The sequence below is a fragment of the Arvicola amphibius genome, chromosome 7 (genome assembly GCF_903992535.2).
Source record: "Arvicola amphibius chromosome 7, mArvAmp1.2, whole genome shotgun sequence".
Lineage (NCBI taxonomy): Eukaryota > Metazoa > Chordata > Mammalia > Rodentia > Cricetidae > Arvicola > Arvicola amphibius.
This window is the reverse complement of record NC_052053.1, coordinates 91,982,471-92,044,936: the sequence shown is the minus strand read 5'-3', so window position 1 is coordinate 92,044,936 and position 62,466 is coordinate 91,982,471. Positions and strand designations below refer to the sequence as shown.

At 49.2% G+C, this 62,466-nt stretch overlaps 1 protein-coding gene and 1 long non-coding RNA gene across 5 annotated transcripts; one reads left to right on the top strand and one right to left on the bottom strand.

The window, feature by feature from the left end:
* Positions 1-9,006: 9,006 nt before the first annotated feature.
* Irf2bpl (interferon regulatory factor 2 binding protein like) lies at positions 9,007-13,147 on the bottom strand. The gene has a single exon (XM_038337755.1). It carries the CDS (start codon positions 12,193-12,195, stop codon positions 9,853-9,855), a length of 2,343 nt encoding a protein of 780 aa, XP_038193683.1. The 5' UTR covers positions 12,196-13,147; the 3' UTR covers positions 9,007-9,852.
* A 15,213-nt stretch (positions 13,148-28,360) lies between these two features.
* Positions 28,361-46,331, top strand: LOC119819527. Of its 4 annotated transcripts, XR_005286281.1 has the most exons (9): positions 28,362-28,474; positions 28,844-29,106; positions 29,606-29,786; positions 30,540-30,666; positions 31,611-31,694; positions 33,498-33,680; positions 38,140-38,215; positions 44,076-44,203; positions 45,893-46,331. It is a non-coding gene; the product is annotated as an uncharacterized LOC119819527 (long non-coding RNA). The 4 variants fall into 4 exon arrangements; XR_005286282.1 differs by lacking the exon at positions 28,844-29,106 and having other exon boundaries at positions 28,361-28,474; XR_005286280.1 differs by having other exon boundaries at positions 28,367-29,106.
* The last annotated feature ends 16,135 nt before the right edge of the window (positions 46,332-62,466 follow it).

Below are 62,466 nucleotides of genomic sequence, written 5' to 3'. Positions count from 1 at the left end.
GGCAGATACATGCTCACCCCAATTTCTACCTCCACAGGATGGGTAGAGACTGAGATTAAGGGGAGAGACAAGACTAGGGGCGGGTCCCTGAGGCTGACCTGGAGTGGTTAGTGCTCGCTTCCTGCCCTAGGGTTGGCTTTGTCTCCTTCTCAGACACAGTCAGATCAGAGAGATGGCCTGGAGGCCCAGCTGAGTAGGACTGGCCTGGAGCCAAAGAGGCCGCTTCCTGGCAGGGGTTAACCCCAGTTGAAGAGGAGGACCCTGCCTCCCTTCTGCTGCTTCTCCTTTCACTCCCTATCAACTCCCGTCCTCTTATACCTTAGTAATGCGTTCAGTCACCTGCCTTTGTCACCCAGCAGCTCTCCTACTTCCAGGACCCAACCCCCAACCCACCCGGGAGTTGCAACTCCAGTTGGCAACTCCCCAAGGAGAGATCAGCTGTCCAGCCCAGATCCAAGACCAATAGTGCCCCAGGTCTTGGGCTCCAGGCAGACTAGAGGTTAGGGGTAGGGGAGCTTGTGGGAGGTAGTCACATGACAATCTGGGCTGAGACCCAGGGGCACTGAATTAATTCCTTCAGGTCCACTAGGCCAGCATTCCAGAGCCACCTCTCCCAGGGCGCTGGCCAGCAGCACTTCAGGCACCGCCAGCCACTCAAGCCTGTCCTGAGCTGTAGCCTGGCCTCCTGGGGCTGCTGGAGACAGGTGTTCCAGAGCCTGGAGCTAGTGCTTGCTTCTCGGCTCCCTGAAAGAGTGGGCACAGATGAGCACCGGATGGGGAACAGAACTGGCGGGGGGGGGGGGGGCATCAGGGAGGAGCGAGGGTAAGCTCTGGGAAGTAGAGGCAAAGACAGGACCTATTAGGAATATTTTTTTTCTGTCAAAGAAGAATACTAGCCACCTCCAATCTCAAAGATTGGCTGTGGAACGGAGAAACAACACATGGCAATGTGAGTCTACCATTGGGTCTGAAGGTTACATTGGATGATTTTTGGCCCTGTTTTCATTTTGTTGGTGTTGTTTTAGGGACAGGCTGTCACTTAACCCAGCCTGGCTTTGAATTTTCTATGGAGCTGAAATTGACCCTGACTTCATGCTTCTCTTGCATGCTTCCCAAGAGCTTAGAATTCAAGTATATACTACCCTTCCTGATTTGCCCTGGTGTATTCTTTTATTTATTATCCATTCATTCGTAGCCGGGCGGTGGTGGTGCATGCCTTTAATCCCAGCACTCGGGAGGCAGAGGCTGGTGAATCTCTGTGAGTTCGAGGCTAGTCTGATCTACAAAGCAAGTTCCAGGACAGAGCTAAACAGTGAGATCTGTCTTGAAAAACTAAAAAGAAAACAAACAAACAAGCAAAACAAAACAAACCATTCATTTGTGGTGTATTTATTACAGTGCTGGGGGTAGAACCCATGGCCTCATGCTAGGCAAGCTCTCTACCACTAACCTAATACCTGGCCTCTCCTCCCTCTTTCCTTCCAGCCAGGCTCCTCAGGCGGTCCCCTAGAGTACAATTCTGCCAGCTGAGGGGTAGTGGGAGGTGGGGGGTGTGCTGTTTAGTGGTTGGTAAGGAAGGCTATGGAACATTGCAGGGGATACCCTGTCCCGGGTTGTTCCTTCTAAGGAATACTCAAACTGCCACATAGAGGCTAGCTTAAGGAGCTGGACCCATACAACATGCAGGTAGCATGTAAGTTACCTGGATGTGAGCCAAAGACAGGCATATATAGATACATAGAAGTACCTACATATGTACATCTACACACATATGCAGACACACACCTCGTCTAGGACTTTATATAGAATATAAGCTAAAAACAAAAAAAGAATATAAGCTAACCCTTTATGTGGGCTTGGGGGCCCAGGATTCAGACAGTCTCTGTGACCCCAGGCCAGGTCTTTATCCTGTACTGTTCTCTGATGTGTACTAGGCTCAGGGGAGCTGTAGTAGAGACCCAAGCTCCTTCAGGCACCCAGTACTCATGAAAACATGCACACAGGACTTCGAGTTGATCCCTTCAGTCTGAAGATGAGGACGGAAAGGAGATTGACCTACTTTATACTGAGTAGCTTTTCATGCTCTGTATGCTCTCTCTCTCTCTCTCTCTCTCTCTCTCTCTCTCTCTCTCTCTCTCTCTCTCTCTCTCTCTCTCGGGTTTTAAGACAGGGTCTCTCCACATTGTCCTGGCTGACTTGGAACTCACTGTGTAGACCAGGCAGACTTCAAACTCGATCAGAGATCTATGCCTGCTCTGGCCTCCTGAGTGCTGGGAATAATATTTTTCTCTTAATAGTCTTAGTTCTTAAAAGTAGTTTTAGATAAATAAGAGTGGTAGGTTTTCTTCGTTTGTTGTTTGAGACGGGATCCCTCTGTGATAGAACTCTCACTACAGAGTGGGATGGCCTTGAATCATAGAGATCTGCCTGCCTCCTTGGCCAGAGTGCCAGGAATAGAGGCCACCATACCTGGCTTTATTTGAGTGTTTTGTCTGCATGTTTGTAGGTGTGCCATGTGCATTCCTGAGGGAGCCAGAAGAAGGGGTCAGATTCCCTAGAACTTGAGTTGGAGGTGGTTCTAAGTCACTAAGTACAGGCACTAGGAACAGAACTCAGGTCTTCTGGAAGAGCAATAAGAGCTCTTAAGCAAGCCGGGCGGTGGTGGTATACACCTTTAATTCCAGGATTTGAGAAGCAGAGGTCCGCGGATCTCTGTGAGTTTGATGCCAGTCTGGTCTACAAGAGCTAGTTCCAAAAAAAAAAAAAAAAAAAAAAAAAAAAAAAAAAAAAAACCAAAAAAAAAAAAAAACAAAACCAAGAGCTAGTTCCAGAACAGGCTCCAAAGCTACAGAGAAACCCTGCCTCGAAAAACATAAATAAATAAGTAAATAAATAGCTCTTAACCATTGAGTCACCTATAGTGCTTCCTCTAAAATTAAAACACTTGAGTCGAGCAGTGTGGTGGCACACATCTTTAATCTCAGCACTCTGGAGGTAGAGGCAAGCAGATCTCTCTAGTTCAAAACTAGCTGGTCTACAAAGCAAGTTCCTGGACAGCCGTGTTATACAGAGAAACCCTCTCTTGAAAAACAAAATAAACAAATAAACAAAAAATTTCCACTTTCATTTAATTTTTTGATATTAGGTTTTAGGTAACCCAAGATGGCCTTGAATTCCAAGGTTAGCCAAAGATGATCTTGAACTTCTTTTGGTTTGTCTGTTTGTTTGTTTGAGACAGAGTTTCTCTGTATAACAGCCCTGGTTGTCCTAGAACTTGCTTTGTAGACCAGGCTGGCCTCGAGCTCACAGAGATCTGCCTGCCTCTTCCTCCCCAGTTCTGGGGTTACAGGTGTGCACCACCAATGCGCAGCTGACTTTGAATTTCTCACTCCCCTCTACTTCCTATGTGCTTGGATTACAGGTACCCACCACATCTGGTTTCATGCAGGAACCCAGGGCCTCCTGCATGCTGGGCAAGAGCTTCCCTAATTGAACTATATACTCACCCACCTCCCTCTTCAGGGTTTCTTAGAGCCCAGGCTGGTCACTAAAGAGCCATATAGCAAAGGGGACCTTGAATCCTGATCTTCCTGGCTCTACCTCCCAAAATCTGGGATTACAGGTATGTGCCACCATGTTCACTCTCAAGTGACATTTCTTTTCTTTGTTTTGTTTTTGCTACAGGGTTTCTCTGTAGCTTTGGAGCCTGTCCTGGAACTAGCCCTTGTAAACCAGGCCGGCCTCGATCTCTCAGAGATCCACCTGCCTCTGCCTCCCTCCTGAGTGCTGGAATTAAAGGCATTCAAGTGACCTTTCTAAGCAAGGGTATGATATATTAAAATGGAAAAAGGAGCTGGGGGTGGTGGATCACACCTGTAATCCCAGCACTAGGGAGGCAGAGGCAGACAGATCTCTGAGTTTGAGGCCAGCTGGGTCTACGAAGAGTTAGGGACAGCTAGGACTATTACACAGAGAAACCCTGTCTTGAAACAAACAAACAAATAAATAAATAATAACCACAAGATGGAAAAAAGGATTCATTATCACAAAACCAAGACCTGAAGTGGGTAAAGACTGACCAGAGTCACAAGGAGATCATCTGGGAGCCAGGGCATGTCTCTCTAGTAATACCTAAACTAAAGACCCACAATGAGCAGCTCTTGAAGAAAGGCAAGCTTTGTCAGGTCCAACCCTATGGTCAGAGAACAGACTGTCCTGCTGGTGGTTGCATTTCTGGGGCCCACTACATAGGCAGGATGGCCAAACGAGGCCCAAGAATAAATGGACCAGTTTCCCCTAAAACAAGTGAAAATACCAGAGAACACAGTGGTCAGTGGAGCTGATGCTCCCCAGAGGAGCAATAGACATTAGAATCGAGAGGCACCATCTGCTCCCTGCCCACCTGTTTCTTCAAAGCTGACACCGAAGTGGGCTCATTCTCTCATTAAGTTGGGAGAGGGAAGCAATGGAGGAAGATTCCAGAAAAATAGCCTTGCTTCAGCATCCCACGTGAACCTTAAAGAGACGCCAAGTCTCTTCCAGTCTTCCTAACACAGTGAGGTTCACCCTTAAACCCTGGAAGAAGACAGTGGGAATGGGTGGGGCTCATGCTCAGAGTCTTGATTTCCTGGGGCTTTGAGGTCAGAAGGAAGAGGTGGTATATGCAGAACAACCTTGGGTTTGGCAGAGAACGGGATCCAGCCCGGTGGTGGTGGTGGGAGGCAGAGACCGGACCAGGCCAGCCTAGTCTACAGAGCAAGTTCCAGGACAGGGTCCAATGCTACAGAGAACCCTCTGTTTCAGGGAGAGAGAGAGAGAGAGAGAGAGAGAGAGAGAGAGAGAGAGAGAACAGGATATCTAGGTTAACCTGGGGCTTGAACTTGAGTGTTCAATCTGAGTTCAGCTGACCTTAGTATAAAATGGAATGTTATGTCTTCCTCTTGGGCAGGCCTGAAGTTGGCAACTCTGTGTGCTTCTTTCTACCTGGCACCTGGTTTTCACTCTTTCAGTTCCGTCTTTGCATTGAGAGAATCAGCCAGGCAAAGAGGATGACTAGGAGAGAGCAGAGAACCCCCTAAGCTCAAGAGAATAAGAAAGAGTCCCCTGCATTTCTCCCTCCATCTCTTTCTTCCTTACCCTTCCAGATGGACGGTCCCTGTTGGTTTTGCAATCCATTGTCTTAAATCTTCCAGAAGTTTCCAATTAGCAAATGGGGAGGAGGTGTGATGGTTGGCCCAGAGATGAAAGGTTAAGAAAAGGCTTCACAATTCAAGCCTATCTGACATTTATAGTCAGAAACCTAGAAACATTGCTAAGGTATGATTGAAAACCACGGGACAAATGTCGTCATCCGAGAATTAATGACGACCACGCCCCCCCCTCCCTTTCCCCCCCCCCCCCCCGGTACTTTCTCTCCCTTTGTCCACTTCATCATCATTCCTTTTGGTAGAGTTTTTTCTTTGTTTTTGTTTACTGTCTACTAACACTGTTTTCAAATAAGAATCCAGCTCAGACGCTGTCACTGTGTGATCCTAGGCAAGTTTTTTTTTTTTTTTTTTACTTCTCTTTGCATTGAGGTCCTCACATTAGTAAGCTGGATCGTGCACTGGCCTGAGTTCTGAACTCAAGTCTCATAGATGGGCTGTAGATGTTCCTAAGCCCCTTTATAAAAACAGTCACTTGGGCATGATGATTCACACCTTTAATAGCAGCACTCAGGAGGCAGACACAGGCTGATCCCTATGAGTTTCAGGCCAGCCTGGTCTACTTAGCAAATTCCAAGCCAGCTGGAATAAAAACTAAAAAGGGGGTAAGGCTATAAGGCTATGGCTCTGGGGAAGAGCACAGACCTAGCACGGGTGGAGGCCTAGGGTTCAATCCCTAGTGCTGTCGAATGGACAAACTGTTTCCCTAGGCCTTAAGGGTCATTCTCATGTCCTGCTTCCTGTGCTTGATAAGATTTAGGAGGAAACGAAAGTCAATTTCAAGAAATCTGGGCCTGAAGTACAGTCCTATAGCCCCAGCACCCAGAGGCAGTGTCCAGAGGAGGAGGATCAAAAGTTCAAAGCCAGCCTTGGCTACAGAGTGAGTTCCAGGTTAGCCTGGACTACCTGAGATGCTCTCAAATAGTCAAAGAGTGAATCTCAGTACTTTTTTTTATTGTCAGACCCTGGATGCTTGGGAGAATGTACCTGAAATCTCTGGAATATTAATATTAAGGATTAAAAATTGCGAACTCTGTTGCAGACAGATCATCCATGGTATTGTCTCCAGTGACCAACATGTCCCCAACAATCTGTTCTTCCAAAGCTGTTAAATTCTCACTGTCCCTGCCCTCTCCCCTCACAGCCACGTCACCTAAAGAATCATTATGACTGTGTTAGATGCACAGGTAAAGGCATATAAACAGTAAAATATAGACTATAAAATGTTGGCCATTCCCTACGGTTTTGGGAGCAAAGTGGGGACGGGAAACTGGAGTAGGGATTCCCAAGTAACATGGGAATAAAAGGAGTTTAGAGTCGGCTAAACACTTGGCTGTGAGTCTCTGAAATACATCATAATCCTCGGGGCCGGAGAAGGAAAACCGTCCTACGCGTCCCGTGTGGACCACTTTGGGGAAGGGAGGATCTGAGAACCAAACCAAGACTGGTGGAGGCAACCACACTAGCTGCTAAACAAGTCCAGCAAAGAGAAGTCTTATCACTCCTCCCCCCCCCCCGCCCCCAACAGACAGAGCCCCATTTAACCAGCGGCCCTTGGCTATGGTAAACTTAAATGAACTGCACCGGCTATTTTATGATTCACTTCCAGCCTGAGCTCTGCCCTAACCTCTGAGCGTTTCCTCTGGTTTACTTCTCTCCACCGTCTTGTCAAGTCAGGCTTCCTAAGTGAAACCAACCCAGCCTCCTTTGCTGGATGCCTCATTACTACAGCCTGCTGCTTCTCCTAATAATAGCACCCGGCAACAAGAGGGGGAGCAAACGACACCGTTCTTAGCTCTTAATGACAGGCCCTCTTGCCCATATGTACTAGGAATCAAGGGCCTCATAATCCTAAAAGTTCCTGATCATAATCCCAAAGCAATGAAGAGACAGTGGCAGGCAAGCAGGAGCCCGCCTGTGCACAGGTAGGTAACAGGGCCGACACCATTCACGGCATCCACCCCGGGACAGGCAATCCTCACATCTGAGTCCACAAGTGGGCCTTTCCCCCCTGAGGCTCACCCAGCTCAAAAGCTGTAGCGCATTTGGTGTGGGGGTTGGGAGTACCTTGGAGAAATCTTCCAGGCAAAACCTGCTCAGGTTTTATTAATGAGTCTGTAAGAAAAGCAGCCCAGACCTTTAAGTGATTGGCCGCTGGATGGGTTTTAGAATTAACTCTTCCTACAGTCTACTACACATTATCACCCCCCTCCCAGTTAATTACCCCTGAGGATGAAAATAGGTTTCATGAGTCATAAGCACCAATACAACACTTGGCAACAGATGAAAACCAAGGACACATTTGCAGGAAGCTGACAGGAATGAGCATCTATTTATATGTAGGGAGATTCTTAGAGGTGAGCCAGACACCTCCCATCTAGCATCCTTGCAAGCCCCATGGATCCCCATTCCCAAACCCACACACCACACCCACACCGGCACACAGGGTTCTAGTGTCCACTCCAATATGGGGGCAAAGCTGCAACAGAAACCCAAAGGGCATTATTAATAGCAAGTCCCAACACCAACCAAACCTCCATACTGGTGTTTAGGATTACCTGGTGATTTGAATTCCCACCTCCCTGCCCTTCTGCTCCTCGTGACACCCGTCAGGTAGGGCTGATCATTCCCTCCAACGTGGGCAGGGCAGGCAGTCCTATCTGGTCAGTTCACTAGGACCAGGAATGGGGAGTGGCTAGGAATTAATTTCAGTTCGGGTCACCACGGTTGTGTTTTGCTTCCTTTCTCCTGTTCTTGTCCTCTGTCATGGCCAGGAAAGGACAAGGTTCAAACCAGGACTATTTATTTGCCTTGCTCTAACTGGATGAAAGGCTAGTCTGGTGTCTGCTGGGGGGTGGGGGGTGGGGCGCTCTGAGCCCCAGAGGGTGCAGTTCTCTCCTTCTCCACCCACCAGAACTTCACAAATGCCCACAACAAAGCCAATTAATACTGGAGTATCTTTGCCAGTAAAATGGATTCCATTTGGTGCCTGAGTAACCTTTGCTTTCTTTTTCCTTCCACCCCCATCTCCCTGTCTGCTCTGATCAGCGGTGTCCTGACTTAAGAAGCACTCATTAAAGGGTAGGACATAATGAATGAGGTGGGAACTGCTTTGCAATCAACATGCTTTTGCCTCCCAGACGCTCACAACCTTCCCTGCCCCCACGCCCAGCAAGACACTTTTTAATTTGAAAGGAAGGGTTTATTTTAGCTTATAGTTCCAGAGGGCTAGAGTCCATCATGGCGGATTCAGAAATGGGAACAGTCAGGGAATGCACACACTACCGGTAGGAGTAGCAGGAAGCCAGCTGATCACGTCTTCATTTACACACGGAAGCAAAGCCCAGCTAGACACCTTTTGTTTTAAGTGTGCAATGACAGTAGATTTTACCCTGTGTGTGGAGGCAAAGCACCTTAATAGGGTTCATTCTATATTTCTCTCTGATCCCACTTGTTTGTTAAGTAACAGCTGCGCTGAGTATCAATGTATCCTCATAGCCCCAGGGAAAGCCCAGAAAGCGCTTCTGACAATGCTTTTTGCAGCTGGGTCCCATGTGGGGGTGGGGTGGGGGTAAAGATGCTGAAAGAGTAAACAGAAATTGCTTAGTCAGCAACTGCAGATTACAGGGGAGGTAAAATGTAAACAGTCTGGTACCCAGGGGGTGGGGCAGCCAGCTCCAAGAGCCTTCAAAGGAACCAGGATTCCTGGTTCCAGGTGGGAAGTAACAGTTGTCCTCTTAGTTGGGAGTGGTGTGTGTGGCCTCTCAGCCCTAGAAAGACAACTTGCTGACTCAGGGCAGAATTAATTATCAATTGAATTTATTACAAGTTACTAAGCTCCAAGGCACATTACAGTGTTCTGTTAACTACAGAAATGTATAAAGGACAAACAGAGCAAGTTCTCCATGTCTAGCTTTTCGCTCTACGGTTCAAAAGCATCCGTGCATCAATAAAGCCAAAACAAAACGACACTTGAAGATCCAACACATTCAGGTCAGGAGAAACAAACCGAAACATTTCCCCCTCACAAACTTGCAACAAAAAACACCCATCCCCTCCCAACACCCCCCTTACTATTTTGCAAACAGAACAGGAAAACAAAACAGAACAGAACAAAATTAAGTGAAGACTTCCAACACTTGGGGCTGTTTAGAGAGAAGCTTTCACCATTTTATAGAATCAATTTTTTTTCTTTTTTCTTTTTCTTTTTTTTTTTTTTAGGCAGCAACACTGGCCTTGGCAAAACAAAAACAACAACAAAAAATTTTTTTCTTTTGTGTGTTTTTCCTTTCAGAGTGCATAACATTTACAAAAATACACACCAGCAGCAGTTGTTGCTAAGGGCTATTAATGCTGTACCTACGCAAACATTCTGCCACCAAATAAATGCTAACAAATATGATGCAAATGACCCAATCAATATTATACTGCTTAACACAACCAGCTTATCCTTCAAATGAAGAAGTTACATACCTGTTTCAAAATATAGAAACATACGACGAAAATAATGTCTATACATAAGACTAACTTTTTGCAGTTATTCACAATTCTACATCTTGGTGGGAAGGGAAATGGAAGCAGGTGGGGGAAGGGCCCTCCAGATTGAAGAGGAGGTGGTCTAGGGCAAAAGGGGTCGCTGCCCTGCGGTTCAAGGGTCTCTCTCTTTTTTCACTTTAACATCCCCAGCTAAGATAGTTGCGATTTCGCCCTGCATGAAGGCCCAAGGTACATTAGACCCGACTAGGGGGCATTTCTCTCCACTGGGGCAATACACCTCACCTGTAGCCCCCTGGGCTTTGATACTCTCTCTAGAACAAGGGAAACAAAATTTGTGGCTAGGGACAGATGGGCACTGAACGAAATGAGTGTCCTCCAAACGTTCATGGCAAATGGTACAGCAGAGGGGTCCGCTGTTGGCCATTGGGGAATCCGGAATGTTTTGGGGGTGCACTTGGTCCATGCCTGGGTGGGCGCTAGGCGGCGGGGGCGCCACCTGTAAATTCAGGTCCCCATTGCGTGATGCCAGGCGACGCTGCCCTGGCACGGAGGCGGGTGACACCGGGCTGCTGCTGTTTCGCCTAGCGGATGCAGTGGTAGAGTGCACAGAACTGCCGTCCTTGGGCGAATGCGCTGTGCCCAGAGTGTCTGCCACTGACATGAGCGCGGCCATGGGGGACGGACCGTTCTGGGGGGCTGACTCTGGAGGGGTGGTCCGATTGGAATGAGGTCCCAGAGGTGGAGGGGGTGGGGGTGGTCCCCCTGCTGCGTGCCCTGGCGCCGCAAAGCCCCCCGCGGACATAGTGAGCTTCAGCGCCTCGCTCTGGTTTGCCATCCACTGCTGCCTCTGCTGCTCCTCGCCAAGCTTCAGTGCACCTTCAGCTGAGTCCGGAGGCTCCGGGGATGCCTTCCTTTTGCGCAGGCTGGAGGCTGCACCCCGACCCGTGGGCGCCGCTGGTGGCAAGGCTCCAGTTCCTGGAGGTGCACTGGGGGCGCGGCTGAGACTCACCAGCGCAGTGGGTAACATGGGACAACTGGCATCTAGATAGGGCTGGGGCAGCATGTCCGCGCCGGGCACGCCCTCCTTGAAGAAGCGCACAGCCTCGGGCAGCAGGTCCCCAAGTAGGCGCCAGTCGCCTGAACCATGCTTCTTCTCGTACTCCAGGTATTTGAAGCCAGAGGACAGACCACGGCCAAAGTCTTTCATGCAATCCTGGTACATCTGTTTGGCCACCCCGGACGCGCTGGAGTACACGTTGCCAGAGCCCGTGGGATACTCAATGAACAGCTTCAGCTCGTAGTCCATGCCGGGCTTGGAAACAGCATCGAAGGCAAAGACGCGACCCAGCAACGAGTGGTCCTTCTTGAAGCGCACCTCGTAGGGCGTGCAGCCAGCCAGCGTGAGCAGTGTGTCGCGGACCATCTTGGGCTTGTTGGCCCACTCCTCCGCACGGTTGCGCAGGCTCTCGCTCAGCTCGGCCAAGGCCTCAGCGTTGCGCTGCTTCTCCTTCAGCTCACGTTCCTGGTCCGTACTCGACACCGAACCAGGCCTCTTGCCACCAGCACCCACGCCCACCTCTGCCACTGTCGAAGAGGTCGAAGACGGCGTGGAGGATACAGTGGCCGACACGCCCGGGGCAGCCCCGAGACAGGCGGGCCCCCCGGGAGCACCGGGAGGCGCTGGAGTGGGGGGCCCTCGGCTGCCCCCCAAGCCGTGGGGCGGAGGCAGCACCGCGGCGCTGGCCGGGCCATTAAGCAGCGTCTGCGGCAATAGGTTTGGGGGCACCGTGAGCTGGGGTCCCCCGCCACCTCCCGGGTTGGGCAGACCGGTCACCAGCCCACTATGTGCCCCACGCCGAGAAGCCACCGATGTTGCCGAGGATGAGTTGGGGCTCTGGCGGTTCAGCTCCGGGGGGCCCTCCTCTGGTGTGGGCTTAGGGAAGCCATTAGGACCTCCCAGGCCGTTGGGCAGCCGGGCGGCGTGGCTGCTGCTCCCCAGACTCACCGGGGGCGGCGGATACTCAAAACGGCTACGTTGTTCCACCGCGGCGGCGGCAGCGGCAGCTGCCGCTGCGCTCAGGCCGTAGCGTTCCAGGCCAGACGGGGCGGCCAACACCGCAGGCTTGGTGGAACCATCGACGTGGTTGAGCTGCTGCTGCTGCTGCTGCTGCTGTTGTTGCTGCTGCTGCTGCTGTTGTTGCTGTTGTTGCGCGGCGGCAGCTGCTGCCGCTGCTTCCTTGGCGGACAAGGCCACTGTCTTGACCCCGACGGGCGGCGGCGGCCCGGGGGAGCGGCCGTCTTGGAAGCAGCCGTGGGCCCGCTTCAGTTGGCGGGCGGTCTCGATCACGAATTCTATGCGGTCGGCGCCTTCGTAATTGACGCAACCACGGCAGACAGGTTCGGAGAAGTCCCAGATCATGGCCCAGGGCATGCGAGGCAGGTCGCACAGGTAGCAAGACTGTCTTCGGGACGAGGACACCTGCGCCGCCGACATGATGCCAGCCTCGGGGAAGGTAGGCCCCCTCCCGGGCTGTCTCTGTGGCGCCTTCTCCACTGGGAGGACTGAGTGGCTGGGGAAGGAGTCCGGCTGCGGGGGAGGGGGAGAGAAAGTTCTGCCCCAGGGGCTGGAGGGAGAGCGCTGGTTCTGCGCCTCTCTGCGGGGGCTCCACCGTCCGGGTGGCCGATGGGTTCTGCACGCTTCTCGCTCCCACCTCCTACTGCGGCTGTCTGGTCCGGAGAAGAGCACCGGGAGCCTTCTTCCTGGTGCGGCGGATCAGGGCTGGAAGCTCCGGGCCTGGGGGGAGGGGGCTAGGGTGTCCGGGGCCGGCCGCCAGTGGCCTCTTGGCCCCCTCCCCGGAGTGATTGAAGCGTGGAAGAGTGAAGGGGGGGTCCCCTACGATCTGAGTCCTCTCTACGCCAGGCGCCCCGGGGAGAGGGTTAGAGGGTTGTGCCACCCGGTGCCCAGGTCCAATCTTGCTGAAGCCGCTGATTCCCTGGGAAGGCCGGGTGAGGAGGTGGCTGCCAAGAGGAGAGTTTCCCCTCCGCAGCGTCGGCCGTTGCGCTGGCGGCGCCTGGGTTTGCACGCCGGAGGGAGCAGCCGCGGCCACCGGCCACCGTTTCCAAGACACACGAGAGCAGAGGAGAAGAGCGCACGCACGCAGGCTCCCACCGCCCCCCCTGGCTTGGCCAGCTCTCCGGCCACAGAGGCTGGCGGCGCTCACGTTGGCTGCAGGGCGCTTGCTCGGCGCCTCCACCCGGGTCGCATCCCTTCCCGCTCGCGCTCGCCTGGAATGTGGGGTTGTGATTGTTACTCTACGTTCCGGAGGCGCGTCTCAGCGCTCCTGCTCCGGCTGCGGCTCGCGCTGTCCCCGGCTTGGCCGCGCGGGATGCCGCCCGGGCGGAGCGCTGACGTCACCGCCATGCTCTGCACCAGTCCCCCACCCCCCTTTACACTTCCTCTGTCTGTGGAGCCCACTTGTTGCTCGCAAAAGGCGCATGCGCGGCAGGATGCCCAGATTCCTCCCTGTCGGCCCCTCCTCCGCGCCTCCGCCCTCCCTCCCCCCCTCGGTCGTGTGTGTGTGTGTGTGTGTGTGTGTGTGTGTGTGTGTGTACACACCACAGCTGAGCCCTGGGCTGGTGTATGTGTGTGTAACAGACGATGACCTTTCCTTTTCCTGCCTGGCTTTCCCAAGTAAAAAAACGTTTAAGGGCCACGAGTGTTGTTTCCGATTCCCATTCCCCACCCCACCAAACCCCAGGCAGTAAAATTAAATGCCCTGTTTGATGAGTTTCACTTTAAATTTCATATAAGGTATTACCTATTTCATCTGCGGTAAGCTCCCTTCCCCCATTAATGTTCCATTCCTTGCCACCAAACACCTGCAAGAATTAGCCCTTCTCCAATCTTCCAGAAATTACCTTTTAGATTTGTTTTTGCGACTGGGCCTGGGAATCAATCGGAGTTGCAAGGATGGCGCTAAATGAGCTGCCCCTCCCCTTGGCCGAACTCCATAAAATTTTTTGACTATGTACTATTCTGAGGTCTTTAAGGAAAAGAGTCAACGGACTGCATACAGCCGTAGTTGAGGACGGGGAATGGGGAGTGAAGAATTTGCCAAACAGGTGAGTGGTTTCTCTGGGTTTCATGAAAGGGGGCAGCTTTTAATAATACTGATCGCTAGAGTGGGGGCGGTAGCTCAGCGAGGGTGCGTTTGTTTAGGATGACCGAGGCTCCGAACTCAATCCTTAGACACATAAATAAAGCATAGACAGTTTTGAAAGTTCCTTCTGCGTGCTGTGATTTAATTCCACACTGCCCCAGTACGCTCTGGGAGGTCATGACTTCCTCTACCTTGCAAGATCACTGCTCATCATTATGGCTCATTGTAGAAACAGATAGGGTTGGTCTTAGCTCTGGCTGGAGCATTTCAGCCTGTTCTATTTATTAGGTTTGCTTTTTTATTATGTAAATTAAGATAATCCCTATGGAAGGCTGGTGGAGGGGGAGGCGATTTTGATAGGGCTGGATTCTGCCTACAGGGTTGGAATTTCCTCACTATTACTACTGGCTTTGTAACCTTGACTCTATTTATATAACCTGTTTTTTTTTTCTTTTGCAAAATAGAATTATCTCCCCCAGCTTGATGGGGTGTTGAAGATTTCAGTTTGTTTCTTGTCACCGTGACAAGCAACTCTCAGTGGCACTGGGACAGGTACTGGGCAAGTGGTTTCTTTTCATCAACTTTAGTATTATTTTCATTATAATGTAGCGACAGAGCACGAAGCGGTATTTACGTTACTAAACCCTTAGTGCTTTCCACAAAGTGTATTCTGTTCCATTTTACAGACCAGGAAAATAAAGAGATTGAAATAACTTGTCTATAGCTGCCGCTGCAGCTGGCCTGGTGTCTAAATGCGGTAAATTTTATTTGAAGGTGGTGCACACAAGCTAAGGCTCCCAGGGATGGTTATAGGGTGCTCACATTTTCCATTAGCACCCCACTGTTTCTTACATACCACTTGTACAGAAAGTGCTGTGCAAATGCACCTTCATCATGAGACCCTAGCATCCCCCTCCAGACTGTACTACTGAATTCTTCCTCGTAGAGAAGCTGTGGCGCTGTCCCCGCTGCAAAGCGAAGCACAAATGCACCATACAGTGTGGAGAGCACATGCGTGCATTCCCAGAAAACTGCCAGGGTTGGATACTAGTACCGATAATGACATTGAAACTGTCACCGGCTTCCCTGGGAAAGTATTCTAGTGCATAAAGCATTCTGATCATTATTTATGATCACGGTTACAGTCAGCTGAAGCAACAAGAAATACTTTTATTTTGACATTTGATCTCCCGAAGCTAGTCAGCATTTCCCAGCATGCTTAGTTCTGGGTTTCAAATGCAAAAGGAAAGTAGAGCTTGTAAGGATAGGAGAAAGGGAGGAAGAAGAGCCCATAGGGAGCCTCTCTTTCATCTCAGAGCAACCCAGTTTCTGGTTTTGCAAAAAAAAAAAAAAAAAAAACAAAAAAAAAAAAAAAAAAAAAAAAAAAAAAAAAGCGAGCTCACTGTGTGCTGCAGGCCAATAATAAACTTTACCTGATTGGCTGGCTTGGAGCAGAGTCTTGTACACAGAGCCTCTCAGGGAGTGCTTCCTCACCCTTGGACTGGTCACAGCTCCCCTTGAATGAGTCAAAACACAGAGCCCAATAATCCCTACCAGCCTGAGACAATGAACTTTGGCTTGACTGAATGACTCATTTGTTTACATTATTTATTTTCCTCTTTATTAAATCAAAAGTACGCTGGGTGGTGGTAGCACACGCTTTTAATCCCAGCGCTAAGGAGGGTTCGAGGCCAGTTTGGTCTACAAAGTGAGTTCCAAGACAGTCAGGGCTGTTACACAGAGCAACTCTGTCTGGGGGGGGGGGGGAATTTAGAAATAGCAGTTTAGCCACAACCTTCCAGCCAGGCAGGTAGAAAAAACAAGTTGAGTTCCATATCACAATGTTACATTCAGTATACCATCTCCTTGTATGTCTTCACTTTAAAGACTTAGATACACGCACACACACACACGTGCGCGTGCAAATAAATACATAGCGAGCTGGACATCAGTATTCATTTAAACAGAATTCCATTACAGTCCACAGTCTCACAATCCTTTTATTTAAAAATCACAACTCTAGAGCTCAATAAAAATCAATAATAAAAAAAAAACTGAAAAAAAAATCACAACTCTCTATACCCCCTGAAAAAGAATCATCTTCGTTCTTGGTAATAAGGTGATACATTGCTTCTTAACTGCTGTCTCAGATGGCCCTGTTTGGGGATGCATCAGTGATTGGGGAGGTGAGAGCTCCAATGTTTGGAGATCCTCCGTCCCTCTGCTCCTGCAGCAGTACTGTGATCTCTTGGGAAGAACTGATCCAGGGAGGTGAGAAATGGGGGAGAAGAGATACAGAACTCTGGTGCTATGTACAGGGGTGCATTAGGGGTGCACTAGCTGCAGAGCACAAGGTACAAAATGCTAACCCTAACTCCACAAAGCAAAGTCCCATCTTAATAGCTGTCTTTCTCCTCAGCTAGCCGAGATAGCATCTTCAGAGAACACAGTTCTAAACTAGAGCAAAAGGTCGGCTTTCCACTTGGCCTTCCATGAGCAACACTGCCCAGTGTTAGGGTTGTGAAGGTTGCCAGAATCTTAGGCGACTCCTGCCCGCCCTCAACAGCCCCCACAGTTTGGAATCGAAATGGAACGCGGCGGGGAGGGGGAGGGGAAGGGGTGCTCTTAGCCTGCCGGCTCTCCAGGCCGTGGCTGAACCTCGCGTCACCCCGCTGCAACGCGCGCCGCCAAGCGCTCCACAGAGAGAAAAGCCTTTTTTGGTAACACACAGTAAGCAGGGCCCTGTTCTTTGGCCTGCGGGAGCCGCTTAAGAGTAGATGAAAACAAACGTGTGGGTTGGGCCCTCCTTTGGCCTTGTGGAGGCCTGGAATCGCCTAGCACCAGGAACCCCAGGAGTGCGGCGGGTTACTGAGCCTTGCAGACCCGAGCAAAGGGGCTGTGGGGGCTGGAGGCTGCTGGGTGATTTACACATTTATTCCCCGGTCGGATCTGTGGCGGAAGTATTTGCCTTTCCCTAAAGGGCTAATCCTGGTATTTAAAAAAAAAAATATTGAGTTAGGCCAGGGCATAGGGTTACACAAGAGCCACTAGAGCATGAAATCCCAGGAACAACGTGATTCGCCGAGAAGCCCTGGGGAGCTGAACCTACACCGCCCGCCAAGACCTGCCCAGCCGCGGGCGCATGGGCAAGGCGGGTGCTCTGAGCGAAACTGGGTAGAAGGCAAGGGAAGGGCGGGCATAGTGGTTGGTGTTGGCACAGTGGCGGAAAGAACGATCCGGTCTCTGGCTGTTTTCTTCCTGGAGGGGCGGAGACCAGGGAGGAGAAGAAAGGCGCAGGAGTTGGGGGTAGTCGTGTCTAGTTCCTGCCTCCCGGCATTCTCTTCTTGCCAGCGTGCCAGGGCATGGGGGAGCCCAGTACTGCCCTCAGCAATAGCTGGTGTGTATTTTGTATTTTACTCCTCCTCCTCCAGCCCCCACAAAAAAAAAAAAAAAAACCTGGAATGAGCTGTCCAGGGAAACGGATCTAGAGGGAAGGGGTGGAAGAGCCAGACCAGACAAGGGTGCTATTCATTGATTCAGTTCGTACAAATATCCAAGCCCACAACGTCGTCGTCGAGGTGGCCGGTGGCTGTGAAGACCACAGGTGTACCATCTCCAACCCTCCACTCCATTTGCGAGTCTGGGCCTCAATGGGAGGTTCCCTCCAGTCTACAATAATCAGGGGATTTCCACTTTACTGCTCGGGCCGCCAGAAGGTGTGGTCACAGAGCAGGAAGCTCCTCCCAGGTCCTGGCCATTCTTGGATCCAGGTTGGTACAGGGCAGCCATCACTTCTTGCTTTGAATGGGTCCTTGGGCCAGGACTTCAAATATTTTGACTTGCCTGTGCTGAGTAGTTCAACCTGTAACTCAGGAAGGAGAGAGAGAGAGAGAGAGAGAGAGAGAGAGAGAGAGAGAGAGAGAGAGAGAGAGAGAGAGAGAGAGAGAGAGAGAGAGAGAGAGAGGCGGGTACTGGGTACATATTTATATTATGCTGTTCACCTTGGACTTGGCTGACCTTGAGCAAATCATTTGCACATCAGGTTCTGAGTAAAACTGAAATAATTACTCAACTTCCTTTGCCTGCTTCATTGGTCTGTGTGGATGACATCACATTATAATATGTTTAATAAAACGTAAAAGATTATTAACAATAACTGACATTTGTCAAGGGCTCCAAAATGCATTTCCAGACATTATGTCACCAAGCCTCACACAAGCCTGTGAGGTAGGTGTTACTTTCATCAGCCTTTTGTGCAGGTGAGGAAAGCTGGGCCAGAGGTGGACCAGAGTTAGCAAAAAAAAAATCCTTCGTGTGCCATAAAACTGGCATTCACTTTCACCTTTAGGGGTTCTAGATGCTTCTAAGGAACCGAAACAAGAAGGTAAAACCCTCTGCCCACAGGAACTTATGGGTTAATGCCACAACTGTCTCAGTAGCTGCACGGTTGGCTCGAAATCCACAGCGGATGTTTGGGAGCTAAAAATCAATCACTATTGAGCTTTGACCAAAACTGACAAAACTGAGTAGCCACTGCTTCCTGGCAATCCCCAAACACCTTTCTTTTTACCTCTTTGGTTTTTTTTTTTTTTTTTTTTTTTTTTTTTTTTGTGCCCTGGCCCCAGGCAAAGGTGACAGAGGAAAATCTGAAGTGCTCATCCTCGCTGAAAGGATGGAGAAGCTGCCCTCAGGACATTTGCAAGATGTACACGTCTGGGACTAAAGAATACGGCTGAGTGGTGAAGTGGTGCCTAGCACAAGCAAGGCCCTGAGTTGGAGCCCCAGCACTAAAGGAGAAAAGGCTGAAGAGTCCAATGAATGCTGTAGGGGAAGGAGCAAAACAAGGAGCATGGATTTTTGTTGTGGAAAAGGCCTCCTCCTAGAACTGGAAGTTATATCCCCTTTGTTCTTACCTATGTGTGCTGAAACTTGGCTATTCGCCCCCTGCCCTTCGCTCAGTTATTTAATAATTTACCTAGAGAGCACTCACCTGCCCCTAGCTGAGGATAGAACCTAGGGCCTGGTGCATGCCAAACAGCGCTCTATCTTCTAAGCCCCTTTGCTGTTTTTATACTAGGTCCTGAGAAGTTGTCCAGCCTAGCCTTGAACTCATCCTGTAGACCAGACAGGTTTTGAACTTGTAGTCCTTCTGCCTCAACTTCCACAATGGCTGTGGACTGATAAGGCCCTGTTCTTGGCACTTTCTGTCTCAGTGCTGGGAATGGGAAGATGAAGTAAGCCAGAATGGATCCGGCCCGGAATCGAGAAGCTTCCATTTTCTCCTAGGTGTCCTAGTGTCCTGATGCAGTCAGCCCCCCGAAGCCATCAGAGGCAGCAGTGCTTGTTCAAGGCTCCCTGCAGCAGCATAACCGACTCCGAGGCCATCTGTTTCTTCTCTTGAGCTTTGGTTTCTCACCCGTCAGATGTCCATCTTAAATCATGTTCTTCCTCCAGAACCTCCCTCTGCGATCCTGTCTGTAAGGCCGGAGCCTGGAGCCTTGTAAAAGAGGCCAGCCCTGACCCAGATCGCTTGCAGACTGAACCCTTCCAGGGGAAAGGGGAAAGCTAGACCTGATGCTACACTCTGTCTTTTCCTTGGAAAGTGTCCTCTGGGTGACCAGCTTAGCGACTCTGGGTTGGAGCAACAGACAAACAAAGCAACGACTGTGGCTCAATCAAGGAGCCCGAGCAAGACAATAGCACAGTAGGGTCCTTCCTTCTAGGCTCTCCTAAAGAGACAAGGATTTCCCCTCCCCAATTCCTGGCGTGTGTGTGTGTGTGTGTGTGTGTGTGTGTGTGTGTGTGTGTGTGTGTGTCTGTGTGTGGGGGGGGGGATGACCATGAGGACTCAAAGCTGTTAAGGATTTATTTGGTGCGTTTACTTTTTTTGTTGTTGTTTTGACCAATTTGGAAAGAAAGAGGCAATGACCTCTTCTTTAGAAAGCAAAACTAGGCAGGAAGTGTGCAGGACCTAAGTGGCGGGGACTTGAGGGTGTAATTACAAGTTTTTATTCAGTATTTTCATGTAATTAAATCCAAAGGGAAGCGAGCCTGGCCCTGGCTTCTTGGATGCAGGGCAGACCAGAGCTGCCTGTAGGCTGAAGCTGGAAGGCAAGCAGCAAAGAGGCGGACCTCTCACCTTTCTTCTTATTTTTACATTCGTTTTCCAAAAGGTAGCCTATCATTCATCTTTTATTCGATGCCATTGCGCTCTCCTTGGTGACATTTCCCAGCCCTGCCTGCGCAGCCTTCTAGGCACTGATTTGCCTTTCCGCCCACTCTCTACCCCTTCCCACTTTTACATATTGCCGATTTCTGCCTGGTTGCTCACACAATATCCCCGCTGCAACATCCACAGCCTGCTTTCTTGCCTCCGGAGTTTCGATCCCAGCAAATAGTCCTTCCTTTTGTTTTGCCCAAAGTTTGTTTTTCCCCGTTATGCTTTATAATAAGCGCTACAGCGGCCGCCCCAAACTCGGCTTTCTCTAAAACACTGCCTCGGTTTCCCTTTCTCGCAAGCAGGTTCGGCGCACACTCGCTAGGGGATGGGGTTGTGTAGCTTTGCAGATGGTCCGAAACGGTGGGGAGCACGGGTTTCACTCTCCTCCCCCTCCTTTGAGCCTTCGGTGGCCCGGTGACGTGCCCTGGGCTTTAGGGACTGGCAGCAAGAAAGGATCCACTGTCTACTCACATTCTTAAGGGCAGGAAACCTGACCCACCCCTAAACCACTGGTCCGGGAGGAGGGGCACTTGCATTTCTCCAGGAAGGCGGGCCTCGCGGTGGTCCCCCCCTCCACTCACTCCTACCCCCACTCCCATGCCCGCAGATTACCTCCCGCAGCCCCCTTCACCTACTCTTCCCAAGAACAGATTGTTTATCAGAACGGGCAGCCAAGAAGCCTACTCCTGTTTCTGGCCTCTGCCAAAGATTAATCACACTTGGGAACCTCACAAAACTTGACTGTCGGGGCGGGGCAGCGAGAGAGGGGGTAGTTAAAAAGGAAAGACCAATGAATTTGACATTTGACATTTGACAAGCTGACCAAACGGGGCTACTGACACCTCTTTCCTTCTCAGCCTAAAGGGCCGAATTGTATTTTATTTCCACTCCCTATCCCCCACCCCACCCACCCCCTCTCTTTCTCCGAGTCCCCCTCCTCTTTCAACTTCATATCTGATGCTTTAATAGTACTGACTTGCTTTTAATTCTTATTAACAGCCTCAGCTGGGGTGTGAGTCTCTCTCTCTCTCTCTCTCTCTCTCTCTCTCTGTGTGTGTGTGTGTGTGTGTGTGTGTTGGGGCCTGGCAAGACACACTCACAAACTGGACTGCCTGACAAATCCCTTCTTTTCCTTTTTATCCTTCTCTTTGAAATGACATCAAGATGGACTGGGGGGGGGGGAGTGCTGGGGGATGAAGGAGAAGGCACGGAAAAAAGAGGGAGGGGGGAGTAATTTATGTGCTTTTCTAAGATGGCCAGTAAAATTCCTAAGGGAGAATGAATGCCAAAATTGACTGTCTTGGTGGATTTAGACCCAATCGTCAGGGTGAATCATGTCAGGGCTTTGCTCTAGACCTGCAGCCTGGAGAGGGGACAGGCACAGAAAGCATCCCTGTGGCTGGGAGGAACCTTTCTGAACCGGGGAAGGGATGGCTAGCTGTTCGCTCTCACCAGATTCCTCTCCATAGGATTTGCTTTTCTGTAATTCATTGCAAGATGGATTTTTTTTAACGCTCTGATAAAGAAAAGCAAGGGATAGAAAATTCTCTATTAAACATGACCCCCTAAGGGAAGGTGCAAACCCATTTGATCCAAGATAGAGATATCTCCACCCCAGATTCCCCCTCCCCTTTGCTTTGCAACTCAGCAGACAGCAGGTTAGCAAAAGGTAATAAATAGTCCTCGCACAGCAGGGTGTGGACTAGTGAAAACAGTTTACTGAAATTAATGGGCCTCACTTGAACCAAAACCTCCACTTTGGAATTAATGCCAGACATAGTTTTCCTGAACTCCATCCAACCGCCTAAGCGGCAGACAATTTTTGTTCTATTTGTGCAGGAAATAAAACCCAAGTCCTTGATCTCAGCGTAGATTTTCATGTAAAGAAAAAAAATTAGCACAGTGAAAATTGTGCCAGTTCCCATTTTCTGTCAGTAGAAGCCCGGGTGCTCCGGGTGCTCTTGGGTGGTGCATGGTCAAAGTTATCTGGTAAACTTTCCATTGAAAAGCCACGTCCCAATTCCCTCCACATCTCTGGCTTCTGAGCTTTCATCGTGACATCTGAGAGACGCAAGAAAGCTCCAGAAACAGTTCAGCTCTCAGTAACAACCCCTTCCCCACGGCTTAGAAAAGCTGGATGTGGACATTTTGTATTCTGTTTGCAAGACTCCCCCTACCCCGTGAAGCTCTAAGCCGTCTATCCATCCAGCGTCCCCCCCCACTCCACCCCCACCCCATTCTTTACCGCACCCAGTACTTAGGGTGTCCCTGGTTCTGAAGCTGCTTTTTATTTTTTATTAATGTATTTTTTTAAGGTTAAAAGGCACATACACTATGTGCCATCCAGTGGTTACCGGGTTATGGCAGGTACAGCGGGAACCCCGTGTCTGTGTCTGAACCCACCCTAAACCCCCATTATTGAGAAAAGCCCGGTCGTGGGCAGCCGGTGTTCTGGTTCTCATTGTACAGTCTGCACTGGTGACACAGGACATGTGGAAAATTTTGAGAGCACTGCGGTGAATGGTGTGGAAGAGGGGGGGAAGCGTGAGCAGGGGGAGAAAGAGGAGGGGAGGGAGCGAGTTACTTTTTAGCTTCCGCTAAGTACTTGGCAGCTCGCCAAGCCCGGAGGATTCTGGGAAGTGAAAACCTCCCCAGTATAAACTGCCAGCTTTAAGCAGCCCTGACAGTTCTGCTCCTTCCAAACTTGGCAGCCGTTCAAAGTGCTCTTTCATTTGAAATGCTGGAAGCCTGCCATGTGCAATGCAGATTTGCGGTGCCTGTGCGCAGAAGGAACTGATAAATGCCGTTGCAGTTGCCATGGGGACAGGAGGCTATCAGAATGGCCTTGTGATCCGCAGCCTCTCAACGCGGCAGGCTCTCCCTCCCCTCCCGCCCGCCAGCCAGCCCCTCCTCCTTCTAGTCAGTGAGATGGTGAAATAAATGTTCTGGAAAAAGGTTAACCCTCCCGGCTCTGGCTTGCAAACTGAAAGGAGGTTAACCCCTTAAGACTTCCCCGGTCCTAAATGCTTGCCAGAAACATAGAGCTGAACAGCATCTTTGAGGTGGGGTGGGGGTGTTATCATCCCTCTCCCACCCCCGAGTCCTTCAGCTCCCCGGAGGCTTTTCGAAAGCTGTGTTTTTAATAGAGCTTTTCAGCAAGCCCAAGTGTAAGGCTTTGAGTCATCAAAACCCGGATGTAAACACAGCAGCCCTACATTCTGCACAGTTTGCGTGTATTCTATCTTTTTAATAATATTTAGCTGGCAACTTAAAACTGCAAGCATGCCAGATATTTTAGCCAGCCACTTACATCATGCAGCCTCCATCTTAGGGAGAGTAGTTGCCTGTCCTTGCCTTGATTCTCAGGTCCCCGCCCTACACTGCAGGCAGTCGGGGGTTTTGAAGGCATCTTGTAGCAGTTTAGCAAATCCAGTCAGTCCCTTAGAGCATGACATCAGTTTGGGCAACAAAGATAGAGGACAGGTTCCTGTCAGAGACGAGACATTGGGTGAGTCAAGGTGAAACAGATCTGTCATCTATGCTGCAATTTCAGGTGACTTTCTTGTGAGGGTGCACTAGCCCGGATAATCACCGCCGCCGCCGCCGCCTCCCCCCCCCCCCATCTTGCACAAGCTGCCATTTGAAACACAGCCTGATTCAATGTACAGAAACAAAACAGTGTGTTCAAGATCTGGTATATTTTCAGGTCTGTAATGCCAACTCTCCGGGTGGCCTGTTTAATAGGGAAAAAATTAAATCCCCCAGCCAAGGCCTATGGAAACCAAGGAGGGTTAGTGATTTATTTACGCTGGGGTGGAAGAGGTGAGCAGTATTTCTTTTTTGTTCACTATTTCCTGAAGGCTTCCTAGACATAAACCTTCATTAACATCCCAGAAAGGGGACATATTTTTCTCTGTGGTTTTCAATATTTTCTGCTAAATATATCCAGTGAACTGTTTATCCAGGGCTTCAGCTTTCAGACCTTTATGTACTTGTAACACCTTGAGACTGTTCCTGGGGGCAGGGCGGGTGGTGTACATTCATTAAAGAGGACTTTACATACTGGGCATCTGGGCACAGGGGCGGGTTGTACTTCGGTCTGTCTGTCTAATGAAGTTTCAAGTAGAGGTAAGAGTCGAAGATGGTTTTTGTTTTGAAGCATGGGAAGACTGCCACAGAATGTGGGGCCAACCTAGGTATTGCTTCCGACTGTGTACACTGTCATGGAAGCCCACACAGGCAAAAGACTAGATCTGTCCCATTTGGTAGAACTTAACCTGCTTGAGCTTGACTTTCTGGATGTCTGTCTGTTCATGATTGCCTTTGCCTTGTGTGTTGTTGGTTTTTGTTTGTTTGTTTGTTTGTTTGTTTTTGGGGGGTCAGGGTCATGTGTTTGATCTCAGTGGAATTTTCTGATTCCTGAATACCGCCTTCCAAATAAATAATCAATAAAAGCCATCTGCTTCACCTTGCTAGCAGATCCAGAATTGAAGGGTTAGTGTTCAAACATAATTTTAAAGAGCAATCTGCCCTTGAGACATCTCAAGATGGTTCTGGCTTAGAATTACACGGAGCTGAGGAAGAAATCAGGTGATTCAGAACCCCCTTTCCCCAGACGGTCCAGGCAGCTGGGATTTTGGCTCTTGCAGCTGCTAAGCTTTGGCAAGCTAAGAGCATATCTGTGGCGGTGATTCCTCTCCCAGGTTGACGGACGTGTTTCTGTACTGAGCACAGCCAGGTTTCCTGACTATGCGTGAATCAGAGGCTGTATTTTTAACTCGTGGCTGCTGGTGATAGTTTTAAATAGGAGGCAGATCCTGACTTGTCCTGTCATCAGGGTCCAGAGATAAAGAATCTATCTGAAGTCCTTGTCACTTATAGCTTGGGCGTGTTCATTTCATGTTATCATCCTGACAGCCACAGCCACTTGTCCCAAAAGGCAAAGGGTACCATGGTCACCCTTCAGTGCTGTCCTTCCCAAGTCCTTGTGATGTTTGCTTATTCGCTGACTTCTGGGAGAAGAATTAATTGTAAATGGCAATCCAGAGTCCCAAAATGCCTTGGTACTGTCTCCTCTCCTACCGCAAGAGCAATCCCTGAGGGCAGACTGTGGTGTGGTCTCTCCTATGCCAGGGCAGTGGTGGGGAGCCAGATCCCAGAAATCCATGGATTAGGAGGTCTGTGGGACTAGTTCAGAAGCGTCTGAGGAAACAATTCCCTTTTGTTTTGTTGTCTGCCATGTGACCAGAATGCTGCCAGCTAATTTTAACCCCACCAAAGGACTGCTGGAGAAAAAAAAAAAAAAAAAAAAAAAAAAACCTATCTTGCATCTGGAGAGACTCTGTGGCTGGATAAAAGCTTTCTCAGCCTTCGTTCTTCCTGTTTCACTTTCCAAACTTGCATTATCGGTAACCTGAAAAATGATGAGTTTCACCAAATTCCTGGATATTGCACAAGAGAACAATGAGACTATTTCGGGGGTTGTGAGTGTGTCTGGCACAGGCCCCGGAAGCTATTGTTTTCTGTAGGGAGAATGTTTTCCGATTTCCCGGTGCTTTCCTCCTAGGGTCTCAAGGGCTCAGGGGTTACTGTCATGGGTGGGGGCAAGTACAGCTTCCGTGGGTAACCCTATAGACTGTACTCTAAAGGGACCCGTATAGGAAGTGGCTGGTCAGACCAGTGAAGTCGGGAACAAGGAGAGCAAAGGGGGGCATATTTGGAAGTGGGAACGGCAGCAAGAGGGAGAAAGAAGACACAGGTCACTCTTTGACCTGATTGTCTCCTGGGACAGAGGCCACCTCTTCTTCAGACTCACATTCAGGCCCTGGAATTGATGGACGACTGCAGGAGGGGGCTGGAGAGATGGCTCAGTGGTTAAGAGCATTGCTTGCTCTTCCAAAGGTCCTGAGTTCAATTCCCGGCAACCACATGGTGGCTCACAAACATCTGTAATGAGGTCTGGTGCCCTCTTCTGGCCTGCAGTCATACACACACACAGAATATTGTACACATAATAAATAAATAAATATTTTTTTTAAAAAAAGACTGCAGGAGGCTCCTCTCTTTGAAGAATGGAGTCTCTCATCCTTGCCCTGACCAGGTCCAACCTTGCTTAGCTAAGCTGAACACATTCAGGTATGGCTGTAAATGAGGACAGACTCTCAAAGCTTTCCCACGGCGATTAACTGTTGCTGTGTGTCTGGGTGGCCGTCAGTCCCAGAGAGAAGGCACAGACTCTCAAAAGTCCAGATTAATCAGCCAGCATGAAGCCAGCCAGCCAGCCAGCCACTGTAGAGAAGTAACTTCCATTAACCCTACTCTGCAGCCCCAGACGATAATATCAGGGCTCCAGCATCCCCTGCCCTGCCACCCCAACCAGGGGAACTTGCTGACAGTTGTGCTGACAGCAGCTGAGGGCCTCAGCTGCCTAAAAGACCACTTGCCCAGCTCTGCCAACATCCACATATGTAAAGAACTCTAGAGAGCCTCCCAGGCCTCCTTCCTCATCTGAACCCTGAACCCACAGGCAGGGACACCAGTTTTGGGAGGGTAGGGCTTTTACAGGGAGACTGACACTCACTTTTCTGCCTCTGGCAAAGTCATTGTTACCTCCCAGGGGAGTAATTCTCCAGAACCATTAGCAAATTAAGGGTGTGTGTGTGTGTGTGTGTGTGTGTGTGTGTGTGGTGTGGTGTGTGTGTGTAGCAATGAATTTATTGGGCTTACTTAGAGGGCATAGGTAAAAGATGACCCCAAAAGGTAACCCCAAAACAGCAGCAAAACCCCACCCTGTCAAGGAAGCTGCGTCATTCATTGGCGTCTCACTGTCAATTAACCTTGATGCAAGACGTTGTGCTTTTTTTAAAAAAATTAATAATAATAATATATTTATTTATTTATTTTTAAAATTTATTTATTTTCTGTGCATTGGTGGTTTGCCTGCATATATGTCTGAGTGAAGGTGTCAGATGCCCTGGAACCGGAGTTACAGATGGTTGTGAGCTGCCATGTGGGTGCTGGGAATTGAATGCAGGTCCCTGGAAGAACAGTGTGTGCTCTTAACCGCTGAGCCATCTCTCCAGCTTCAATGTTGTGCTTCTTAATTAAAAAGAAAGCCGGGAGCTCCGGGCCCCGGGTTTTATTCTTTTTTTTTTTTTTTTTTTTTTTTTTTTTTTTTTTTTTTTCGAGACAGGGTTTCTCTGTGCATAAACTTTTCCTTGGCACATGGCACCTCAGGAAAGGGGCAGTTTGGGACTGGAGAGATGGGTCCACACTAGAAGTGCCTGCTATTCTCATAGAACCCAACACCCGCTTGGTGGCTCTCAACCACCTGGAACCCAAATCAAGGGGATCTGACACTCTTTTCTGGCTTCCACTCAGTCACATAGGCAGTGCACAGACAGATGTGCCAGAAGAAAATAAACAAATATTATTAAAACAGGGCAATTGAAGACTTATGTCATGCTTACCCGGGTTTTATTCTTAAAGACTTTAGTAGCTGGGCAGCTGCGCTTAGCTGCGCGGAGACCTGCGGAACACGTGTGACCAGGGCGGCGGGTGAACAGGTGGTGCAGCGGCGGGTTAACGGCACAGACACAGAAAATAGACATAAAGCTTTATTAAAGGAGAGAGGGGGGGCGCGTGTGCACACGCAAAAGGGGTCAGTGAGAAGAGAGAGAGGGAAGAGATTCAGGATGACTCCAAGAGACCAGAGGTCACTGGAAGTGGGCGTGGAAAGGGGCGGGGACCAAAAGAATAACACCTAGAGCTTGGGCTGGAGAGGTGGTTCAGCAGTCCCAGCAGACCTGAGTTCAGTTCTAGTACCCATATCAAATGACTCACAGCTGTCTAAGGAATGCCTTCCTTCTCTGGCCTCTGTTGGCAGCACGTGTACTCATAGACACACACACACACACACACACTCACGCACACGCACACACAGCCCCCTACCCACCCACAGACACATACATATAATTACATAATTAATACATCTTAAAAAGCAACAAAAAACCCTAGAGCTCATAAATAAGTGGAAATATTTTTGAATCTTCCCAAAAAAATATTTGAATTTCACCTTTTGCATTGCCAGGTGGTCTAGGGATGAGGTGGAGGGTTGGGGACGGAGGGGGGAGATTCAGGCTGGCCACCAGGCCTATAATCTTTGCAAGACCTCCTAGAATGCTGTTTTCCCTAAATCAACAGCCCACCCTGCCTGTGGGCTGTAGAGGCTAGCCGGCGTCAGCTCCAGGGCTTCCGGGTTTCTAGACTTCCGCCGGGCCCTCAGCTGTCAGGAGGTGCTTTCCTCTCTTACCTCGCAGCCCTAGGATTCCTGGCAGTTTCGTGAGGCCACAGCTGGAACGCAGCTGCTGGGGGTGGAGTGAGTAGAACCCTTGGTAGGTCAGCAGGGTGAGTGAGGGCCCGGAATGTTGGAAGGTTGGGAAAGTCCTTCCCTGAGCCAGGACTCAGGAATGTGCTGGGGCCTCTGCTGAGAAAATTTTCCAGATGAGGGAGGGATAGGGGAAGCTTTTGCCTTCTGGGTAGATTTTTTTTAATTGCCCCAGGGAGGTCGACTGTTTTGAAACTGTCTTTTAAAAGAAGCCATGTGAATGTTTAAATTGACCTGGAAACATCCTCCCTTTTCTGTCCCTGCCTTTGGAATCTGTTCCGCTGAGCAGTAATCAACAGGGACATTTGCCTTAGGGTCTCTCTTCCTTCGCCTCTCTAAATGTTTAAAAACTTATTGTTGTTGTTGTTATCTTTAGTTCGGGGAAACTTTTGGACGCTTTCCAGGCCGCAGCTATAGAAGTTTCCAGGAAAATGGAAAAGCAACATTAGTGTTATGAGCCTGTCTGGATCCAGGGCCAGACGTGTTTTATGGAGTGCCTGCAAGAGGGGCCACCAGGTCCTGGGAGAGCACCCAGCCAGGAAAAAAGGGCAGATTCTGCCACACATACCTGAGAGCATCCTAAAGCCTGAGACCAACATGGAGTTTAGACGGCCTGCCTCTTCTCCGCCGTAGAGGCAGGTGGGCCAGACACATAGTTTTGGGTACTCACAACTCAGAAACTCGTCGCCTAATCCAAAAAGGCTACATATCAGTGTGTGCACACCCATGGTGCCAAGGTGGCAGGACCCATTGAAGACAGAAGAAGGGGGGGGGGTCCTGTTTTCAAGGAGTATGCACTATGCAGCCTGCTTCATGGGCAAAGAGACAGAAACCGTCATAGGAAGGGGAAAGATGAACCTGGCTCCTGTCAGGCAGCTTATCCGTACCTGCTCTGTTAGTTTAATCAATGACTAGCAACCAATAACTATCAAGGTTCTTTAGGGTTTGTTTTTTTTTTTGTTTTTGTTTTTGTTTTTTTTTTTTTTTTTTTTGAGACAACGTTTCTCCGTGTAGTACTAGCTGTTCTGGAACTCACTCTGTACCCCAGGCTGGCTTCGAACTCACAGAGATCCACCTGCCTCTGCCTCCCGAGTGCTGGGATTAAAGGTGTGTGCCACCACTCATCTCTATTTTACAGGTGAGAAAACAGACTCAATGATTAAGGAATGCATCTCCAAACGCCCAGCTGGTAGGCGGTAGGCAAAATCTGAATTCAGCGTTAATTCTGCCGACAGACCTGGGTTTGAGTCCTGATTCATGAGACACATGCTGTCTATCAAGCTTCTGCACCACCAGGTGTTCTCAGCGGATTTCCTATGGTAAACGTGCTGAATATCATCAGCCATTTCCTATAAATAGCCTAAAGCTTTGTTACCACTTTGCCGTAGGAATTAAATAACAAAAAACAAGCCTTCCTCTAGTAGAGGACTAGAATACAGTAAGCACTCGGTAGACGCTTTAGCAACGGGTAGACCGACAGAGGTACTGGTCATCTTTGTACATCACCACCTTCTCATGACTCTGCACAGGCATCCTGGCTCTGGCTCTGGCTCTGGCTCTGGCTCTGGCTCTGGCTACAATCAGGCAGGCGCCCCCCTGTTCTTTCCTGTTTGTACTTGGCCTCGATAGACCCTCCTTTCTGCTTTAACCACTCCCGTTCACTTGGGTTTATTACAGCAGTCCCCAAACCATCGGTAGCAGATACCTGTTGAACAGTCTTCCAGGTGCTCTACAGGATGAAGACCAAGCCCTCAGCCCGGAACACAGGCTCCTGGGAAACCGCCTTCAGTTCTTTTCTGCTTTCCCCCCTCCTCCTGACTGTCTGACTATATTAAATCCCTCTTTGTTCCTTGCGTACCATGTAAACTTTCATGCCCTTGCCTTTCCGTGGCTTCTCTCTGCCTGGAAGAATGTTTTCCACTTTAACTTCCTTGAGTAGACTTTTAAACATCCTTCAAAACTCAGCTGTTTGGTGTTTGGCTTTTTTTTTTTTTTTTTTTTTTTTTTTTTTTGTGTGTGTGTGTGTGTGTGTGTGAAACTGATTTCCAGCATTTCCTGGCTTTGTGTTTCAGTGGCAATCCATGGACATCACAAAGAGACGCCCTCACTTTTTGAAGTTCAAGGCTGGGGCACGCCATTCTATTGCCAAGTCTACCTAAAAGGCCCTCAAAACATACTACGCAAATAAATGAATCAAAAGTAATTTTTCTCCTCTCTCTCTCTCTCGTTCTCTTTCTATTTCTATTTTGAGAAAAGGTCTGTGTAGTTTTGGCTCCTCTAGAGCTTGCTCTGTAGACCAGGGTGGCGTCAACACTCACAGAAATCCTCCTGCCTAGCCGGGCGGTGGTGGCGCACGCCTTTAATCCCAGCACTCGGGAGGCAGAGGCAGGCGGATCTCTGTGAGTTCGAGACCAGCCTGGTCTACAAGAGCTAGTTCCAGGACAGGCTCCAAAGCCACAGAGAAACCCTGTCTCGAAAAACCAAAAAAAAAAAAAAAGAAAGAAAGAAATCCTCCTGCTTTTGCTTCCTGAATTCTGGGATTAAAGGCAGGTACCACCAGGTAGTGGTGGTACACACTTTTAGCCCCAGCACTTGGGAGGCAGAAGCAGGCAGATCTCCTGGTTCAAGGCCGGCCTGGTCTACAGAATGAGCTCCAGGACATCCAGGACTATGTAGACTCTGTCTGGAGAAAAAAAAAAAAACCTTCTGGCTTGCTGTGGTAATTTCCAACTTTTGTTTTCAAATCTCCTGTGTTCCATACTGGCCTCAAACTTGCTATAAGGCCAAGGATAGCTTTGAACTTCTGATCCTCCTGCTTCTACCTCCTTTACTGCTGGCCTTACAGGTGTGTACCACCACATGCTGTTTATAAATGTGAACTTTTATAATATAAAAGTTTTATTATCAGTAAGAGCTGATTCTGTGGCGGCCCATGCCTTTAATTCAAGCACTGGGAAGGCAGAGGAAGGCAGACCTCTTGGTTGGTTCTAAGCCAGCCTTGTCTACAGAGTGAGGTCCAGGACAGCCAGAGCTATACAAAGAAATCCTGTCTCAACAAAAACAAAAAGGAAGAACTGACTCTAGGTTCAAATCCTAACAGAGCCTCTTGTTATGCCTTTACATCATTAACCCATCTGTTTTAGTTTTCAGTTTCCTGCCTGTGCGTGGCTGTAACATTAATTACCCATGTGGCAGACACTGTTGATCAGCACCTAAGAGTCACTCTGGTTAGTATAGTTAATATTCATGTCAAGCTCAATAGATTTAGAATCTCCATGGAAACGTTTCTCTGGGTGTGTCTCTGAGGGTATTTCTAGGAAGGTTTAATTTCTAGGAAGCATTTATTGGGTTCTCTGCTTCTTCCTGACTGCCCACACTCTGTGACCAGCTGTCTCTAGCTACTGCCTGAACCCACCTGTCAGGATGGACTCTACCTTGGAGCCCCAGCAGGGTGTAAGCCAGGTATACTGGGACACTGTAGTTCCAGTACTCAGGAGGTAGATTCAAGAGCACCAGGAAGATCAAAATCATCATGGAGTTCAAAGCCAGCCTAGGCTACATAAGACCCTGTCTCAACCCAGCACTCGAGAGGCAGATCTCTGAGCTCCAGGCCAGTCTGGGCTACAAAGCGAGTTCCAGGACAGCCAGGACTGTTACACAGAGAAACCCTGTCTTGAAAAACTGAGAAAATTTAGTCTCCTTTCTGTGCCTAAAAACAAACAAACAAACAAAAAAGCCCCAAACTGGCCAGAGTTAAACATCCCAGGCACAAGCCTTCCTAATTGCTGGTGCCCCACTTTCAAAGCTGGGTGGTCCCTGGTCACCCTGGGGCATGGAAGGGCTGCCACAGGATGAAGGGGAATGTGGTGTATTGTTCCAGCAGAAGGTTCCATTTGGAAATTGACCTAACAGTGGGAGGAGAAGCAGAGACTCCCACAAACCACTGCGGCCTTAGGAGGTCTGCTTCCGGGTCTGGTGTGTCCAGAAACAGCTCTACTTTTAGCTGCCTGACCACAGTCTCTACTTCTCAGATCCGGGAGCTCAGCATCTTCAACCGTGGCGATGCCATGTCTTCACAGTCTTGTGCACAGCCGTAGTAATGGGGAATGGGCACTTTGTAGAGGATGCCGTGGAACCAAATCACCCTAGGGAGAGGGTGGCTCACCCAGTGCACGAGCCAGGAGGGAACCTGGAGGATGGGAGCTCTGAGGTTGCCTTTTCAAAGTGCGTGGCACCTCAGAAGTCTGTCCCAGATTCCCGTCTGGTGGGCTTCCCACAGCAATTCTTCCCACCAAGCGCTAACAATATTTCATTCGAGATGCCACACTCTTGTTAGCCACTAGGGGAATGATATAGCGACAAAGAGCAAAATCAGAGTAGAAAGAGTAGAAAGGGCCTCAGCATGGAGCTTTAGGCTTCTTTCACCTCAAAAAAAAATCCAGATATCAAGAAAAGAAGTGGGAGGGAGAGTCTTTCACCTTTGAGTGTGGAACAACAGTGCCACAAATCTCTGGTCTAGACCAGAGGGGAAACGGAGGCACGGCTGTTCAAATTATAGTGTTTGGCGTGCCAACCCTCTCCTTGAGCTCTGGTGTCCAAACTCAGTTGGGGATGAGGCAGTTAACAGAAAGAGAATAGGAAAGCACAGAGATAATTACAGCCAGGCAGGCTGGTGGTAGAGCATGCTTTTAATCCCAGCACTCGGGAGGTAGAGGCAGGCGGATCTCTGTGAGTTTGAGGCCAGCCTGGTCTACAGAGCGAGTTCCAGGACAGCCAGAGCTACGCAGAGAAACTCTGTCTGGGGTGGGGGTGGGGGGAGTAACAACAGGGAGCCAATGCCTCGAACTCAGGGAAAAGGCTCAGAGCTGGTGGTGGAATTTAACTTAAAGCCAGGCAGGGCAGGACGGGGTGGGAGTAGGGGGCGTAGGAGGAAGTAATTCCTCACCCCTTCAGAACACGATCTCCTGAGGTCTAAGAATGCCTGCTACCAACTTTGCCTCTTCCTTATAACAGGTTTCTTTCTCTCCTAGTCAAACGGCAAGGTCTCAGCCTGAGAACGCAAAGCCCTTCACTTCTCCTCTGGCTGACCTTCATCTCCCCAAAGCCCAGGACACACCCCTAATGTGTACCAGGTGGCCGGAACTAACTCCAGCAGGATGTGCCCTCTGGAGCCCCAGGCGGGTGGCAACAAGGACCTGGCAGGCCTGCTCAAGGTAACACCTGGGAAGTTTGGGGGATGGTGACAAACCCAGAACGTGCAGGAACCGCTAGGCATGACTGGGCAGGAGTCGGCTCTCTGAGAATTGTGGTTCTCGGCCAGGACCCTGGAGGCGAAGGAGGCGTCAAGGGTTGGACCCAGCTAGTTCTTGTAAAACGGACACAAATAGTATGGAGTATCATCACTGTAAAAACTGTAATATCAATATCACAGATATTCAGTGAGATGACGGGCTTCAAGTGCCTTGAGCAGGGTCTACGGTCTAGACTGAACCTCTCTGAAAATAATGGGTTCCCTCATCAGGAGGGGAGGCATACAGTTTGTCCCATCCTAGGGAGGTGGGGGGGTCTCTAGAACACGATGCGTGCACGCCCCCTGCTGGCCGGGAGCGATAGTCCCATTATTCGTTTGCCGTGGGGTAAATAGGTGCAGAGCATCCACCAGCAGCAGCTTCAGCCACCTTAGACTTTGAGAGGAATGCAACGCGGGATGCAGGTAAAATCCGATTTTTGGAGTCAGGTAGTTCTGGAGTCACTACGAGACTGAACGTTCATTCATTGGACAGAAACTGCTCAGAATACAGCTGTAAGCAGACCTGGCAACAGGAGTGATTTTTTTTTTTTAATTTCATTTATTATCGTTTTAAATGGATGTGTGTGCGCAGATGCTTGCAGAGGCAAGACTAGGGTGTGGGTGCCCTGGATCTGGACTTGCAGATGGTGTGAGCCTCCTGAAATGTGCACTGGGAATGAAACTCAGCTCCTTTGGAAGAGCAGCAAGCAGTCTTAAGCACCGACCCCTCTCTTTTGTTCCTTTGTTTTCTTTTTCTTTTTTAGAGCAGAGGTTCATGTAGCCCAGGCTGGCCTCAGATCCCTATGTAGCCACAGATGGCCCTGCACTTCTGTTCTTCCTGTCCCTACCTCCTGAGCACTTGGCTCTTTCGCTCCAGGAACCTTTTCTGGCCCCTTTGGGCACCTGTACACACATGGTATATACTCACACAGACACGCACATATATGTACTCATACATACATCACATACCATAAATTAACATAAAGTAACAACACAATGACAAAAAGTCGAGCTGGAGGCCTCAAACAGAGGCAGTTGGATCTGGGATCTCATTCAACCACACTCGTAGGCCAGAAGCCCTAGGGCTAATGTGAACACTCACTCATCTTCCCTATGGGGCTGGGATGTGAATCAGTTGGTAAGGTGCCTGCCTACCGTGTACAAAGGCTGGGGTTAGAAAAACCAGGTATGGTGGCACACACTTGTAATCCCAGAACTTGGAGGTGGGGCAAGAGGATCAGGAGTTCGAGGTTATCCTTGGCTACTCAGGTCTGAGGCCATGCTGGGCCATGTGAGAGAGATCTTGTTTCAAAAACTGTTTAAAAAGGAAACAAAAAACTAGAGATTCGAGCTAGAGTGGTTCATGTCTTACCACAGAAAGACTGACTTCAAATACTAGACGTTCAAGACGGAAGATGGTATTGAGTTCCCAGACAGCTAGAGTGACCTAGTAAAGACCCCGTCACCCTCCGCTGTGGGTTTCTATTGCTGTGGTGAACCACCATGACCAAAAGTCGACTTGAGGAGGAAAAGGTTTTATTTGTCTTACACTTCCACATTATATATAGTCCATCACTGAAGGGAGTGCAGACAGGAACTGGAGGCAAGAGTGGATGCAGAGCCCATGGAGGGGTGCTGCTTACTGGCTTGCTCGTCATGGTTTGCTCAGCCTGCTTTCTTCTTTTTCTTGTTTTGTGTTTTTCAAGACAGGGTCTCTCTGTGTAGCTGCCACTGTCCTGCTGGTATTCACTCTGTAGACCAGGCTGGCCTGAGATTCACAGATCTGCCAACCCTTGCCTCCCAGGTACTGGGATTAAAGGCATGTGCCACCACCACCCAGTTTAGAGTTTACCTCTTGACAGATCAAGAGCGGCATGTGTTTCTGAAACTGCAGAACATGCTTTTGGCCGTAACTACCACCATTGCCAGCCACTCTCAAATGTCCTCTGCCCACTCCTAGTCTGGCTGAAGCCTACAAGGCCCCCACCACAAGGCGCATGCCATGTTTTGTCTTGACTGGCCTTCCTACCCAGTGGCCCATCTTACCCCATGCCTTGCTGCACAGTGGCCTTACACATATCGGTCTCTTCTCCTCAGAGGCAAACACAGCTGTTTCCTGACTTCCTGCATTCCCATCACCTGAGTTGCCCTGAGCAGCTCTTGTTCTTCGGAACCTACAGGAACCTACCAGTCATGTTGCCAGTTTCTCGGAGACTGCCCCATGTAGCTGGCAGATGCCACACTGTACCCAGCCTGTCCCAGAACAAGAGCTCTATAAACAGGACATTCTCGTGTTGCAGTCTACAGATGCTTACTTAGGACTTGCGCAGTGGGAAATCTTACTAATGCAGGAAGGACCAGATACCTCAACCACCGTTTCTCACTGTCACCGGGCAATGTCTGGAGGAAGGCGGACTTCCATCTCCACCTTCTGACCCAGAGTTTGTATTTCAGCAAAGGCCTGGTGGTTCAAGTCAGAACTAGAGGCCACTAAAACAACAACAGCTTCCCACAATAAAGATGCTGCATGCTTCCTCCTGGGGAGATGTGGGCAGACATCTGTTCTCCTCAGATGTGGCACTGAAGACAGACCAAAGAAATAATTCAGGCCAACTATAGCTTGGTGAGCAGAGGGAATTGGTTAGGGTCGCTTACAGGGTGATTGCAGGCAGTTGGATCGCCACTGGCACGGGCAAGGACTCAGGAAAGATGTCTCTGGATGCTCCTGGCAGGCTTGGAAGCAGCTCTGCAGTCCTCGCCCCTCAGTTGCAGGGCAGGGGCCTCAGAGGTCCTGCAACTTTCTTGCGAGTTCTTGTACTTTGAGTTTTGTGACCATCCCCCTCCCTCCAAGAGGGACATTTGAAATAGCTGTACAATGAGAAAGCAGGGTCAGATTGGGGTGCCATAGATGCCCCTGGAGTAAACCTGAGGAGATGCGAGGTAGATAGATAGACACTGGGGTGGGGGAAGATTAAGTACCCAGTTTAATTAAGTTCAGATATGGAGGGATCCAGAGATCAGCCTGACTCTGCCTTCTGATGCTGGATTACAGCCTTGCTGACACTACCATGCCTGAGCACAGTTTGGAAGCAGCTATCTTGTTTATTTGTTTATTTACTTACACCCCCTCCCCTGTGTGCGTGCGTGTGTGTGCACGCACACACACACACATGCATGCACATGCACGTGCACATATGTGATGTGCACCCCGTGACCAGGCTAGCTGGCCTATGAGCCTCAGTGCTTCCAGAGTGACACCGGTCCCCACTTCCTGTTATCAATAGTGCTGAGATTACAGACTACAGGTCTGCCTCTGTGTGGGTTCTGGGGATCTGAACTCCAGTCTTACATTTGTACAGTCTTGCAATGGTATTTTGAATTTTCTGTGCTATACATAGTTATGTGCAAATTTTTAATAACATAGAGATATAATAACAGAAGGCAAAAAGTGGATTGCCATACTCTTACCGCCTTGAGAAGACTGGAGGAAACCTGCTAAAGAAGAGAAGGGGTGTCCTTCCTCCCCCAACACTGCTACCAGCGGCAGGGGTTGGCTGTGATTTGGGCTCTGTTCTGCTGGCAGGGTGGAACCTGTCATCTGGCCCGGACAGAATTATTGCCTCCAATTACATGGTTGATTATCAATTACTTGTGTCCATGGGAGAGCGTGTGTGCATGTGTGCCTAAGTGCCTTTGCAGATCATTAAAGGTCGTAATTCTGGATTACCGTTGATTAATGAGAGGGAGGCCTGGTACCTCCAGCAGCCGGCATGGCAGCCCCACAATTATAGCCCAGCTGATCAGTAATTGGTGCATCACAAGATGATTTCTCTCTCTGCTGCCTCCTCCCAGCCTCTCCTGCAGGCTCCACAATTAGCGCTATTGCTCATCCCTTCCCAGCCCAGGCAGATTTCAGAGAGCTGCTTCCTGGCTAGGAGAGACTGTAGGGCAGGATGGAAGACCCCGCTCCCAGGCAGGATGCTGATAGCTGGATTGGGGGAGCTGGCAGATGCACCGTGGTGGGGACATGGGGCTGGCGAGAGCTTAGTTCCTGAGATCCAAAGCTGTCCCCACTGTCATGTTCTTCCAAGCAAGTCTGATCCTCCATCCACAACTAGGGATCAGGATGGAAAAGGATGGTAGTGCTTTTCTGGGGAGAGGGGGGGTCCTCAAACAATAGTCTATAATAGTGTAGCAACCTGTGCCACGGAGCCCAGGGCAAAACTGCAGAGGAGGTTCTCCCGCCGTCGGTAGCTGGCCAGTCCTTTGTGCTCCCAGGGTGGGGAGCGACCACGTGCAGGAATGTGCAGAGAGAACTCAGTGCCACGGACTCTGGCCCTGGATTCTGGCACCTGCATTCTTACTGTTCTCTCCACTTGCAGGTTGGATCCCTAAGAGGCCCTTCCACCCCAGATGACAAGCCACTTGTTGCCCCCAGGATAAGGTCCATGTCTTCAGGTACACCCCTGCTCCTGCCCCCTACCCTAGGCAAACCCCATTTCTCCATCCTATTGTTCCTTCATGCAGGACTCTCATACCGCCTAGGAGCCCCACCTGGATCCCATCCCTGAGGACCAGAGTGGTTCCATCCTCCTTCTCATCCCCAGGAGGTGGCAGATTCCAAAGCAGAAGTTTAAGGGATGCTTTTTGGGAATGGGAGAGGATGGAAGGGTGGGGCTGCCCAGGAACCTTTTACATGAAAGACTCCGGTGGCTGCTACACCACCAAGTAGGGTCCCTGAGCCTCACAGCTGCTTCAGCGTGTTCTTTTTTATCTACTCAGAGTGGTCAGCGGGGTCATGGCAAGCTGGAGAAGCAATGCTAATGACTCCGGCTCCACGTGGCGACCATTCAGGGGAAAAAAAAAAGCTGCAATGTTCTCTCTGCCACATTAATCAGAGAAACACATCGAGAGCCCGTTGCATGGAGACAGCTTTCCTCGTGGTACCTGCCCTGCATGCTAATCACCTCCCCTCCTGGCAGTGAGTCAGCTCCCAGCCTTGGCTGGGGGCAGTGAGGCCTGGCCAGGAGCACCAGCTCCACTCAGGTGTCACAAGCCAGAGCTGTGGCACCTTATACCCTACCCAGATGCCCCTCACCCCAGTGCCCATCGTCCACTGCTATCCATCCCCCTGGTATAAATTTTGGGTCACTTCCCTTGCCACTTAAGACTTCCCTTCCAGGTCCAAAGGGAATTCTCTAGAAACTAGTTTCTGAACAGAGTCTGAATAAAGTGAGAGGGGACTCACTGTCAGGCCCTTGGATAACAATGACATCACCTTAGATGGTATTCGGTGGGTGGCAGTCACAAACATAAGCAGTCTAGACAGATTAGCTCATTTGAGTCTTATGTAACTTTTCAGATAATTCACGGATGTGATTCCGAGTTTACAGGTAAACTCACACAGAGAAGTTTAGGGAGCAACCCAAGGTCACATATCTATAACACAAGGAGACTGAACCGTGACCTCCCAGTGCTCTCCCTGGGCCTGGCTCTCCAGAACACAATAAAGCGTCTGAATAGTTTTTCACATAAAGGTCATCCATTCATTAATTCAGCAATTATCTGTTGGACCTACTTTGTGCCAGGCACGTAGCTAGGCACCAGGGAGCTATCAGTAAATGAAAGAGATCACAGACTGAGGAGAGATTGACAGGAACTTCACATAGTAAGCCAGGTGGTGATGGCGCATGCCTTTAATCCCAGCAGAGGCAGGCGGATCTCCACGAGTTCAAGGCCAGCCTAGTCTATGAGAGCAAGTTCCAGGACAGTCAGGGCTGTTACATAGAGAAACCCTGTCTCAAAAAACAAAACAAAACAAAACAAAAAACCCAACGTGGTGAGTGCCCGCGTAGAATCGGTTTCTGTGAAAACGTGTACGATTCTTTTCAGGGGTCCAGAGAAACATTTGTCAAAGAAATGACGCATGGCAGAGACTAATATTTCACAGTGCAGTCTTTGTGCCTGGACAGTGATGGCGCTGGCCCCCTGTGGTGGCAACGGGAGCACCGCAAAAGGGAACTTGTTCAGAAAGGTGGGCTCAGGTGTGGTGTCAAATACTTGTTATCCCAACATTCAGGAGGTAGAGGCAGGAGGATCCAGAGTCCAGGGCCAACCTGGGCTGTTACATGAGACCCTGTATCAAAGAAGGAATTCAAATTCTCAGGCTCCATCCCTGACCTGCTGAGAACACAGGATTGTGCAAAAGACCATGTGCCTTGGCCGGTTGACTGCAGGTCTGAATCAGGGCCAGCACTCCTGGGGAGAGGGGAACAGGAAGGGCCTGAAGGAAGGCAGAAAGACAGTGTTCCCCTGGAGACCCTGGCGGCTGGCTTTTTCTTCAGCTTGCCTTGTCCCTGCTTGGGGCATATCACCTCTACTACAAGCCTGCAGGTGTGTGAGGGCAGAGTGGCCTGAGATAGCCTGGACCAGGACTGGCCTGTAGGTGTGGGAAGCAGTTCAGCCCTGAGTCATTGTTCAACCAGGAAGCTTGGCAGGAGGGGACCCTGGAGGAAGAGCAAGTCACTGAGCTGAATTTTCAGGCCTGAGGTGGGTTAGAGGGTGGGGTGGCTACTGAAGGCGTAGAGGTCTCCAGTCCCCTGACGTGACAGCGCTTTGGTTTCCAGGAAGCTCCAGTTTAGATCATGAATCCCGTTGCCAGGGAAGTTTCTTCCCTAGTGCCCAGAAAGGACCCCAAAGACAGCCTTCCTTGTTCTCTACAGTCCGCCGAGGATCTGAGGAGCCAGTTGGCTCTCAGCTTGAGATTAGTTTCTGGGCACAGGGTCCCTGGAGGTGGCCTCTCCCCTCCTCTAGAGACAGCCCTGATTGTAGCAGACCATGCATAGCCCAGAGCAGGTAGCATCCTGCATAGAAGAGTTGCTGGCACTGCTATGAGCAACTGAAGCCAGGAAGGAGCTTGTAGTGGGAGGCTGACCGCTGTCTCCAGGCTCAACAGTTCAGACTAGGTGTGGTCACCCCTGCTGCCCAGAATCGTTGGCCTAGAAATAAGCCAATGTTGGTGACAACCAAACAGCCTCCAGGCCCCACGTCTACTGGAATTTATGGGACACGTACTATGGCGAGACATTGTGTGAGGCCCCTTTGTGTGTCCACTCCGAAAGCAGTTGATCTTCAGGTCCTCCCTCCTGTCGTTCTGTCCACGGCATGAATTGATCATTATCTCTGCTGGCAGCACATCAAGATGGGGAGGTGACATAGGCACAGATGTTCCAGAGGGACAAGTATGATACTTCTCAGTGTCTTATTATTATCACTATTATTGTTATTATTATTGCTGTGTACTTAGTTTTGCTTTTTGGAGACAGGGTTTCTCTGAGTACCTATGGCTGTCCTAGAACTAGCTCTGTAGAGGCTGTGTGGCCATCTCACTCTTTGTGACCTTGCCTTTAGGGCGACATGGACATTAGTTGTGAATGAGCTAATGTCCCCAGAACCTAGCTACTCTCTTGGTGTGGAATAGGCCTGTGACCAATTTGTTTTGTCCCTGGTCCCTGTTCTTGCCCCTAGAACAAGGAAAGAGGAAGCAAAGACTCCCTGGAAATTGAAACCAGACCCATCACAGTCCTGGCAGCCACATGAGTCTCCAGGCCAGAGGGCCTCTCTTTGAGAACACAGAGCCCTGGAGGGCAATAGGCCCTGTGCCCAGCATGGCAAGGCGGGCTAAGGAATGCAGTGCCAGGCAAGATAAATACTTTCGGGGTCTTGGCCTAGCACTGGGGACTGTTTGTGACTCCATTAAAGGCAGGTTTGGCTCCAGCCAGAAGCCAGAGTGCTGGCTCTGGTTTAGGCCTGGCAATGGGCCAACCGCCAACATGGAGGCAGGAAGAAAGCTATTCTTACCCCTTCCCACCCTTCTAGGGATCGGTGGGAATGGGGGGGCCAGAAAAAGCAGCTGAGTTTGAAGTCATTATACTCCTGCTTTGTTGGGTTCCTCACCAATGCCTCCCAGAGGTCCCTAGGGAAGTGCTCTTTCCGCCCCCCCCGCCCCCCCCGTGAGGGCCGCCTCTACCCAGGCACCATTGGACTTGAAGCAGAAGTCCAACACTGTCCCCTCCAGTGTGGCAGTGGCCTTCTGATGTTGATTCGGGTGACATTTAGGCATCTCACCCATGATTTTACCTGGCCTAGTAGAAGCTGAGGGACTTGGGAGAGAGATGTCTTCCCAGAAGTGCAAGCCTGGGGAAGCAATCAGGCAACAAACAGAACAAACAGAAGAGGCGGTGCTCCAGCTTTCTCAGCTCTTTGTTTTGGAAAATACAGAGGAAAAAAAAAAGTGAACTGGTGGCTCAAACCCCGTAATCCTAGTACCCAGGAATCTGAGGCAGGGGAGCACCATGAGTTTGAGGCCAGCCTATGCTACAGAGTCAGGTCTGTTTCAAAAATAAAAAAGCAAATAAAGAATGAGAAACAGCAGTAGCAACAGGAAAGCAGTTCCTTTCATTCCTGTTCCTGACCAGTGTCACCACTGTCCCCGGCAATGACCGTAAGCGGCGTACATGTACCACGCCAGACTTTCCAGGTGTTTGCATAGAAAACACACACATGCTCGCATATGGATGGGGTCAAATTCTTTGTTTCATGGCGGTTTTACACAAATGGCTGACTGCATTGCTCTGCAGTTGCTTGCTTGGAACAGTCCACGCTGGATTTCCTCTCGGGGGAAGTAGCCTTGCTTGATTTTTCTTAGCTTTCTGCATAACAGTCAGCGGGTGGCTTATAGCATTGACAGCTGGTTCGGTAGCTTCTCCTCCGCCTCTGCTCTCCCTCAGGGAGCATGAGCCAGCTTTTGTAGTAAATGGCATGTCTACCCGATTCCAGGGGCCACCACCCACACTCAGAATGTGACAGCCCTGCCTGATGGACAGTTGAGGTGTCTCTGATTGTCACCACACCGACAATCCCCCAGGGAGCATGTTCCCCGGGCTTTCTGCATGCATGTGAATAGTTTTTCGGCCATCACTTCCTCTGGTGAAGCCAGTGGGCAGAAATGCGTGCCAGGCTCTTCTTGGTGGACGCTGCCACGATGTGGAAGGGTGGCTTAGGGCTCCCTCGTTTCCTCAGCCCTCAGCCATACAAGCCTCAGTAGCACACACATATCCCATGTGACTGCTGGCTGAGTGGCCGTTTCCAGGAAATCGATTGTAAAGACCTCAGAGTGTCAGTGGCTCACACACTGGAGGCAGTCCAGGGAGTAGATAAAACTGTATGAGAAAAATCTCATCCTGAGCTCAAGACGGCTGGTAATGGGGGCCCTGCGGTGACCTTTCTGGAGAACTTATAGCTTCACTCTTGCTCGCTCTCCACCTCCGGCCCCTGGCACAAGGGGGTAGTCCCTCCGTCTTTGAAGGAGCCTCTCTCCTCATGAATAGGTCTGGCTACTAGGGTCAGGCCTGGTACAGGGTCCAAGCTGTCTTTGTAGCCAGGGGCTATCAAACCCTCTCCTAGTCCCAGACCAGTGGCTCCTCCCAGCTGGGCACAGCCCCCTCCCAAACACACACACAAACACAGGTGCCAGGGCTGCTATTCAGGCGAATCCCCCTGTCCTCCCTGACCTTCCAAAACATTCAGGCACTCAGCCAGCCTGCTCAGTCTAAGGACACAGGAGCCCTCAGGCAGAGCCTGTTCCTCTGGGCCAGGTGGAGCCGGTGTTTTTCTTCTGAGAAATCATAGGCTACATTGCAGAGGGGTCTCCCGCCTTCCGTAGCACGGGGCTGCCTGCAGCAGTCTCTCCCATTCTCCACAATGGCCCAGCAAGGGAGAAAGGGAGGCGGGAGCAGAATCAAGAAAGGGGAAAGAAAGGATGAAAAGCAAAAAGTCGGGGGTATGAGAAGAGGGAGGTGTGGTGGGCAGCGGCAGATCCGTGGGCGGGGCCGGAACACCGCAGCGGTGGTAACACAGCGCATCACCGTGGGTGCAGAGGCAGCAACTGTCCATGTGTTTCATCATCTGCAGATTCATCAGTGAATCGTTACACTGATGCCAGCATGATTAGTAGCTCTCATTAGTTTTACACATATAATATGAGGCTGGGTCATTTGTTCAGTTGTCCCAGCTGGTAGGTGACAAAGCCAGCACGCTATCTGATCCCAGAGCTCTATCACTATAAGGAACCATTTCTCTCCCGTGGCCAGCCCTCAGCCAGTAGGATTTCCAGCTAAGCCTGCATTAGCCCTCCAGTGTGACTTTGCCCTGTGCCCTGCACCCCTCCCCGCAACCCTGCCAGTCCACACCCTGCCTCTGAGGTCAAGGGGAACTCAGGTTTGGTCTGTTGGGATCTTGTGTCTTTATCTTGGAACAGCTCCATGTCTGGTACAGGAGGCCAGCGGATGAAGGGAGAGTAAAATCAGGTCCCCACAGTCTGATGTCTCTCCTCAGCCCCGGTACAGGTGCCCAGGAAATCTCTACTGCGGAGCAAAGACTCATGGAGTGAGTGATTGTATTTATTTATTCGGTTTTTTGAAACAGGGTTTCTTTGTGTATATCTAACTATTCCGGAACTCACTCTGTAGACCAGGCTGGCCGCAAACTCACTGAGATCACCTGCCTCTGCCTCCCTAGTGCTGGAATTAAAGGCATGCACCACTATGCCTGGCTGAATGATTGTCTTTATTAAGACAGGGTCCTTCAGTGCTGGGATAGAGCTTATCTGAGTGAGTGAGTGAGTACTTACTTGTCTAGCATGTGTGAAAACTCTGGGTTCGATCCTCAGGAGAGCATAAACAGGGCATGGTAGTGAACACGTGTGATCTTGGACTGAAGAAGTGGGAAGATCAGGTCAAGTTCATTCTCAGCTACACATGAGTTCAAGGCCAGCCTGAGCTACCTGAGACCGCATCTCTTCTAAAAGATATTTGAATACATTTTATTTTCTCATGTGTGTGGATGTTTTGCCTATGAGTGTATATGTCTGTGCACTGCGTGCCTGCCTGGTGCCCTTGGAGACCTGAAGAAGGTATGGCATCCCCTGGATGTAGAGTTACAGACATTTATGGGCTGTCACATGGTTTCTGGAGATCAAATCTGAGTCTCTAGACCATAGCAGGGTGTGGTTGTTCATACCTTTAATGCTGGTACTCAGTGTGGGGCAGTGGGGGGCGGGCAGAGGCAGGTGGCTCTCTGAACAAGTTCTCCTAAGATGGCTGGCTGGACCATCTCTCCAGTTCCCATAAGACCCCATCTCAGAAAACAAAACAAACCACAGCCAAAGGGGCGTTTAGATGTTGGCCTGGTGACCTGGTTTCCTGGATCCAAAAAACCTTTCTACCTAGTTGCTGGAGTTACATGCATAAGCCACCATGTCTAGCTCATGTGGTACCAATCATGTTAATAGATATAAAGTACATCTATCCGTTATCCTGAAAAGATGTCCTATATCTTATTCCATCAAAAATAAAAGCAGGTTAGGCGCTAGAGAGATGGCTCAGTGGTTAAGAGCACTGGCTGCTCCTGTAGAGGGCCTAGGTTCAGTTCCTAGCACCCACATGGAGACTCACAACCATTCTTAACTCCAGTTCAAGGGGAGCTGACGCCTTCTTCTGTTTTTTTCTTTTCTTTTCTTTCTTTCTTTTTTTTTTTTTTGGACATCAGGCCTACACATATATGCTGGCAAAACACTCAAACACATAGAACGAAAATAAATATTTTTTGTTTTGTGTTTTTGAGACAGGATTTCTCTGTGTATGCTTGGCTGTCCTGAAACTTGCTCTGTAGACCAGGCTGGCCTCAAACTTACAGAGACATTCCATGCCTCTGCCTCCAGAGTGCTGGGATTAATGGTGTACATTACCACCAACAAGCCAAACATAATCTTTTTCTTCTTTTGGATGTATTTATTTTTATTTTATGTGCATTGGTGTTTTGCCTGCACATATGTGTCTGTCTGAGTGTGCCAGGGTCCCTGGAACTGGAGTTACAGACAGTTGTGAGCTGCTGCTATGTGGGTGCTGGGAATTGAACCCAGGTCCTCTGGAAGGGCAGGCAATGCTCTTAATCACTGAGCCATCTCTCCAGCCTCCCAAAAATAAATCTTAAAAGAAAAAAAAAATGCAGGTTGGAGACTGAGTGGTGGTAGAGCGCTGGTTGTACAAACACTAATGCCTGCTTCTTCCCTAGCAGACACCCCGCGCTCCCGTGAGGGCCTGGAGTGGCTTTGTGCATGTGCAATCCCAATACCGGGACCTGGACACAGGTGGATCCCTGAGGCTTGATGATAGCCTCATTTACTTGGTGAGCTCTTTGTACCTGTGAGAGACCTTGCCTCAGAAAAATCAAGGTGCCTGGCATTCCTGAGGGTGATATCTGAGCCTTACCACCGTCCTCATGGCGTACTCAAACACACACAGAAGGAAAAAGCAAGTGAGGCTATCAGGCTGTATAACAGCAAGACACCGTTTTATTAATGAAACAAAAGGAGTCTTTAGGAGACGGATATCTGCCAAGGTGTTAACAGCTGATTTTTGTTGTTTTCTTTTGGCTTATCTGTATTTCCGGTTTTTTTCAATGAATATCAACTATTTGCATGGTTTTAAAGAGCAATAAAAATAAATCAACTCCAGACGGGTTGTACTTTTTCCTGTGCTCATCCCCAACCCAACCGCTCTCAAAAAAATATGCATATGTATGTCAATCATTACAACACTCTCTCGAATATTCCCCTTTTCTCCCTCTGTCACTTAGACAACTGGGTTGAAGGGAGGGGCTGGCTGCTCCCAGAAGCCCCCTGCTGACTAGTGGCTGCAGAGAAGGCTGTAGTGTAGCCTCCTTGGGGCACCTGGAGGCCTTCTTCCCTCCCTCTCCACCTCCTTCCTTCTCTCCTCTGCCAAGCCCTTCGCCCCTAGCAGGAAAAGGTGGTCTTTCCACCTTATTGTTTGTTTATGCAGATGATGCTGGCTTCAGAGGGCTAGGAACTCTGACGCACACTGTGGTAGCTTTGCTGGTGCCAACCTGGAGGCCAGGGACATGTGGGAGGGTGTTGGACCCCCTCTCCACTGCTGAAGTGAAAACTGGCATCATTGTGGCAAAATAAAGAGTGACAGAATTGTAATCGCTGGTACCCACCCCTCTATGCTGTGTGAGGAAAAGCAATGCCTTAGGGCACAGCCATGCTGGTACCTTCTAGAAGGCTGGAAGGAATGGAGGGAAGGATGGGAACTGATTCTTCTGAGCTCCTGGATTCCCGAGCATCCATTCGGGTATGGCTGGGGCCACTCAGGTAGAGAAAGCACTGGTTCAAGGAGGTGTCAGCTCTGGGTGACCATGATCATCCTGGAGAGATAAAGATGAGTATTGGCTCCTAACGTCCTCTCTTTCCCAGGAGTGCGTTGCCTGGGGATGCCAGTGGACAGACTCCTCTGGAGCAAATCAAGGCTGGATCTTTTTAGGGAAGGGAAGGTTTCCTGAAATCTTGCAAGTTTCATGATGAGCCACCGAGTTCATCATTCCCACCGTCCATCCAAAAGGCAGCTAGGAGCTGGGAGACCTCTTGACCCTGTAAAGCTAGACTTCAAGGAAACAGGGGGCCCTTCGTGCCACCCTGACCCCATCCAGAAAGCACCCATGTCAACCCAAGGCTTCTTACACACGGATGGGGTTGGTACGCTTAATGGGGAGACAGGACACCATGGCGCTCTTCCAGTTCTGTGCCCAATCACCCTGACCAAGTCACTTCTCCCCACTCTCAACCCTTCTGCCCACACAGTGTAGTGCAAAAACAGGTTCCAAAGGGTGTGGTTGAAGAATCCCCAGCTGCCTGCCAACATTTCTGCTTTACCTGGGAGTCTGGTGCTAAATTCTAGTGACCCAGTATAAACTAGCCTGGCTGCAGAAATCCAAGTGTGATCGATAGCGACATCACGTGGACACAATGGGTAACTGCATCATCTTACACAGACGCCTCAGGGTGACATCCAGCTTCCTTCATTAAGAGGAGAGGAGCTGATTGCAATTAATCACACTCATCATCTTACGTGGGGAGCTGTCTTGGAGTTGGCAAAGAAATTCCCAAATCAGAAGACAGTCTCCCAGCCAGATCTCCCTGCCGTCAGCCTTCAGCTAGACACCTGTTTTGTTTAAATTTTCAAATACCAGTCCTATAGAAGAGTCTAGTATAATGACGGGAGAGTGATGGCAATCACGAGGTTAATAAAAATTTAACAGGCTGTTTACTCCTGCTACGATTCTCGCAGGCACCACCTCATTTCATGTTCCCAACAGCCCTGGGAGGTACTTATTTATGTCCCCAATTTTCTGATGCAGAATTTGGGCTATGTCCGGGAGGGGAAGCTAGGTTTCAAACCCGAGCAGCCGGTGTCAAACTCCATTTTCTTTGTTTTGTTCGGAGTCAGAGTTCTACCATGCGACTCAAGATGGCAATGCTTCTGTCTCTGTCTCCTGTGTGCTGGGATGGCAGGCGCTTGAGTTCCTTCCTGCCCTTTTGCCCCCTTTAAAAATACTACTTCATGTGTGTAGATAGTGTGTGTGTGTGTGTGTGTGTGTGTGTGTGTGTGTCTGTGTCTGTGTAGCGTATACCTGCTTGGTGTCCACAGAGGCCAGAAGGATCACTTAGGACTGGAGCTTGAGATGGTTCTGAGCCATCATGTGGGCATTGGAAATCGAGCCTGGGTCTCTCCCTCCCCCCCCCCCCCCCCCCCCCCCCGTTAAGATTTAGTTATTTATTATGTACACAGTGTTCTGCCTGCCAGAAGAGGGCACCAGATCTCATTAGAGATGGTTGTGAGCCACCATGTGATTGCTGGGAATTGAACTCAGGACCTCTGGAAGAGCAGCCAGTGCTCTTAACCAATGAGACATCTCTCTAGCTCCAGCCAGGGCTTTCAACAACTAACCCATCTCTAGCCATTTTTTCACTCCCCTCCCCTCCCCTCCCCTCCCCTTCCCTCCCCTCCTCTCCCTTCTCTTCCCTTCCTTCCCCTCCTCTTCCCTCCTTTCCCTTCCTTTCCCCACCACATCACCCTCTTCTCAAACACGACTTTTTTGCCATTCATTCTTTCTTTCCCCTTTCTTGATTCTGCTCCCGCCTCCCTTTCTCCCTTGCTGGGCCATTATGGAGAATGGGAGAGACTGCTGCAGGCAGCCCCGTGCTACGGAAGGCGGGAGGCCCCTCTGCAATGTAGCCTGTGATTTCTCAGAAGAAAAACACCTGCTCCACCTGACCCAGAGGAGCAGGCTCTGCCTGAGGGCTCCTGTGTCCTTAGACTGAGCAGGCTGAGTGCCTGAATGTTCTGGAAGGTCAGGGTGAACAGGGGTTTCGCCTGAATAGCAGCCCTGGCATCTGTGTTTGTGTGAGGGAGGAAATGAGCTGTTCTGGGCTGGACTAGATGCTAGCCTCGGGCTAAAAAGACAGCCAGTACACTGGTTTGAATTCCCTAGAGTGTTGGTGAGTGGTTCTCTTTGGCAGTGAAAGTGGATACACGGGAGAGTGTAGTTGTTTTTTTTTTTTTTTTTTTTTTTTTTTTTTGGTCAAGCCCACCAGCCCACAAACAACAACATCTTGCTAATTCTCTGCCAGTGCCTAGACTCACTCCTCCCTGCTCCTCTCTCTGCCTGGAGGTCCCGCCTATCCTCTCCTGCCTAGCTATTGGCCGTTCAGCTTTTTATTAGGCCAATCAGAAGGCACCTTGGCAAAGACACATCTTCACAGTGTACAAAGGTTATCCCACCACGTGGGAGAGGCTTTAGGGTTAAACAGGCCAGGCTGGGGTCCTAGCTCCTTTACTCACCATTGCTAGTCATGTGACCCCGGGCCTCATTCCTGAGCCTCATTTTCTCGGACTGTAAATGTTCACCAGGCACTCTAAGGTGTGTGTGTGTGTGTGTGTGTGTGTGTGTGTGTGTGCGCGCGCGCGCGCGCCTGGCACCTAGAGAAGTCACTCTGCTGAGTGGCATTCAGGAAGTGCTGGCCTTGTTTATCTGCAATTTGTGCAGTTCCACCTGGGGAGGAGCCATCTGACAGATTTCTGAAGGTCACAGATTCTCACCCAACCTTCTTGAAAAGCACTGCCCTGACACAAGAAAGAGGCTTTGGGTGCCAGTGCGTGATAGCCTGTTTGAGATGAGGCTTGTGAGCTGTGGAAGGAGTTGCTGGTTTTCTAGATATCTCCGAAGGAGCTATTTAGCCAGGTCGGTAAAGCAGAAACAAGACTTTAGTATTTTGAGCCCTCTCTTTTTCCATAAAGAAACCATTACTCAAAGAACAGTATCCCAGCAGCCTTGTAGTGTCTGTAGTGTCTGGAGAGACCCCCAGTACTAAGAACCATCCTCTATGTAGTTAAGAAAACACATCTTGAAGATCAGAAGTGGGGTGCCTGGATGCTAGTTCCAGCTGGGGTTTTCTTCCTGCCTCTCTGAGGTCACGTGGTCATAAGCGTCTTCTGTGAATGTCTTCGTGTTTTTCTTTTTACCTCCACAAAAGGCAATGCCATCTTCTTGCCCATCTCTGTCTACTGGCAGAGGTATGGCCGTGATTGACATTGGTTATGAACACATTGCTTATCCTTTAAGACAGCATCTGGTCTTTGAAATCTATATTATTACTACTTACTTTTCAAGTTGTCCTGACTAAATACCAAACAAGAAACAACTTAAGGGAAGCTGAAGAGATGGCTCAACCATTGTGAGCACTGACTGCTCTCCCACAAGTTGTGGGATTAATTCTCAGCATCAACAAGTTGGCTACAAATCTTCTGTAACTCTGATCCCAAGGGATCTTTTGCCCTCTTCTGCCCTCCAGGGGCACTGGACACATGTGTGGTATAGCAGGACTTGCAGGCAAAATGCCCATTTACCTATTTTTTTAAAAAAGAAGAAACTACCTTTAACTACCAGCACTTGGGAGGGAGAAGCAGGTGGATCTCTGAGACCAAGACCGGCCTGATCTACAGAGCGAGTTCCAGGACAGCCAGGGCTACTCAGAGAAAGCCTGTCTTGAAAAACTAAAACCAAACCAAACCAAACCAAAACAAAAAGCTGACAAGAAACAAGCTGAGCTGAGGCTGGGAGTTTATGAGTAATAGTAAGTCTCTGTGTGTATTTATTTGGGAGCTGGGTGGTGGGTTCTGCAAAAGAGTAAAATACAAACAACAACACTACATAGTGGCTCACAACTGCCTGTAACTCCACTTCCAGGGAGTCTGACACCCTCATACAGACATACATTCAGGCAAAACACCAATGCACAGAAAATAAAAATAAATTATATATTAAAAAAAAGACTCCTTTAATCCCAGCACTCGGGAGGCAGAGGCAGGCGGATCTCTGTGAGTTCGAGGCCAACCTGGGCTACAAGAGCTAGTTCCGGGACAGTCTCCAAAAGCTACAGAAGAAACCCTGTCTCGAAAAACCAAAAAAAAAAAAAAAAAAAAAAAAAAAAAAAAAAAAAAAAAAAAAGACTGATGTAGGTCTGAGCTATAACCTCTAAGGCCTGCCTCCCAGTGACCTGCTTCCTTCCAGGTAGGTTCTACATCCTAAAGTTTCGACAACTCCCCACCTTTTCCACCCTGCGTTTTATGACCAAGTTTTTAAACCCATAAACCTGTAGGATGCATGTCCCATAAGCCTATGAGGTACATATATCAGAAGGTGCACACTGGTGAATGACCAGGCAGGCCACCAAGTACTATAGCTGTGGGATCCAATGTGGAAAACCAGCCCGGAGAGAGTGGCACTGGACTCTGGGCTGTAAAAGAGATGGTAAAGGCTGGGCTGAGGTCCAGTGTCACATTTCTGTACCTATGCCGCAGATTGGTTATATATTAACGCATCACCTCAAGATTTAATTGCAGTTAAAGCCAGGCGTGCACTTGGAAGGCAGCAGAGGCAGGCAGATCTCCGTGAGATCCTGGCCAGCCTAGTCTACGCAGCAAGTTCCAGGCCAGCCAGAGCTACAGTGAGACCCTGTCTCAAATACAACACACAATAACAAAGGTTAAACACAGTCATAATCCTGTATTATCTCATGGGTTCTGTCAGCCAGGACCCAGGGAATGTCTTCCGAGGAGGTGTTCTGTCTCAGGACTTTTCCTGGGGCTACAGTGAAAATGTCACCTGAACGCTTGTCTAGGACTGCATGACCTTCCTCTAGATGACTGGTCACAGTGACAAGCTGGTGCTAGCCATGGCAGGAACTGCTCAAGCAGCTCATGGCATGGTAGTTCCCCGCCCCCAGAAGGAGTGATTGAAGAGCAAGTGAGGAAGAAACCACAGTGTCTCTATGGCTCGAGTGGATTCCTAGAGCGGTCAGACCAAAATACCATGAAGAAGAAGCGGTAAACCAACAGAGAATGGACTGTCTTATTATTCTGGAGGCCAGAGTTCTGAAGCCAAGCCCTCAGTAGGGTCACAGTCCCCATGAGGAAAACGAGAGAATCTTCCTTGCCTCTTTGAGTTTCTGGTAGCCAGATGTCCATTTGTGGCTGTGTGACTCCCATCTCTGCCCCTACTTGAGCATGACCTTCTCCTCTGAGTCCATTTTTTTTTTCTTCCTGTGCATCTCTCTTGCCTAATAAGGATTCCAGTCATTGGCCAGCACCATAGCACGTGGGGACCTCAACTTTCAAGGAAGTGAAGAGGAGAGCTGGGGAGATAGCTTAATTCATTAAAGTACTTTCCCCACAAGAGTGAGAACCACGCTCAATTGCCTGAGCCCACGTGGAAAAGCCAGGTGTGGGGAATGTATTTGTAATCATGTTCTGAGGGGGTGGATCACGGGGGTTCACTGGCCAGTAAGAGACCCAGTCTCAAAACCACAGGGTGGGGGCTGGGGAGACAGCTCCGACAGTAACTAGGAGGACCTGAGTTTGTTCTCCAGGATATAAATATTATAGCAATGAAGCAAGGTGTGATTAGCATTCTAATCACAGTCCCGGGGAAGTGGAGTCTTCTGGAGCTTGTTTGCCAACCAGCTTGATCTAACTGTTGAGCCTAGGTCCCATCGGAAGACCTTGTCTCAAAAAACAAGGTAGATTTGGGGCCAGCCTGGTCTACAGAGCGAGTTCCAGGATGGCCAGGGGTACACAGAGAAACCCTGACTCAAAAAAGAGAACAAAAACAAGGAGAAATTATTCTTTCAGATGAGACCTAAGGGTGGAATCCACTCTGATGTACAAGCACATCTGCATACACACGAACATAAACACATATGTACACCCGCACACATAGAAGGGGACCGTGCATTGAGATGGCTCAGCAGCTAAGGATTCCGGCTTCCAGGGATGATGGCCTGTGTTTTTTCCTCATGACCTACGACACAGAAGAGAACTGAAGTCTCCAAACTCCAAACTCCACATGCTCACTGTGTGCACATCTCTCCCCAAATAAATAAAAGTGTAGTTAAAAGAAAGCGAGAGAAAGAAAAAGCAGTACCGTGGGCCAGCACCTTTCCCAGAACTTGAGGGGCAGAGGCAGACCGACCTCTGGAAGTTCAGGATCGACCTGGGCTCCACAGAGAGTGTCAGACCAGGCAGGACTGCTTAGTGAGTACTGGCTCAAAATAAAACAAAAGAAACAAAAAACAATACTCGAAGGAGTGTGGGGGATGGGAGCTGTGGGGTTTGAATGAGAATGGCCTCCATAGGGTCATAGGTTTGAACACCTGGTCTCCAGACAGTGAAACTGTTTCAGAGAGATTGGGAGGTGTGGCCTTGTTGGGAAAGATGCATCAGTGGTGGTAGGCGGCAAGGGTTTTTTGTTTTTTTGTTTTTTCTTTCCGAGGCAGGGTTTCTCTGTGGTTTTTGGAGCCTGTCCTGGAACTAGCTCTTGGTAGACCAGCCTGGCCTCGAACTCACAGGGATCTGCCTGCATCCCCCCCCCCCCCTTATTAAATGTGTGCTGCCACCACCGCCCGGTTTTTAAAGACGGGTGCCATTCCCTGGTAGCTCTCTCTTTCTCTGCGTTGTGGTCGGTTGTGTCTCAAGACGTGAGCTCTCAGCCATTGCTCCTACACTATGTCTGTCTGCCTGCCGCCGTTCTCCTCAGCATGGTGGTCATGGTGGTCATGGACTCTAACACTAATAAAACCGAAAGCCCCAAACTAAGACTTTTTTAAGTTGCGTGGGTTGTGGTGTTTCAGCGTGGCAACAAAAAAAAGCAAGAAAGGAAAAGCCAGAGCTGTTTTGAAAGCTGTGCGCCCGAGGGCTTTGCGATCCCAGAGCCCTGATCCACAGGGCCATTCAGAGCCGAGACTCCCATGGGTCTGTTCCTGGAGTGGGGCTTCCTTGGGTCTGGCCCAGGGGCCCTGTGAGTGTTTCCCACAGGCTTTCTGCAGAGCATGGTGAGCGGGCCACTGTGGTATCTTTTCAGGCTCTTAGAGGGCCTCCTGGAAGAGCAATGGGTTCTCGGCAGGAAGAAGTTGGGAGGGATGCTGGCTTTAGGTGGAGTCCCGGACTCCTGACGTGTATGGAAGAGCAAATAAAGGATGTCCAGGGGAGAACCGCATAGAAGGTTCTGCAGAGCCCAGGGATCTCCTAGGGAATAGCGTTCATTATCTTCCACACCCAGGGAGGACAGCCCTGTGTTCCCATTTCCTAGCTGTTTTTCTTCCTCCTCTCCTACCTTAGACCCAGAGCCACTAGAAACTGAAGTGGGGGTGTTCATGACGAAGATTTTCATGTCTGCATTCTAGAGACCAGTGGCCCCCAACTCCATGCCTCAACAGGGGCAGGGGAGGATTTATCTTTCAAGGACGAGGAATGTGTCACTTAACTCTGCCTGGACGCTCTGAGGGACAGTAGATTTTAGGGTCTGAAAGGAGCTTGCCAAAGCATGGGCAGGGGAAGGCAACAGTTGGCACCGACTGGGAAAGCCAAAACAATGGGGTTGCCTTGGGTCACGTCCCAGGCCACGGGGAGGGGGGGGGGGGGGTAGGGAGAGATTGCGAGATTGCGGCCTGGTTTCACAGAAGCAGGCTTTGTCCAGTAAACCCGAACCTCCCATTTCCTATCTGCCGCCCCTAAAGGCGGGGCCTCCACGTGAGGTTCCTCCTCCTTTCTCAGCTGCTGTCTGGAGCCGAGTAGTGTTTACTATCTTTTACTTCCTATCTGTCTGGAAATGACACAGAGTGTAACAACAGAGAGAGGACTCCTTGTTCCAGCGCTGAACGCCCACACCCTGCGAACTCTTCACCCAGCCTTGGCCTGACTTCACCCGGGAGAGGGAGGGGCGGGGAAGCTGGGCCCTGGCCGGAGGACAAGAAGCTCCTCGGCCTGGGAACAAAAGCTCTTTTTCTGGAAAGCTTAGAGCAAGTCAACTAGATGGGTGTGTGTGTGGGGGGGGGGGGGGGGGCGGCAGGAGGGAATGTGGGAACAGTTCTTCCAATGAAAATGTCCCCAGGGTAATAGAGCTGTGATCTGAAGAGTCCTTTAAAAGTCTGGTTAGCTGTTGGAAAACAATTGGCTAGCTCCTAGTCTCCCCTCTCCTCACTGCCCTTGCACCAACACTAAGCTGAGGACGAACTCTGCTCTTAAAGAGACAGGCTTTATCGAGGCCAGCCTGGTCTACAGAGTGAGTTCCAGGGCTGTTAAACAGAGAAGAAAAAAAAAAAAAAAAAAGCAGGCTTTAGGGCTGGGAATGTAGTGGGCTGGTTGAGTGCCTGCTCCTGCCTAGTGTGCTAAAAGCCCTATTTGATCCTCTCGGTATTACATAAATTGGGTGTAATGGTTCCTGGAAATCCCAACACGCAGGAGGAGGCGGAGGCAGGAGAACCAAGTGTTCAAGGTTGTTGTTGGTTGCACAATAAATTCCAGGCTAGCCTGGGTTAGGCGTGAGCCTCAGCCAACAAACCAACCAACCAAACAAAGAGGAACGAGGCTGGAGCAATAAATAGCTCCGTCTTGTTTTGCCAGCAGGAGGACTTGACTTAGAGTCTCAGAACCCATGGAGGAAAAATGAAGCTTGGTGTGTGCTCTCGGGGATAGGGAGGGAGAGACAGGGGCGTCTGGGGTCCACTGCAGTCTAGTCTAATCTCTCCAGGTCCCAGAGGGAGACTTTATCTCAAAAAATAGGTAGATGTGTGCTGAAGGAGTGATAGGGAGGTGGCCCTCTGGCCGCGATGTACACGTGTGTGTACACACAGACACACACAGACACACATACACACTATATATGTGTACATATATAATTTCATTTATTTTTATGTGTATGAGTGTTTTGCCTGCTTGAAGGTCTGTGCACTGCAGGCATTCCTGGTTCCTGCACAGGCCAGAAGAACAAATCCCCTGGGGCTTCAGTTTCAGATGGTTGTGAGCTGTCATGTGGATGCAGGGAATTGAAACCAGGTTCTCTGGGAGAGCAGCCAGTGCTTTTTACCCATGAGCCATCTCTCCAGCCCCCGCAGGTGCATATTTATAGTGGGGTCAGTAGTTGTCCTTCACCTCCTTGCCAGAGATGTGACCATGTAACCGCATTACACTGTATGAGCAAAAGAAGGCTTAGGGAAGGGAGTGTTGTTTGTTTGTTTTCAAGACAGGGTTTCTCTGTGTAGCCTTGGCTGTCCTGGAACCCACTCTGTAGACCAGGCTGGGCTTGAACTTAGGAAGGCCTGTGCCACCACACCTGTCTCTAGTCCTACAGTTTAAGTTTAGTGGTTTGCCTAATCCAGACTGCTTTATCTTTTCCTTAAATCATAATGAGAATTTGCCCGAGATCCAGCTTTGAGCATACAAGTGAAATATATATCCTAGAAGAAGACACAAAACCAAAACCAAAACCAAACAAAACAAAATCTGGTTTTCTGAATGACCACATGGAACAGAACCTTCTGCCAGCCTCTAGTGAGAAAGGCTTTCAGAAACCACTAAGTTACTGTGTTTCGTCCGTTCTGGAAATCCAACTTTCCCTCTTGTTCTACCCTCTTTGAAGGTGCGGCACCGCTGGCCGGACAGAGGTCATCAGAGGCCACACTCTGGTGTGCCAGCTCCCAGGATTTTTTTTTAATGACTTGATGAAAAAAATCTCCTGTTTGTATAAATAAATTAATTTAAAATTAACATATAAAATGCACAGGTCCTTGTGAGGAATAGTAATTTATCAATGAAATTTAGAATACTGGGTAGAGAAGAACTGTGCACATATTTATTTGTTTTATGATACAGTAAATGCATAAGAAGATTCTTCCTAGTGGCCTGGCACTATTTCCTTCTATTTGAATCCAGAATCCATCTTTTAGTCATTTCATCGCTCCCACATTGAAAATAATAGCAACTCCTCTCCTTGTTAGCTAAATACCCTTGCACGTGCTATTGTTCGTAAGGAGTCTTTCTCTGCCCCACCAGCCAGCTCCCAAATAATGACATGGGGACTTCTTTTTTTTTTTTTGGTTTTTTCGAGACAGGGTTTCTCTGCAGCTTTAGAGCCTGTCCTGGAACTAGCTCTTGTAGACCAGGCTGGTCTCGAACTCACAGAGATCCACCTGCCTCTGCCTCCCGAGTGCTGGGATTAAAGGCGTGTGCCACCACCGCCCGGCTAAAATACACATAGATTTTTTTTTTAATTTTTTAAATTCAATTTAATTTTTCCCCCTGTTTTCTAACTTCTTTTTTTATATTTATTTATTTATTTATTTATTATGTATACAATATTCTGTCTGTGTGTATGTCTGCAGGCCAGAAGAGGGCACCAGACCTCATTACAGATGGTTGTGAGCCACCATGCGGTTGCTGGGAATTGAACTCAGGACCTTTGGAAGTGCAGGCGATGCTCTTAACCACTGAGCCATCTCTCCAGCCCAACACGGGAACTTCTTATTAATTAGGAAAGCTTGGCCTACAGTTTAGGCTTGTTCCTAACTAGTTCTCATATCGGAAACTGACCCATATTTTTAAATCGTTGTTCTACCACATGGCTTTTTACCTTTCATTCTGTACCTCCTACTTATTGTGCCTCTCCTGATTCTCCTCTGTGTGCCTAGATTCATCCCCAGTTCCTCTCTTTGCCTGGAAGTCCCGCCTATTTTCCCTACCTAGCTATTGGCTGTTTAGCTCTTGATTAAACCAATCACAGTGACACATCTATGCATAGTGTAATCAAGTATCTTGCAGCAATTGTTCCTTTATGAGCACCACACCAAGGTCCTATTTAGGTCTTTCTGTGCCTGTGTTCCATAACATTGGTGGTTACCAAGGCTTTGTCTATATCCTGGCCATTGCATTTCCTGCGAAAGTGGTGTTCTACATCCTTTTAATAGAGAGCCCATGTGCAGTCCAGAGACTTTGTAATGGTTTGTCCTGTCCCTTTAAGAGACAAGCCACGCCCGCCCCCACCTCCCCTACCTCCCCCCCCCCCCACAGAGGCAAGCTAATCTTCAGCTTCCAGCCTTAGTCTCTTCTCCCCCACTCCTCAGAGGCAGCTTCTGTCTCTCCCTTCTCCCCACTTCTTCCCTTCCCCCCCTCTCTGTTTCTCTCTCTCTGCTCTTCCCCCTTCTCCCCTTCCCTTCCATAACCCACTAAATACATATCCAGCTTCACTCTGCATGGTGTGCCTATCCATATCAGTCTCTCACCCACCATGTGTCTTCCTGCCTGGGACCTGGCTGCCTTCATAGCCAGCCGTGGTCTTGTACCCACTGCCTGCTGCCGCTCAGGGACCTGTGGCATGGTCTCATGGCCTGCTGCCCACTGCACTCGGGGACCTGCAGCATTTTACTTAAACCATAACAGACTTTATTTGGCCAAAGCTAATGCTGAAAGAAGGATGTTGAACAAGTAACAATGGTACCAAAGCACTTCGGGTTTGAATTAAAAGCCACTTTCTAGTTTCTCCTCCCAGGTGGAGAGTGAGTTGTCGGTTTGTTTTCCACACGGGTCTGTCTCATGGCTTTTCAGGTCACAGTCTGGTCCATTTTCATTGCTAAAGAGCCCCACATTCTAGTCCGTTCAGAGACAGGTCTTCCATCTGCCCCCCCCCCGCCCCCCGCATCTTTCAGATATTCAGTAAGAAGTCCTTGCCAGTCACACATTTTATTGGCTCTGTCCTGGGCATTCCCAGTGCTGGAATCAATCAGGGGACTGGATGTGCTTTGCAAGTGGAAACTGCCTCATGTGTCAAATATGTGGAATAAAGGAGATGAGAGGGGCCTGCAGGGGAGCCTGAGCACCCACACAGCCAGCCTGAGGGACATGGGAGATTATACTGCTTCCCCCCGCCCCCCAACCAGGAAAACCATAAACAAAGCCGGCAGAGAACATGTGAATGGGTGAACAAGGGGCTGCCAGATGGCCAGGCACACACTCTATACACAAAAAGCAAAAGGAGCCGGGGTTACAGTTCAGCTGGAAGAACACTTAAATGACGTGCATGAGACCCTTGGTTCAATTTGCAGAAAACAAAAACAAAAGCCCAAAAACTGAAATCATGTACTGTGGTCCAACCCTTGGGAGGAGGCGAGGCAGAGGCAAGAGGATGAGGCATTCAGGGCCGTCCTCAGCTGCTTAGAGATACACAAGACCTTATTTAAAAAAAAAAAAAAAAAAAAAAAAAAGCAATAGCAAAGGGACAGAGTTCTGAATGGGAAGTGGCAGATAATGGGACCATACAAGGTATCATCAAAATCATTTTCTCAAAACCAGTACTCAGAGGAAAGAAAGGCACCAATCCACCCACTCCTCTAATGTTAATCTTTACCCAGTCTAGAGCTAGGCAGCCTAGGCTAGGGCTGCCTTGGCTGCTAGGTTTGGAAACCAGTTATGCCAGGAAATTTTTTTTTTTTTTAATGCTGAAGTCATAACGATTTAGGACGATAGGCCGAGCTCTTTGGTTGTGATAATGTTTATTCCAATAGAGAATGGGTTTGGGGCTTAGAGGGAGCTCTCTCTCTGTACGGGCTTGAGTGGTTTTAATGTTTGTCACTTCCTAAGCATGTTGGATCCTTCCAGTAAGATCAAGAAGATAGCAGAACAAAACTTGAAGTACATCTGCAGCTTGTGTGTGTGCGTGTGTGGGACCCCAAGACTATTAGTGGCATATTTTTTTAAATGTTACATCACCCAAGGTCTTGTTATGAAGGATGATATTGTTAGAGGTTGCACAGGATGAAAGGTGGCCGTGGGGAGTTAGGCTGTGTGGTGCTGAGTACGGTAAGGGTTCTGTGACCCGAAACTGGACCCTTGGCAAAGGCAGCATGCGCTCTTCACTGTTGAGCCATCTCTCGGTTTTATTTAATAAATTTATTTGTGTGTATGGTGTATGGTATGTGTGTGTATGATGTGTGTGTGTATGATGTATGGTATGTGTGTGTATGATGTGTGTGTATAGTGTATTGTATGTGTGTGTATGATGTGTGTGTATGTGTACGGTATGTGTGTGTATGATATGTGTGTGTGTGTATGGTATGTATATATGATATGTGTGTGTATGGTGTATGGTATGTGTGTGTATGGTATGTGTGTATGGTGTATGGTATGTGTGTGTATGATGTGTATGTGTGTATGGTGTATGGTATGTGTGTGTATGATGTGTGTGTATGATGTATGCTATGTGTGTGTATGATGTGTGTGTGTATGGTGTATGGTATGTGTGTGTATGATGTGTGTGTATAGTGTATTGTATGTGTGTGTATGATGTGTGTGTATGATGTATGGTATGTGTGTGTATGATGTGTGTGTATAGTGTATTGTATGTGTGTGTATGATGTGTGTGTATGTGTACGGTATGTGTGTGTATGATATGTGTGTATGTGTATGGTATGTATATATGATATGTGTGTATGGTGTATGGTATGTGTGTGTATGGTATGTGTGTATGGTGTATGGTATGTGTGTGTATGATGTGTATGTGTGTATGGTGTATGGTATGTGTGTGTATGATGTGTGTGTGTATGATGTATGCTATGTGTGTGTATGATGTGTGTGTGTATGGTGTATGGTATGTGTGTGTATGATGTGTGTGTATAGTGTATTGTATGTGTGTGTATGATGTGTGTGTATGTACATGGTGTGTATATATGATATGTGTGTGTATGGTGTAGGACAACTCTCAGGAGGTGGGTCTTGCCTTCTACCTCACTGAAGCTGGACCTCTCTTGTTTCTTGCTTTTGAACCTGTGACATTCTAGGCTATCTGGCTTTTTTTAAATGTGGGTTCTGGGAACTGAACTGTTTCTCAGGGTAGCCCACTTCACATTTTTTTCTTCCGTTTTTTTTGGAGACAGGGTCTCCTATGTAGGTAGATCAGGCTGTTGAACTCACAGTGATTCACGAGTTCTGGTGTTAAAGGTATGTGCCACTATGCCTGTCTTTGTTTGTTTCTTTGTTTTGTATAAGAACTAAAATCATAGCCTGGTCTACAGAGGGAGTTTCAGGACTACACAGAGAAACCCTGTCTTGAAAACAAACAAATAAAAAAACCCAAAAAACAAAAAAGAAAAAAATAATTAAGACCACATGCCACCGCACCCTTTCCTCTCTTTACTTCAGGTGTTTTGCCACAGCTGATGGAGACTATCACAGCAGGAGCCCAGCTTGTAGGAAGCAGGCCTGTATTCTACTGCCATCGAACATAGTTCCTGCCCAACTTGCCTTCCGTCTAGCGTACTCGCGTGCGTGGCCCGTCACACTCTGACATTTGCTTTTAGGGCAATAACATTTCTCTCTTTGTCGTTTGTGTTTTCTGGATAGAAATAGCTGGCTTTGTGTTGGCTTCTTTTCTGGGGCTGGGAATGGGTGTTTCTATGGGGAAAATTCTTGTGGTAGAAGAACAACAGGAGGGTGGCATTACACTTGGAGCTCCGCCACCGCCATGCTCATCGGAAAGCACCTCTCAACCTCTCGGGGTCCCCATGAAGTGGCTCTTCCCTACACTAAAGTCTATTAAAGAATCCCTTTGTTTTAAATTATCATCACTGTTTTTAAATTTTGTTTTGAGGCAGGGTTTCATGAATTCTAAACTGACCTTGACATCACTCTGTAGCTGAGGATAATTTTTAACTTCTGATCCTCCCGTCTCTCCCTTCGGGTGTTGGGATTATAGGAGCAGACTGTCACATCCAGTTCTATGCTGGTACTGGGACCAAACCTAGAGCTTCCCACAGGCCAGGCAAGTACTCTACCAACTGAGTTTCATGATGTCCAACTTACAAGAGGAACATTGAAGAGTGGGGTGATGATGGTGGTGGCACCTGCCTTTAATTCCAGCAGAGGCAGACGGATCTCTGAGTTCAAGGCCAGCCTGTCTACAGAGTTAGTTACAGGACAGCTAGAGCTACACAGAGAAACCCTGTCTTGAAAAACAAAACAACAACAACAACAAAAAAAATCCAAGCAAAATAAAACAAAGGAGTGGGATTGTATACTTCGTGTAGTGATGTGGGAGGGTCTTCTGTTTGTGTTGATTTCATTGGTTAATAAAGAAACTGCCGGGGCTGGAGAGATGGCTCAGAGGTTAAGAGCATTGCCTGCTCTTCCAAAGGTCCTGAGTTCAATTCCCAGCAACCACATGGTGGCTCACAGCCATCTGTAATGGGTTCTGGTGCCCTCTTCTGGCCTGCAGGCATACAGACAGAATATTGTATACATAATAAATAAATAAATATTTTTAAAAAAGAGAGAGAAGAAAGTGCCTTGGCCCATTTGATAGGCCAGCCCTTAGGTGGGTAGAGTAGACAGAACAGAATGTGAGTCAGATGTGATGAAGCTCCGACCCAAGATGGACGCAGGCTAGAATCTTCCCAGTAAGCCATCACCTCG

Excerpts from the sequence above, each read along its gene's own strand:
- Irf2bpl (XM_038337755.1), bottom strand. The coding sequence starts at position 12,195 with ATGTCGGCGGCGCAGGTGTCCTCGTCCCGAAGACAGTCTTGCTACCTG.